Raw genomic sequence first — 72,089 nt, 5'->3', positions numbered from 1 at the left:
TAATTTGCCCCCTCCATCACGGAGTGTTCCTGCTTGTTTCAGGACTTCCCTTAGGAAGTGCTAAATCTCCTTGCATATGTGTAGGGTTGCAGTTGCACCCTGCTTGCTGTGGGCCCACCATTTGCAGAAGGGAATAAGCAGGGTGGAAAAGAATCTGCAGGTGTGCCCAACTGCAGTTCTGCCCTTTGCATCGCTCCTGCTTTCACTTTCTTTACTATGCTCTTGTTTCTTCCTGGTGATTGTTCCCATAAGTTCACTTTCCCCTCCACTCTGTGTCACAGGATTATTACTTCTACCTGTATTCCCAGTTCTTTGGTATTTGCTCCCACCTGCACTGATACACACAGCCAAATTATGGCCAGGCAATTTCACATTTCATAACAGCCAAACACATGCAGGCCCACATGTTAGGAGCAAACACAAAACAAACCTTATTTTTTCTGTTGGTATGAGGGCCAACACAAACACAAATTTAAAGCATATGTAATACTTGTGTCTTTTTCTTCTCCTTTCGTTTTCATTTTTACTCTAAGGCCTAGAGAAGGCATAGAAGGCCCCAAACCAGATTGGATCCCTAGTGTGAGGGGAGGCATAGGGGCTTGTAAGATCTGGATTAAGTCCCTCCACCAACTCTAAACTCAAAATGAAGACATGTTGTAGCTGCTGTATGAGGATTCAAAATTATACCTGTTTGGCCCAGAAAAAATGGTGTGGTTCCCAATACACATTTCCCTTGAAATACACATTCAGGATAAGGAGGAGGTGCTAGTTTCAAGGGAGAATACAGGAGTAGATATGGATGATTTCCCTCTCTGCTTTTGTGCCCTCTGCCATTTTAATAATAGTATAATAAAAAGTAAGCCATTCTCCAGTACTGCTTCAAAATTGCCTTGAGGAAGAGCAGTTTCGGAGCAGGGAGATCCTTCCACTCATCAACCATCCTTCTTTCCCTTCACTGTCAGTTCAGTCCTGCAAGGGCCTCTGCTTGGTAAAAGCAGGTTTGAGGGCACTTTTGCCAAGATAGTGTGTAGTTCCACCCTTAGAAATTATGCTAGATGAAAGCCCAATTTGCTTTTTTTTTCATGTTTCCACGTTCAGATTCCAGAAAGATTTTGTTTTCAACATTTCCTGGCATGGCCAGCCTTTCAAATGGATTTAGAGCTATGCTGTCAATGTTAGCATGCTTAACTGCACCCCATACTGTGGCAGAACTCATCATCTGAATTTTGCAGATCAGGCCTGTGGCATCATATATTATATCTCTGGTTAAAGGGAAAATTAGGAGAGGTGGCAGTAAAGGAAGGGCTGTCTCCTCCTGGGAAAGGTACTTCACTTTCACCTTAGACATGGCTGCTGGTCTTTCACACTCTCTACAAGAGCAAGCTAGTTTAGATTAGATTAGAATAATCTAATCTAATCTAATCTAATCTAATTTGCCACTTCAGAAAACTGGAATTGAATAGCTTTTATACAGTTGCCACCTTTTTTCAGGGAAAGGTTCCAGTAATGTTGATAGCAGAATTTAGACCGATAAGGCTTACCCACAACATGGACATGGTGATGGTGGAAAAGACTCACTTGGTGAATTTCTTATCACAGGGGTTTTTAAGGCCCAGAAATTCTGGCAGACAAAATTATGCCAACTAGGCCAAGGTGTCATAGGCCATATGCTGTGCAGTCCTGCTCAGGCTTGTCCACAGCTAAAAATTTCAGGAGCACCCAAGTGGCTGCCCCATTTTGCAAGCCCTCAGCAAGCCCCAATCCTTATGAAGAAGTATTTTGTATACATGCAGGACTGTATAAAGTGTATCTTGGGAGTCATTATTTTTCTCAGTGTTGAACAGCACAGTAAGAATCTCCAAATGTGTAGGACATACCTGACTCTTTGTCATTTCAAACACTGTTTCATAACCCTTCCTTTATGTATTCTGTACATCATCCTATCATGTTGGCATGGTAACTGCCTAAAATTGGTAACAGACTGAGCTTTTATTGCAGTTTAATCAAAAAGTTTTCAGTATGCCACAATGCTCTGAGTACGGAAGCTAAAAATATTTCTCTCCTTAGAGCATAAACAACTGTAGCATGCTGTACTTACAATTCAAGAGAAAGAATCTGTTCCCAGACAAGATGCCGAGTTTGCCTGCGATTTAGCACCACCAAAAAATCCCCTGTATGTTTGCTCTTGCATATCTTTGTTTCTCTGTAGTGTTATTTATTTATCTATCACATCTGTATTTTTTCCTGTCTTGCATCCAAGGAGCTCAGGACATAGGCCCCCTCCTACCCATTTTATCCTAACAAACCTATGAGGTAGGATAGGCTAAGTTAGAATGACAGCTCAGTGTGTTTCATAGCTGAATGGTGACTTGGCCCTGGCTCATGTTGGTCCAGTGGCTACCACTATATAAACCACTGTGGCTTTTGTGCCCAGGAAAGACAATTGCTGAGGATTACTGCTTACATTCACAGCGTTCAGACCTGGTCATTATCACATATGCCTTAGTAACATCTGGATTACATTAATGTGCCTGCAGCTGCCTTTGAGAACTGCCTAGAAACTACAGCTGGTTCAAAATGCAGCTCTTAGAACATTCGCTGGAGCATTTCATGTGGAGCATTTTGCTCTCAATTCTGTTCTGGGCTGGCATTACATGTTGGTTACTTGCCAAGGGCCCACATCCACTGGCAGGTGCTCCTTGGCAGGGCTCTGCCTCTTTGTCACTGCAACCTGCTTACCCCCCTACCTCTTGCTCTGGCCCAGATGAGTGGGAAGGAGGGCAGCAGGTGCCTGTGAGCCACTGGCTTTCTGCATGTGAAGCAAGCAAGTGATGTGACAGAGGATGAGATGCAATGGGGACTGGCAACAATGCCAACGAGAAGGCAAATTTACTGCAAGGGGTACTGGGGGTGGTCATGTAGTGTTAGACACACTGGAGATCTTTTACTGGAGAGATGTGCCACATTACATGAATAAATAAATGAAATGAGAGTGCAAATCTTGGAGTGTCATGGGGCCTGATTAAAATTATCTGACTGGCATACAGCACAAATCCCCAAGGCAATTGCATTCCAAGAGGTAAGTGTCTATGAGATTACAGCCATAGATGTCATAAGCAACAGTTTCTACACTTAGGTCCCGACCTTTCAAAGGCATTTGTGCATTAAAAATTAATCACTGAAGAATTTTGGAAAAGACTTTTGTAACTGTTATTTGCTGTTTTTGTCTTTCCTTATTGGAATCCCAGAATTTTGTAAGGGCAGTTCCTTTGCGAAAGAGAACAGCAGAGACCTCTGATTATGTATAGGCAGGAGAAGAATTAGAGGGCGGCCCCATCACAGAGAGTCAGCACTAACAACAAAGCACTGGTGTGGTTTCTCACTGTAGCCACTGTTAGTGTCCCATAATTCTCCTCCACCACCAATGAACAGGCTGAATCAGACCAAAGTCCTGTCTGGTCCAGTGGCTTTTCCCACTTACAATCCCCATCAATCTCTCTCTGGAACTGGGAGACTGTGGAGTCTGGTTTCTCTTGGTACCTCCAGCTATGCCTTCATTTTCTCTCCCCCCCCCCATATACACGTGAACGCGTGTGTAAAACAAGTGATCAGGATCCTTCCTATACAGCAGATGGTGATAGACAGCCACACTGGGAGAGGGGCAGCCCAGCTGGAACGGCCTCTGAGGTTAGCTACACCTGCCTACCTCCCTTTTCTGTGATCCTTTCCAGAGTAGGAGGTGCCAGATTGTCCTGTGGGGAAGTGTGAGAATATGTCTTGCTTCCCTCCCGTTTTCTCCTGGCATCCGATGCACATTGTAGGTAGTGCTTATGGCCCTGTGGAGCAGGAAGGTCAATCCAGCAGGAGCAGGTTCTGAGGTGATGTTCACCTCTTTGGTTCCCTCTTTTTTCTGGGAACCTTCCTTTAATGGTATAGAAAATCAGCTCTTAAAGTATTGCTGTACTGTATAAAAGTTAGTTCAGTCCGCCATTGAAACCATGAGCATTCTTCTAAACTCCCTATGAATTGTGATTCATTGTCCACAGTAAAGGTAATCCCTGAAGCCATTGCTTTTATAGGTTTAACAATGTCTGCTCTTCCTAGTTTTGATTAAATTTGCCTGTTCACATAAAACTCAATAAGGATATGTCCATTCTATAACGCCCCGTGTAGTTAAGGGGATTATTCTGTGAAACAGGAATGCTCTGGGATAATGTTCCCTTTCCTCCTTCCATTCCTTGCTTCTTGGCCACCTGAACAGATCATGATGCTGGGCTTCTCTAAAACTTTGTATGAATGTTTATACGGATTCCATCTCACCCCTTGCTGCAGATTTCCAAACAGATGCAAACTTACAGGGTGTCGTTACTTATTCCTTGTTTGTGCAGAGTTGCATAAACTTTCCCCATGGGGAATGCATTCTTTCTTGATGTTATCAGAGGTAAATCATTGCAACCAGGGATTCCACCACTCCTTTCCTACAGGCTGATTTGGCCATCCAAGTTCCTCCCACATGAAATGCTTTCACTGATGCAACCTGCTGCTGAGAAACTTAGCTTGAAGCTAGTCTCTGAATGAACCCTATTAATTAGGCAAGAATACAGAAGGTACTTTTGAAACTTGTATTCCCAGTTTCTGGGATTGTCATCACTATGCCTTCAGCAGGACATGGCAAAAATGACATCCTTTTCACAGGAGAGGCTTCTTTCCAGGCAAATTACTGGTTTTGCTGCCTGCTTGCCGCCTTCAGTCATCCATGCCCTCCTTTGCATCCAGGGGAGGTGAGTTATTGGAAGCAATTCTCAGCAAGGGGAGAACTGGAATCTCACACTCCTTTCCTAAGGTCAGTCTTCTGCTAAAGGTCACAGGTGCCTGTTTTGGACCACGGCTTGTCTTTTTAGCTAGGGGTTTGTTTGCTCGCAGGCCAGATGGAAAAAGAAAAAAGAAAAGGAGAGGGAAAACAGTCTGTCATTGGCACTAACCTTCCATAGCTCAACCTTTTTTCTCACTTGGAAGTTCCAGAAAGCCAAGAGCTGCTGAATCCAGCTTTGCAGTGGTTTCTGCTTAATTTCCTCCTGTGCAGAAGAAAAGCAAGAAGTTGCCAGTGGGCTAAACCGTGGCTTTGGGACAGGCTTTACAACTAAATTCTGGGCATTTTCCTCTTCCTCGGTTTCATCCCTAAGACATTGTCTTACTAGAGCTGTAAAGACTTTGGTGGGTGACCCAGAAAATTTCTTAAAAAAGGTTAATCTCCGCTTAAAAGAAATGCTGTGAAATGGTTATTAGATCATATTATACACATTAATTATAGTAATATTCTGCCTTTTTTTCCTTTCAAGGAACTCAAGGCGGCTTATGTAATTCTCTTCATCCTTTCAGTCTTATTCTCATAACAATAACCCTGCAAGGTAGGTTGGGCTGAGAATCTGTGAGTGGCCCAAAGTCACCCAGTTGGCTCCATGGCTGAATGGGACTAGAACCCGGATCTCCTGAGTCTCAGTCCAATACTCTTAACCACTGCACCACACTGGTTAGATTAAACTTCTAATGCAAATTATGTTATACCAGAGTAAGAGACCTCTAGTACAATGCCAGCAGTGTTACCTTTCATTACAAGTTTCCTGGGGAGTCTTGTCACATGAGTTAACACTATTTGGTATAGCACTGGAGATCATTAGCACAGCATAATCTGAGTTGGCGGAGTGATAGTGCTGGGCAGTGCTTTTTTTGTATATAAAAGAAAGGTGCCGGAACTCATGTCTTGGGGTCACACTTTTACACAATGGTCCCCACCGGCGCACGACCACACGACCGATCCCAAGCCAAGCAGCGCCCCAAGCCGAGCAGCCCCCTGACAATCAGCGCCGACACACAAGCAGCCCGCAGGCACTATGTTAATGCCCTGCTACACCCAACAGGGCGATTCACAATCACTTGGAAAAATCTGTCAAAAAAGGGTGCCTGAATGCTGTTCCGGTGCGTTCTATGACAAAAAAAAAAAAAAAAAGCCCTGGTGTTGGGTACTGTCCAATTGGTGTTTCCTTAATTCCCTGGTTTCCCTCCCCAGGCTTCACTTCTCTAGTCCTTGTCCCTCTTTCTTTCTTTTTTCCCACTTGCCTCCTGTTGGGTGATGGGCCTTGGATTCTTCACTGTCCAGTGTTTCCATAAGCTTACAGATTTTTGGATAACTGTTTCCCAGGGTGGGAGCAGGACAGCAGGAAGACCTATTAAAAATGGAATATAGGCATACCTCAGAGATATTGCAGGTTAAGTTCCAGACCACTGCAACATAGTGAATATGCACCCTGCCCCGCAAAAAACCCCCAAACCATACAATTTGTTGTTTCCCAGTGCATATAACACTATACTGTCATCTATTGTGCAGTAGCATTATATCTAAAACAATGTACATACCTTAATTTAAAAAACACTTTATTGCTAAAAAAAAAAACGCTAACCATCATCTGAGCCTAATTTTTTGGCCAGTGGAGGGTCCTGCCTTGATGTTGAAGGCTGCTGACTGATGAAGGTGGTGGCTGCTGAAGGCTGGGGTGGCTCTGGCCATTTCTTGGAATAGGACAACCGCAAAGTTTGCCATATTGATTGGCTCTTCCTTTCATGAAAGCTTCCTCTGTACCATGCAATGATATTTGATAGCATTTTACCCACAGTAGAACTTCTTTCAGAATTGGAGTCAATCCTCTTGAACCCTGATATTACTTTATCAACTAAGGTTATGTAATATTCTCAATCCTTTGTTTTCAACAATCTTCACAGCTCATCATCTCAAGAAACCATTTTCTTTGCTGACCCATAAGAAGCACCTCCTCATCTGTTAAAGTTTTATCGTGAGATGGCAGCAATTCAGTCACATCTTCAGGCTCCACTTCTAGTTCTCTTGCTGTTCCCACCACATCTGCAGGTAATTCCTCCACTGAGGTCTTGAACCCCTCAAAGTAATCCCTGAGGGTTGGAACCAACTTCTTCCAGATTCTTGTTAATGTTGATATTTTGACCTCGAAAGGAACACCAAATGCACCACCTGCTCCCTCTTCAGCTTCTTTACCACGGGTAGGGCTGCAGCTAAGGTGGCCACCACTGAAAACACCAAGAAAATGCCACTGCAGTTGCCAGAATAGCTGCTGCTACTACTGCCACCTCCAATACCACCACTGAATTTGCCGCCTGGAGAGGCAGCAGAGGTAGAACTACCAGAGCATCTTTGCGCTCATCAGCAACAGTGGGCACAGGAACTCTCAAGAGATCAGGTCAGGACAGTGGCCTGGTGAGAATTTGCTCCAGCATGCCCTGCGCTCCTGCTGATTTAAAAAGCCAACTTCAGAAGAGGCACCTTGATCCCCTTCCTGAATGTGGAGAAAGTGGGACCAGTTGCATCTCCAAAGAGAATTTATGTTGTTTATGTTGGCTGTCTTGTTGCTGCTTGTCCCTTCTGCAGTTCCTTCAAAGGTCCCTGATCTTCGAAGGTCTTCAAGTTAGAATTCTAACAAAGAATTCTCAGCACTTCTCATTCAACTAGAATTGCCAGGATTCCATCTGTGCCAACATTAAAAAAAAAAAAGCTGTTGTTTTTGATTTAATATGACGTTTGCTTTGAGTAGTTCTTGTTTCTAAAGTTCCATTTCTTTGGGAAGGGTATTCCAATGTTAGTGTTTCAGGTGTCAATGTGCCTTCCAATTCAATTAAGAAAAATCATACACTTATAAGTAAGAGCACACTTTCATAAAGTCTAAATAAACAAACAAATAAATACTTGTTCATGTCTTGCAGCTCTCAAGCATCTGGCATTTACCATATGTGGTTCTTCCATTGAGCAAGTCTGGCCACCCCTGACATATAGGGAGGCAGAGAAAGCAAAATTGGGGGCAGGAGGATGCACTTAAGTGATGCTCTCTTTCTCCTGAAAACAGAAAAATAAATGTACATAAAGTACTGGCTTAAGTACCTTGTGTAGAGAAGCTCAAAGAGCACTTTACTTGACAGTAAGGCTTCTCTACATGAGGCATCTATTTTAGCCATTTTTGTGGCTAGTTTTACAATAAAGATAATGAGTTATTGAATTTCAAACCAGAGCAGAAGTCTTGTATATTGCCGCAAATTCACTGTACTGTAGTTATATCGCAGCACACCTTGTACTCGGTTAACAGAATATATAGAAAGGGAAAGAAAGTCAAATCCTGGTGTGGAGAATAAAGCCATTTAAAGAATTTACATGTTTCCCACACTGAAAACAGAAGGAGAAGCCTCCGTAAAGCAGCAGTTTAAACCCCTCGTTTAGAGAAGCCTTTAATACTGATTCTAAAATGGGTGGAATAGCTTGCAGGACATACACTCTACTGTAATGGGGCCTGCTGTTACCACTGAGTTGGGCCTGTAAAGAGCTGTGATCTCTCTATGGTTTTGGCAATGTGTTTAAGGCCAGACACAATCACTGGGAAGGACTACAGCTTTTGTGCCCGAGACACCACGAGGTGTTTATTTACTGAATTTCCATGCAGCTGAATGGGCAAAGCTCTCACAGAAGCACATGCAAGTCTTTTCCTCCATGGCCAGATCATTCTATTTTCTTCCATGCCCAGGGAGAAAACAGGGTGCTTTTCTCTAAGGGGCAGTGCAACTGTGGAGCCTTACCTTAAAACCCCATTCCTCAGAGATAGGTGGTCCATTTTCCTTCTGTGCTGAGAGAAAATCGAACAATCTGGCCACAGAGGCAAACCACCATTTTGTATGCCATGGCCAGATTGCTTGCACACCTCTCTATGTGAATAGGGTGTGTGTGTGTTGGGGGGGGGGTGTGGATGGGATGTATGCCTGTGGAAGAAAGTGGGAGGGTTGCACACTTTGGGGTCTGGCCCTGAACCCTGCTAATATATAGCCTCTGACACACCTTCCAAGTGCCAAAAACGTTGGGAAAGGCTGCCCACCCTGTTGTAGCGAGCATGCTGAGAAATGCTCTTGCATGAGAGACAACCCAGCTTGGGAACAGAATTTCTCATGGGAAACAGCATGAGACTATTTCCTGTTTCACAGTTATCATGTGTTTGTTACTTTCTCTGTGTTCTTTTTTTTCACATGGATAATGGAATGATGGGTAATGAAATAATGGTCAGTCTTTATCACAGGATGCAGCTACTGCTTAAAGGCATCTGGATTTCATTATCTAAACAAAATGTAGAAGGAAATCAGAATCATAACTATTTTGCGATTCCTTATGCTCCCATTCTTAAAGAGCACGGAATGTGTCGTAATCCCTGCCGATTGCTGCATCCACCTCTTCCACCATCTTGTCCTAGCATGCGTTTCTGGTAGCTAGCCGATTACATCAAGGAGAACATCTGCCTGGCAGTTCTTTTACATGAAGAAGGATATTTTATTCTTAGCACTTCTGTGTTATAATCGCTGTCTTCTGTTTGAGAAATAATACAGCCTGAGCGCTAACTCAGAGAAGTTTAATGTGATTGGGTTTAAGTCCCTTGAGTACCATTGACTTCAGTGTGTACGTAATTCCATTTATGACATCTGAAGTGGCTTGTGGATCTGGCTGTCAGACATCTTAGCTTCTATATTGTTAATTTTTGCCTTCCCATGATGTTTTTTTTATCCCTGAGGCATGCTCTGTTAGAAAGAAAAGAATGAAATTGGACGACATCCATGCTTATTAGTGAGTCAAACTGATCTAGCCTTTTTTTTTAAAGAAGGGGAGCGTGAAACCTTCATTAATAAAGAACGTGTTGAAAGCCTCAAATTCAATCCCGATCAATTACACTGACCAAATACAAAGAAGCGTGGGATTCCTTTATTTATTAGATTTATATCACACTTTTTTCCTTGCAAAGAGTTCAGAGCAGACTATATCATTCTCCTCCTGCTGTTCTCAATCTTATCCTTACAACAACTCTGCGAGGTAGGTTGGGCTCAGAATCTGTGACTGGCCCAGTCACCATGGCTGAACTGCATGGATGATCAGTGACTACATCCCGGATCACCTGAGTCCTTTACTTCCAACAGTGGGAAACTTGGCACATGCAGCAGAGGTAAGAATGCTTTCTATATGGTCAGTCCTGCAATGTATATAGCTATACATTGGGTTAGTATATTGAGTTACCTTTGCTAAGCTGGAAAGGTTGCAACCTGCAGCCGGATGGGTGACCACATGTGGAAGCGGAGCAGGGAGTTGGACTCGATGATCTTATAGGCCCCTTCCAACTTGACTTCTGTTCTGCATCTGGGCAGCCTTCCAGAACTCCGTAGGAGCTGAACTGGCTAGGAAGGACTTTGGCTTGGCACGGGATAGTCAGGGCCAACCCAAGTCCCTGCCTGAGACAAAGGATGCAGGATGGTGTCTCCACCATTCCACATACAGAAGTAAGCCAGAAGGGCAGTTTACTCTTACCTCCCATGGGCAATGGGCCAATGCCCACCGTTGCACCTGAGGGCAGAAGGCCAGCTCAGAGCTAACACACCATACACTGCTTTATCCGCCAACACCTCACAGCCACTGCCTGTTCCTCATGCCTGTTGCCTGAGGTGGCTGCCCTCAGGGAGAGCAGCACTGGGCCGTACTGGACCAGGGGTCTGCTTCAGTACACCTGCTGTACCTAATCCTGTGCATGGCATACTTCTTGTAACTTAGATGTTAGAAATGTTGCTACTATTTATTTTTGAGTGCCAATACTATAAAATGCTTTTTATCTCGTCCATCTGGGACACTGGTTTTATCACTGAATGCAACATTCTTTTCTCATTTGATGGTTTGTGCAACCTAGGAGTGGCCAGTATAATGAAAAGTCTCAAGAACTACAAATTGCGACTGTTTTTCTCATTTCTACCATGTACTTAGCAGTCATATATGACACCGAATGGAGTGAACTTGAGCTCAGTGTGATATCCACATTTAAGCTTTACGATTTTTAAGTTACTAGATTCTTATGGGTTTAATTTCCAACCCTGGTTTGCTTCAGAGTTTACAATCTAACTCAATCAGCAGCCATTCAGGCACGCAAGCAAGATATTATTCTGGCAAGTCAGCTTTTGTTCAACTCATAGATTTCCGCAGTTATGATTATTCTGTCCAATTTCCACTGCAATTTGCAAATTTCACCTTTAAAAGTGCACCCACAAACGTGTAGATTTTTTCTTCAGTGTTTTTCTCTGTGCTTTTTCAAATGTATGCATTCCCCCCACCCCCACACACAAGAGCATGTGGTAACTTCATGATGGCTCTGTTTGCACTGTTTGCAAAAATACACAATTTTTGTGTGTACCTTTTTTTTAATCAGTAAGCTTTCTCACAATGTTTGGAATAGCTGGGAATTCAGAATGTGTTCAAGTTTGTGTACAAGCTTAGACAAACAAAATTAATTTGCAAAATTATTTAAGTTCACATCAAATTTTGAACAAATCAAATTTCTTATTCAATTCTAAATCATTCCTGTACCCTGTCGGTATACTTCTAATACGCGTAATGCAGAACATGACCCAAGCTTAGACCAATACTGAGATCTCATTGACATCAGCAGCAAATCTCCCATCAACATTTGTGGCTTTAATTGCATTAAAACATTAATTGCATCACTTTCTTGTTAAAGGTGCAATTCCTCTATATTGCTGGGAAATGATGGGAAGTGTGAGACCTCTCTTTCTCACATACACACTCACTCTCAACATTCATAGGAGTGTGCCCTAAGATGCCAATAATAGCTCTAGCAAACTGAATTGGCTTACCTTGAACTACCTTTTCTCTTTCACCTTTTTATGAAAGTATCTGTTTGTTTATTTATTTCTTTTGCAATGAAATCCCATTCATTACATAAACAGCAGCTGGGAAGTAGGTGGAGGCAGAGCTGTTCAAACTCTGAAGCAAACAGCCTGTTTGCACTAATGTTGTTTCTTCTTATTTATGTCTGGGTTGCATAAAAGCTACCCTTAATAACATCTGTGTGGAACACTTTTAAAATATCATTTTTTTCCCTTTGAGAACTTTCCTGTATAGTCATTGAAAAAAATATATTTCTTATTTAGATCATTGTACAAGCCAAGTTTATTTTCTTTCTGACTGTTTGCTTTTTTGCTAGCTGGTCTTTAATATTTGTTCCTTTATAAATGATCTCTAATATCATCTGTGGAAGCCATCAAACAAAATCAAAAAGAAAATAAATAATGTTTCTCTCCAACAAAGCATCACACTGACATCCAAAAATACCCATAGCTGTCCTTACTGAAATTTATTTGAGAAACAGAGAACTTGGAGAAATAGTACATCTGTGGTTAAGCTGAAACAATAGACTATTTCACCATTTCATCACACCCCACATAAAATCTTCCAAAATATTTGCCAAAAAAGAAAAGGAAAGAAAAGCAATCATGTCCTCAGGTTGCCATCATTTAGCCACTGTTTTGTACACTGCTGATAGTGCAGAAACATTGCCCACTGAAAGAAATAAACCATACCATTGGATGGAGTTTGTTGGTATGTTTTCTGAAGGCGACAACAACCTCAGTTTCTCCTGCCATCAGTCAAAAAATATGTCTTGGGCATGGGGAGTGCTTTTGGAAGAGGCAAGGTACAATATTAAATGTGTTTAACTAATAAATCATGTCTAGCTTACTAAGGCTTAGCTTTCCTGTAGAAATAAAGGAATGGGTCCAGCCTTAATTGCATTTGGTTCCCACTGAAATCAGTGGAACTAAAATTTATGAACTGATCATAGTAGGACTGGAGTGCAACTAACATAAAATGCAATCCTAAATATATTAACTAAGGTAGTGAATGAAAACTTGTGGTCCTCCAGCTGTTTTGACCAATAACTCACATCAGTCCTAGACAGCATTGCCAGTATTTAGAGATGATGGGAATTGTGTACCAGAACAAATGTGACACAAGTTGGTCTATATTAGAGAGTAACCCCACTGAACACAGTGGTTGGTTTCAGACAAGTCATGTTGCTCTGTTGTATTATCTGAAACCATTCATGGTATTTCACCATGGTGAGTTTGGTCTTTAAAAACCATGGTAAGAAGCAATAGTTATCGCAATAGCTGTTATGTTGTCTGAACCCACGATCATGATTTCTATGGTCTTGGTTTGCAACTGCCACAGAGTCAAATAATGGCAGCTGTGTGAACAAAGAGGAAGAGACAGGAGACAAAGGCAGGGGGTGATGCACCCTGGGATTGAATTTCAAGCATGGTGGCTGCTGGAATACATGCTAACAGTGGAAGGACTGAGTGGGGAGGATGACAACCACAATACAGGTAGATCATAGTAATCCCCCCCAAAGCCCCCCTCCCACAAAAACCTGTGAACCAAGGTAACTACACAGGCTTGCTTGCCATGTTATATGAATGTAGCCAACAATACCTTCTCCATAAAGATGAATAGAATTGTGATGTTAAGGCTGGAGCCAATACACAGGCTGGGTTCAAGCATCTCAAGCAAACCTGAGTGGTTTTCACAGTGGGCAGTTTGTACTTGGATGTTCTTGACAAATGATCAAGTGATTTCTATACTAGTGTGGTTTCCATCTTCTTTGCTCAGTCCTCCTGCTGTTGGCACATATCCCATCAGCCACAATGTCTGAAATCCAATCCCATACTGTGGCTGGAGCTCCTACAACTGCCCCTCTTTCCAGGGAACTCTGTGATAGCTGCATACTAGATCCATGGAATCCATGATGCAGAGTTTGGATGACTGAAGAAGCCATGGGGAAGCAGAGAAACCACAGAACAGAGCATTGCTTATATCATGCTTTCTAATAGCAAACATTTCATGCTGAGATACCATGAGCAGATTTGGATGACATAACAGACCATCCTCTGCAAGAAACCACTGTGGATTGTTGTGGTGTGTGAACCTTCCCTCAGCATAATGCATTCTTTTGCCTGCCATGCCATCTCTGAAAACCGATTGAACTGTGTATGCAAATAAATGTCCTTTACTTACTTACACAATAATCTGCAGTTTTCTGGTTCCTTATTTAATAACTTAAATAAATTAACAATGATATGAGTAGATGTACTTACTGACCTTACAACTGATCCTTTATTGATTGGCTTTGCTTCACTCTTGTGGAGAAGGACCAGGCTGCCCATCATTTGATAGGTTAAAAGGTGGCAACCTTAACTTGTTGACATCTCTTATCCTGTTTTCCCAAGGTGCACAAGGAGGAGAAGGGTGGAGTACACGTTGCCCCCAGAAACGATGCACAGAGATCTTTGCTGATATTGCTTTGCTCTGAATGGCTGAATGCACATTCCATGCTTGAGTGGTACATTGTTTGATTCTAGACTAAAAGGTTTATTTTACAAAGACACAAAATAAAGCATAGATTTATTGGCATGGGTAGAGAGGTGAGTTTGGGTAATGGTCACTGCAGTGTAACAGGCATGATCTGGCAGGCAACATGTGGCACTTGTGCAATCACTTTTCAAACAACTCTTACCAACAAGATATATATATTTGTAGAGGAGGAGAAGAGAATAGTAGAGGCAACAAACATGAATTTGAGCAAGCTCTGGGCTGTGGAGGACAGAGGGACTGGGCGTGCTGTGGTCCATGGACTCATAAAGAGTCAGACACAACTTAACGACTGAACAACAGAAGAGAAAGGCATTTTCTGCCCAGTGAAATATTTTACTATGCAAACAGGAAGAAAAGAGATTGTCCCACCTGAAAGAGGTTTGGCTCTTCGATGACAATTGACTAATTACTCTCTGAGAGACAGCAGGGTGTGATCATTAGAGTGTTTGATTGGCAACCCTGGAGGTCTGGGCTCTAGTCAGCCATGAAGTTCACTGGGAGACTTTAGGCCAGTTACAGACTCTTGGCCTAAGCTACCTCACAGAGCTGTTGTGAGGATAAAATGGAGTGGAAGAAGACTATGTAAGCTGTACTGAATTCCTAAAAAATGAAACAAGGTGGGATAGAAAAGCAATGTGATACTAGTACATGGATTCCACCATAAAGCTATCATCTGAAAGGTTAGCAGGCCCCTCTTTTTAGATGAGTCCTAGAAACAGGGCCAGCCTTGGCATTAGGCAGAGTAAAACCATCCTCAGCAGGGGCTTAAAGTCTGCTGCAGCAGCCTTCCAGCTGTTATTCTGGTTCCCCAGTTGTTTCCTGCTACTGGAGGACCGAGCTGTGTAGGCCACACAACCTGTCCTGACCCAATTAAACCTATCTGCCTGCTCAGGTACAGTAGAAGATACTATCCTATCACCAGTACTGAAATAAGAGTCAACTTCTGTATGTGGAGCACAGAGGGAATACCATCATCTTCTTTAGCCCAGGCAGCAAAAACAACTTGGGCCAGTCCTCACTGCATTCAAGATAATTTGGAGTGTAATGAATGGCCTCTCTAGCACAAGCTCACTGAAACCTACCCCATCCTGAAAGATGTCAGCTCTCAAATATGGTTGTGTATAGCTGTGCAACATAAAGCCCTATATTGTCTGTCATTCTGCTAGTGCATTCAATTAGTTCTCTGGCTATTTTAATCTGCATTATATTTCTGCTAGGTCACTGTTGCTGTCAGCTCCTGGAGTTAACATCCTCGGGCTGGCAGCAGATCATTCTGGGAGACTTTGCAGTTTCTGGAACCTACTTGCTTTGGAAGTCAGCCAGTGTCACAGTTTGGCAAGTCTTGGAGTGCAGAGTTTGCTATTCAGGCAGGGTATTGCTTTTTTTAAAAACTAACCGTTGCATCATACTGGCAGAAAATCATTCATTACAAGGCCTCTTTCTTTTTCTCTTCCTCCCAGCCCTTCAAAAGGGCAAAATTACAACACAGACATTGGATACAAACAGTTTAATATTTAGCATTTAGTGAATTACTTTGACAATTTAATTCCAACTGCCTCTATACTATTGCTATGGTCACACAGATCCTGTCTGAAATCAACCAGTAAATGCATAGGCAGTTTTGGGACTACTAGAAATCATAAAGTAAACTTTTCATTTGCCATGTTGCAGTCACACATTGGGCTTGCTTATCATATTTCAAGGCCAGTCCACATGACTGTCAGGAGGGAAATGAGCTACACTAATTTCCCCTCAAGTGCCTGTTGGATTGATTCCCCTAATTACTCTCACTGGTGCAGCTTGCCATGTTGTCCAAACCCAGGTGGCATGGCTCATTTGGAGCAGGGTGCAGGAGCCATCAAATAACTCAACAACCCATGGCTTGTTACCCACCCTGGGATTGTGTGAACTGCATTGGAGGCCTCCAGCATAAACTATGGCAATACAAACAGAGAAACAGAGAGTTAGAAGGGGCCTCCCAGGCTATCTAGTCTGACCCCTGGCTCCACTTATGACATGTCCACCATGTGCATGTCCAATAGCTGGTGGTGCAGATTCCCATCTGCACAGCAATGTGAATGCAAAGAGGTGGACTACCTGTGCCATACTATGTGAGGCAAACAGGGCCACTCGGCTATCTGAATGCACATCGCAGTGGTGAAGCATATGCAAATTAGGGACAGATAGAATCGTTGAGCTCAGCTTTGTTGAAATTGTCTGGGTTTTCAGGCTGCTCCATCCTGTTGCTACAAGAGCTTGCATTACACACGCACACACGTCTTACTTTTGTGCATGCTTTTAAATGCAATATTTTCCCCACTTGGCTTGCATTCCTCAAATACACTTTTCCCAAATTCGTAAAATTCTATGTGCATCTTGCATGGGAAAGCTTACAGAATTGCAGCATTTGCCTTCAGTTCAGTTCACTGAAAACTTCAGAAGGTATACATTGGAGAAATGCCATTGTGTGTTGTTATAGTCTAGAGTATAGAAAGATGGATGTTAATACTGATACACTTTTCCATCCTTGGGGAAGAGTTCACAAGGGCAGAACAACTTTTTGATATTTCGTTTTGCTTTTCAAAATTCAAGCAAGTTTTTTTGATAAGATGAGCAGATTCAAAAGAGGGCTGATAAAGACCCAGTTCATGCTGTGCGTGGCACGCATGCATCCATCTTCAGCTTCCTTCTCTAAACTCAAGCAGGTTTCATGGTGTTCATTATCTCATGCAAATGTGACCTACAACTCTTTAAAGGGTGGCTATAGGCAAAGAAAGCTGCCACATTCCCATGTATGGTACTGAGGTGTGGCCACAAAGGTCTCTAGATGGTATATGGTGTTAGAGAGTCAGACAGGGGCTGGGGAGACCTGGGTTCAAGTTGCCACGTCGATTAAGCTCAGGGGGAGTCTGTGTCAGCCTATCCCAGCACACGATTACGGTGGAGATAAAATGGACAGGAAGATTATATACGCTGACTTGGACTCCTTGAAAGAATGATGGGATATATATGTTGATGATGGTGCCTTTAACTTTTTAAAGAAGTTTCACTTGCTCTGTTTGATTACTTTCTTTCTGCCCACCTCCGATATATTATGCTCCCAGTTCTCTCACCACCAACCACAGATCATGAATCACAAACAAGGGATTTTTGTCTTTGCAGAACTGCTCTGATATGGCAGTCCTATTTCTATTATATTGCCAATTGCAGCTATATATCTTACTGTAGAAATAACTTTGGTTTTGCACAGCCTTTTAATTTATTGAATCCTCCCATCATCTTATCCTCCCAGAGCTAATCATATTTTAATAGCATTTTAGAAGAATGTTAATGTGTCTTGCACACCTTCCAAATGGCTTGTGTACTCTAATAAAATTTAAATTTAAAAAAAGTGTGTGGGGAAGGAATCAAGGTGTTTGCATTAACATCCATCTCTGAGAAGCTTGATGAGGCTTGCTTAAACCAAACATATTTTAGAATTTGTTAAAGTGCACTGACCTTGCCACCATGAAATTTTTCCACATTCTTGATCTACTGTGTTGCTTTATCTTGGTTTGAAAGAATTCTAATCTATGTTTTCTACTTGGAAGAAAATTGCTTTCACACTTCGTAAAACTAATCAAAAATTCATTTTGCCACCCATCTACTTTTGATTTGTACTGGTTTGCTGAGTACATTTTTCTCATAAAGACGCAATAATGGATTGTTCTTCAAATGATGCATCATTTTATGAAGATTTTCTTCAATATCTTTCCCTGTGGAGTACGCTTGGGTTCCACTTTATTTATTTCTTTTTAAATGCTGCTCCTGCAGCCTGACAGAGATTAAACAGGTGAAGACTTTCCTGACATGAGGGATTGGTGGGAGTAAAAAATCATCACTAAATTAAGTCACTTTGCTGTTTGGGCACAGAAACCATCCTGAAATAAAAATATGGCAGCACTAGGACATGCAAGGTAATGTTTTTCAACTGTTCACACTATCTCTTTTACTAAGCAACCTCTTTGTGCTGAACTGTTTGACACAGCAAGTTGCAGGCAATGGAAATATGCATAACACTGAAAACCCCAAAACAAGTTTTTTTTTGCAGCTTAACAATTTGCAGTATTAAGTTAGTTTGGTCAAGTATTAAACACCATTCATTTTAGTGCGACTTACTCTTGACTATCCCTGTTTAGGATTAAAATCAATCTACCACCTCATGCACTAAAGCTGGAGTGGGCAGATCTAGTCAGCATAGTGAATGGTCAGGGATGGGAATGGTAGGCCAAAATAACTGGAGTTTTTCACCGAAGCTGGTAGTTTCCAAGGCTGCAAAACAGGTATCGCTCAGTTAAGTAATGGCCTAGTTACCTGGTCATTTATTATTTCAAAACATGAGATGGTTCAAACAAGTGAAGTCATTTCACCATAGAACATTGGTGATTTGAAAAACATGCATTTAGTGATGCATTCAACTTTTTTTTTTACCTAGCACAGTAGTTGACATGTTTTCCACATTTTAAACAGAACTTGGCTTCTCTCTACTACTGTTTTCTTTCTTTCCACCAATGAAGGATATTGAGTGTTCTGGGTAAGGACAAGGCAAAATTCTGAAATTTTATAGTTTCAGAAATGGATGACCCTCCACTGTATTTCTTTTTCTCATCAAACCTTGGAGGGGATCCCAGGGGTTAGCTGAAACCATCTCAATACCTAATTTGAATGTCTGCAGCCTCCCCTGCTTTCCATTTGAAGACTGAAACCAAATTCAGACTCCATGACTTCAGCATCACTTACTTTTCCTTTTTTTGCTTTGTTTAGTATCTTGCTTGCTTAAGAGTCAGCAGAACCAAAGCCTTCAGAGCTTTTTGTGACCTTCTAAATTGGCCTAGTAACAGCATTTATTATGAACCAGTGTGGTACAGTGATTAAGAGTGCAGAACTAGGATTCAAGTCATCTGGTTTCTAGTCCTCAGTCATGGAGAACACTGGGTGACTTTGGGCCAGTCAGCCTCTCAGTGGAACCTACCTCACAATGTTGTTGTTGAGATGTAAGATTGAGAGGAGAATGATGTACGCTTCCTTGAATTTCTTGGATGGAAAAAGGTGGGATATAAATACAGTATTATCCCAATGTAGATTTTAAAGGGGGGGGGGGGCAACAGGGCTACCTTATTATCTTTAGAGGAACATGTTCTTTTTCATTTATTTATTCTATGAAAACACAAAAAGGGAATCACTAATTAAGATAAAGTGCAAATTGGCCAAAGCATCTTCTCCCTGGCTTTGTCTGGTGGGCAGCCTGGCTACTGAGCAAGGGTTGAGCCTGACAAGTCAAAGAAAAGGCAGAGCACCTGTATTCTCCTCCTGATATGCTGCAGAGCTGCTGACAGATGCAGAGAGGAGGTATGGAACCAAGTATAGACTAGTCTCACCTTAAAATAGAAATTGCACCAGCTAGCCACTCATTACACTCACCTTTGTTTTCTGGGAAGAGCAGGGCTTTTGCTACCATTCCATTATGGTGCTGACATTTAAAAAAAAAAAAATCCTGGCAGAGTCCCTCTGCTTTTCTAGGTCCATCAGAGGAGAATTTGTACAGGAGAATCTTTCCCCCAGCTTTGAGCTGGTTAAAATACAATAAAATAGGATGAGCTCTGCTGGACCAGACCAAGGCTCCTCGTAGTTCAGCCTACTGCCTGCAGAATCCCACAAGCAGAGCATGAGTGTCACTACTGGCGGCCCGGGGGGGGGGGGGTGCGGCAGGGAAGATGCTTCACCTGATGAACTTCCTCTCCTCATAATCGCAGACTTCTGCCCCCTCCTCGCCGAAGTCGGCAGCTCTATTTTAGTGAAACTTTTAAAAAAGGAAAGATATATATATATATATTGCCGGTTACCTCGGGAAAAACTTTTTCATTTTGACCGGGAGGAGGCCCCATCGTTTGTAAAGGCGAAAAGAAGCACACGCTTTTCAGTATGCTATTGCTACGCTTACTCAGCAAATTAAAAGGAATGTTTACTAAAGCTTCTCAATTCATAAAGCGGGCAAACACGCGGATATGCACAGATGCTCAGCCCCGTCCCACAAAGAGCCCTGGCCAAGCGGAAGCGGCCTCAGATCACGGCAGCGCCGCTCCTGTCCCTGGAACCGGCAGCGGCGAACACGAGAAGCCGCTCACATTTTGCGCAGCTTGCGCGGCGGAAGGATATTTTACCTTGTTTACCCCGCCACAGACTCATTGAGGGAGAGGAGAGAAAAAAGACCGAGGGGGGAGGCTGGAAGGGAGAGAGAGGATTGGCAGGTTGCTCGCGTGATGGATGCGCTCTTGGCTCAATGAGGAGGCGGCTGAGCCCGGGGCGGGCCTTTTCCTCTCGAGCCAGTCGGCGAGGACGGGGCACTTAGTCAGTCAGCCTTTTGCACTCCGGCTCGGTGTCAATGTGCCGCCGCCGCCGCCGCCGCTGCCACTGAGTAGTGAGACGCAGCAAGAGCGAGAATCCCAGCCACGTAAGTAGCTATTTATACATGCTGGAGAGATGATGTCTTGCTGAAAGGGACTGGCTCGGCCATCCCTTTCCTCCCCCTCTCCTTCTACCTCTAGGAATAAAGATCGACGCCTGGAATAATTCAGATAATACTATATATAGTATTATACATATTTAAAATATTCTGGCTGCCTTCGGCTTCTTCGCATCTCAGGACTCAGTCTGTGGGAGGTGTGGGGGACACACGCACGCACGCACACAAAGGAAACTGTCGAGAGGGGCTTCCTTCTTGCCGCGGTTTTGTTTCGTTTTGTTTTGGTCCGGGGAGTCCTTCATGGTTTATTTTTGTTCGCATGTGCATTGCACGCCAAAGATCTGGTGAAAGTCGACGAACGGAGGGCGGCCAGCCACCCCGCGCGATGGAAAGCTGAAGAGCATCGATCGCTTCGTGTCCTTGGTTGCACTTTTTTTTTTTTTTTGGTCTGATCAAAGGAAAGCATCGCGCACATAAAAACCAGTGTTGCAGCTCGTGGATCTTTGTGCCCCTCTCGCTTTTCCCGGCGGTGACGGTGCCTTTCATTTTTAAGAACATCTTCCAGCTGGCAGAAAAGGTGCAAAAGATAAATCTATGACCAAATAGTGTGCATTCTGCCCGCCGCCCCTTTTTGTTTTCATTTCCCCCCTTTCTTTTTGTCGGCGGAGCTTCTTGCTGACCCTCTGAAGTTAAATGCTCCCTCGTTATTTTTTGTTGCATTTCTGGATAGCCCTTGCTATCAGGAAGAAGGTTCAGACGCCATCTACAGTTAAAACGTAGGTAAAAAGGAACATTCTTGCCCCCCTCTTTTACTGAAAAAGCGAGGAAAGGAGAATCCAGTCGTCTGCTGCAGCTTGTTGCCTCAACGAATTCTTTTCCTTCGTGTGAAGATTTCGCAGGGAGTGATCGGGAAAGCAAATACTGCTAGCCCATCTATTTTCCTTCCAGACTTTTCGTTTTAATTATTTATTGCTCCTCTTGAAAAGAAGAGAAAAAAGAATAGTACAGTAGTGTTTCCTGCGAGGCCACGTTTTGCGATCGTGCACGTTTTTGTCTGATCCCGGTCCGCGCTACTTCGCTGCTCCTGCGCGAGAGACTCCCCCCCGCCCCGGATTCGCATCGAACGTGCCGGGAGCGCGTCGGGAAGGACCCTTCCGATTGATTGCTCGCCCCCCTCCAATCCAACTCCCACTTTGCTCGTCTATATACCTTGGACTAGAATCCCACATCAACCTGTCCTACAAACACCCTTTCAACGACAGCACAAAGGCATTATTGCCACGGACCTGTGGCAAGCGACTGATCTTCGGATCACCCCAAAGGGTGTGTGTTTGTGTGAGTGAGTGAATTGGGGGGGGTTGCTCGGAGGGTTTGTTCTCTCCATCCCCATGAACATACAAAGGTCAACCCCCATCACAATAGCACGCTATGGAAGACCTCGGAATAAAACCCAGGATTTTGAGGAGCTCTCGTCAATAAGACCCACCGAGTCCTGCCAGAGTTTCAGCCCCAACCTAGGCTCGCCGAGCCCGCCAGAGACTCCGAACTTGTCGCATTGCGTTTCTTGCATCGGGAAATACTTACTGTTGGAGCCTCTGGAAGGAGATCACATTTTTCGAGCCGTACATCTGCACAGCGAGGAGGAGCTGGTTTGCAAGGTAACAACTTTCCTTCCTCTCGCACACACTTGAGCCTTTCTCTGTCTAGCGAGTTTATTTTTAGAAGATACTCATGGGGTGAGGGCGGGCATTGATTTAGGCATTTCGGAATGTAATTAAACAAAACAAAAGCCTCGCGTAATTAAACGGCTCTCAGCAACTTTCCAGACAATGGCCACGTTATAACGGTGGCCTAAAGCCAAAACTGGGGGGAGGGGAACTCCAGGAGTGGGGGGGACTTGTGTTTAAAAACTAGATCGCAGCATGTCTGTAATCTGATTTCTCTGCACACCCTGCTTTCCAATTTTTTGGTTTTCATAATAGGAATCCCTTGGTAATTTTAAACTGTTCTTTCAAAATGCTTCAGTTCCTTGCTTGGGGTTTTGTGGGGTTGCATTCATTGTCTGCTAACTGACAAATGCAGGCTGGTAGCTTTGTCTGTTGAAAGCTGTAACCCTAGACACACACACTTGGGAGCAAACCCCATTGAACAGAGCAGGACTTGCTTCCAAGACAACATGCGTGGGATTGGGCTGCATAGCTGATGTTAAAAAATTCACTTGCCGAGCACTGATGGATTGTTTGCAAACACCATTCCCTCATGTTCCGGCCACAACTTTAAATCTTTGCATAATCACATTTTTACGTGTTTGTTAGGGCATACAAAAATGAGCAGACACTCAGTAGATTGCTTGCTACCCATTCTCTAGTCTCTTCAGCTATTGCTTGAAGGTGAACTGTATGAGGAAGGGAAGCCCACATGCTTGCCTATCAGTGGAAGCTGCTCCCATTCAGTCAGAGGCGATACTACTTCCTTTGTTCCTAAACTGCTGTGGTTACTCTTTTCGGTGTTCCTGGTGCGTCAGACTTAGGCTCTATCCTTCTGGGCTGTACTCCTGGATAATGATGGGGAGAAAATGCCTAGACACCCTCCACCTTTTAAATACTAGAATTGTTCCAAAACGTGCAATTATGGGCTTTAAAAAGAAATAATCAATCCTCAACCCTGGGGTTGAATTGGCATGCTTGAAATTAACAGTAGGTACATTGACACTCTTGCACAGGCCTGTTGACTAGTGGATGTTTTTATTTAGATTCATATGCGGTGGGAAAATTAAATTACACTCCCTAGTTACTCGTAAAAGGCTTGCTTTGCAGGGGCAATATAAATGAGTCATGAACCCTAGCTCTTAATGAAGATTTAGTTTTCCATGGTTTATGCCTGATTATGTCAAAGAAAGAGTCTGACCTTGCCGGACTTCCACTGCAAGGTGCCGGAAATGGGGCTAACAGTGGGCATTATTTGAAATGCATGGATTAGTTTGTCCAAATCAAAATATTCTTAGCCTCCTGCTGCGGAAGAACAGTTGAAGGCCAAGGAATGATATATTTACACATGAAAGAGAAAAGTCTTGCCTTGCTACTTTTCTGCTAGAAATTGTCCAGAAGCCCCAGATACCCTTCACTTCACCTACTCTTGCAATCGTATTTGTATTACTTAGGGAATACACCATGTAACAAAACTTTAGCTCCAATGTGAGTGAATATCTCCATCTATTTCTGTGAAATTGCATTTTTCAGTACTTCAGTAGTAGTAAGATCTTTTTACATTTAGCTGGTGTCAAACTGAACACCATCCTAAAAAATATGGGAATTCCTTCACTTGTAAATTTGTAATAATTATTGTGTGCCTTCCAACAATTTCCCTTAGTTCTTCCCATATAAATTAAATACTATCCTTGCAGTATAGTTGTAATATAAATTTCTGCTATGCCTTGCCTTATTATAAATGGACTTGTTACCAGTGTACCTTTAATTGGATGGGCATCTCTTAGTATGCCTTACATTTGTTTAGAACCTTGGTGATTCGTGTTTCCATTGCTGGAAATACCTAAATTGGCCTAGCTGTTAAAGTCTTCCCTTGTGATTCTGTGTTCTAATTGAATAGAAATAAGCCTTTGAGAGATTGGGGATGTGGCAGCAGAAATGGATGTTTAAAGAAAATGTTGCTGGTGTAAGGTATACTCAGTTTGAAGTACTTGGAAGATAATGACCCTCAAGCTTACCAGGCGCAAGGAGGGTGAGATTCCTCCCCACATCTTCTGACACAATAATTGATGTGTTCAGCTAGAAGAAGGTGAGTTGCCCCTGGAGTAGCTTTTGTGCAGTGGCAAAATACCTGCAGTGTTCTTTTCAGAAAGGGCAGCTGGCCTGTTAGTATAGCTGAGTAAAAATTCCAGGGTTTTCACACACTTTTCCACAGTCTTGAGGGGCAGTGGGAAAAGTGCAATGGTGAAGCTTTTCATGGAATACTAAAGTTTGCACAACTGCCTAGTAATGCTTGCTACAGTGACATTTAGCTGACTTAAGGATGAAGGCTGCCATATTTAGCTAGGAGCAAGACCCATTGAATTAGGTGGCGTTTCCTCCCAAATACATATTCATAGAATCAGGCTGTATGTCTTCAAGGCAAGTGCTATCCTGTCTCAGAAGATGGTTACAGGTAATGTCTCTCAAGTAGGTTTTGCATATGTTAAGGACCATACCAATTAACGCAATATTGTTAAGCTCTAGCAAAGCAAGTGATACGCCACATTTATCCTTGAATTGTGCAACATAGGCTGCAGCAACAGAATCAGTCTGGTTTGGTAACTTTCTGGCCTTCATTATTGAGGGACAAAGGCATCAGAAGGGCATAGAATTTGCCAATAGTGAAAATGTTTGATGTGTATTGGTTATGTCTTCTTACTGCAGTGCATCCATTCTTCTCAATGAAGTCTTCCTGTTGCCTTGAATCTGTGTGTCTTCTAACTGTCTCGAGCACTGATTCATTCATAATCACTGGATTAGTGTAACATTTTTATATTGGGAGTTTCCCAGCATGCTTTATGGTTTCTTACTCTTCATTCACAAGAACACAGGTGATGTGCCTGCTGTTAAAGAGGCATTTAGCTGTTCAAAAGGGCACTCAGTTTAAACTCTGAGCAAAGTAATTACATGCAAGAGTCACACCATTTTCTTAGACAAATTGCAGCCTGGGAGTGGAGGGCTCAGTCCAGCCCCACAGCTACTTCTCACCTGTCCAACAACATTGGCCTAGACCAAAGAGCATCTGTTATGAACTCTTGTTTCCCCTATACAAGAGGTTATAGGCACCTCCTCTCTTCCTGCCTTGCTTGGAGACCTGTGCCAAGGGTCTTTTGCCCTGTTTCCCCTTTTTATGAGAGGCACTGGCAGACTGTCCTTTTTATCCTCATCTGTGAACCCTCATGTGCTAGAAATGACACAGGAAGCAGGACGGAACAGCGGTGGTGCATAAAGAGGAGACTCTTGCCAGTCAGTCTTCGGTGGTATTCCCACAAAGTGGGTGAGGGGGCAGAAGAAGCTTTTCCTTAGAGCAGCCTTCCTCAGCTTCCTGATGTTTTGAACCTCAGCTCCCATCAGCCTTAGGCAGGCAAGAGTGAGGCATTCTGGGGTTGAATGTAGCCCACTTGGAGGGCATCAGGTTGGGGAGGGCTGCCTTGAAAAGTGGCTGGACAGAATCGTTTCCTTTTGTTTCTGCATAATAGAAACTGACTAAGCAGGAAGGGACTCGGGAGCCCTTTAGCCCTTGTCTTGGCTGCTGCATCAGTGTGTCAGTAGACAGAGCAAATAGATCAGTTGCTGACCAGTGGGGGCTTAGATTCATTTGCCTGACAATTTGAAAGTAAAATTGGCTTCCTTATTTATTTGTTTGTTTTTCCAGTGTCAGAGAACAAAAGAAGGCAGGATGTAGAAATGATTAACCAGCAGCACTGAATGAGATAGTGAACATGTGTTTTGCCAGCAGTATGTTTATAAGATGGTAGTGTCCTTTTAAAGAAATATCCTTACTCTGCTTTCTTTTCAAAACCCATACTGGAGTTTCATTTGGAAGGGAGAGGAGAAACGCCCAAGGCCTGACACTTCCTTTCAGTGTGAAAACATGGGCCATCAAAGTTCAAAATCAGAGCTTAATTACATGTTCAGCTATCGTGATTTTAACACTTTTTGCTTGTCCAGAGCTGTTGTTTTAAAACCCTTTATGCATATCCTGTAATGAAGCAGGGAATCAGTCCATGTCTTTCCCTGCCCCAACCTGCACAGCCTTTGGCTGGGGTGTGTGATGGTAGGAAAGGAAGCCCTTGTGGACTGCACATGACTCGGTTTACTTAAATATAAGGGCTGTTGAGCTTCATTCATTCATAAATAGCACATCTGCTACATCGTGTTTCTTTCTCTAACCCTTTCTCTTCTTGCCAATCATACTTCTAGGTGTTTGATATTGGCTGCTACCAGGAATTGCTTGCACCGTGTTTTTGTCTGCCTCCTCACGACAACATCAACCAAATCACTGAAATCATTCTTGGGGAGACAAAAGCTTATGTGTTCTTTGAGAGGAGCTATGGGGACATGCATTCCTTTGTTCGTACCTGCAAGAAGCTGAAGGAGGAAGAGGCAGCCAAACTCTTCCATCAGATAGCATCTGCTGTAGCACACTGCCACGACGGCGGACTGGTACTGCGGGATCTCAAGCTGCGGAAATTCATCTTCAAGGATGAAGAACGGTGAGGAATTTCTGTTGTTCTCCCAGCCCTTTCCCTCACCGTTAAATATGCTGGGATTGCAATTTTGAGTGGGTTATTTTTTCTGATGTACAGTCATTTCATTCCACCACTGTAGGGAAATAGAGGCACTTCTGTTATTTAATGAAGGTCAGTGAAAGAAAGAGGATAGCCCATCTTATGACTTGAGTAAGAGAAAAGGAACCACCTACCTCAAACTCAGCAGATCTGGTTATGGATTGTGCCTGTTTGGGGGACCAGACCTATGTATTCCACCTTGAAAAAGCTTCCTCATCCAATAGCATTTGCACAGGTTTGTCTAGAGCAGCTTTTCCTTCCAAAATGAAGTTCATGTTGCTCCTGTCTATTCAGCTAGCTCTTTGTACACATGGACATTTTGAGCTTTGGCACCCCTCCCTGTAAGTTGGCTCTAGGGGAAGAGTCTTAATAGTCTAGGTCATGATGTCTGAGCCATCTTAATAAGGCAAGCTGATCTCAAGAAACATCTTTCTTATTTTTCTTTGAATCCAATACAATATTTGTATGTACCAAGCCTTTCCCTGGGTATTAAATGTTTGAAGTTCTGGCTGCTGTTTGTAGTCATTAAATGTAGGGCTTTTAATTTCCTTAGGGGTTGCTGCAATGAGTCATTTGCAACAACAACAACAAAAGCAAGAATGTTGTGGCATCTTGAAGATGAGCAAGTTTATTCTGGTTAAACTTTGGTAGCTACTTTCTACTTTCCAGGTGAAGTAGAAAGTATGAAATGTTATCTTGCCATAATAAATCTGTTAGTCCTTAGGGTTCCACATGACTCTTGCATAATTGATCTGATTTATTGTTTTATTCTAATATTTGAACTTTGTTTGTTTAAATGCTTCAGTTCTGGAGCAAAAGCCTAATATTTAGGGGTTCTACAGAAACACACGCACATAAGTTTGCACAGCATTAAGCTTGTTTTGAAAGGACCTCTTGTAATTCTTTAATGTAATGAGTTGCCACATGTTAAGCTGCATTCTTAAGTGCTGCTAATAATAACTGTGTAGGTAGAGGAGCTACAGGAGGCTGTGGAATGGAAGGATGTGGCTTGTTTTTGCGATATTCCATCAAAACACCAGTTGGAAACCTAAGATACTCAGAACTGCAGAATAGGGCCCAGGAGCATTTTGACTATTGTTAGCATTTCTTCCTCATGTGCAAGAAAGCAAACAAGTACGATTAGCATTTATTAATCAGATTACCTTTAAGTCTTGGGATTCCTTTCCTCGATTTATTCATTTTCTAGGGTAATTGCATTATGTGGGATATGTACCTTACTAATAGAAGAACTGGACTAGAAGCAAAATATTGTTTACTTTTTAAGGTGACTTGCAAAGGATGTAAAACAAGCACAAAACAAATCAGCAAGTAGTTTCATTACTTTTCTTTCCTTATTATGGTTTCAGCAAGGCCATTTCAAATGCTATGGGTTATTCCATGCATTTCTTCCATCCCAATAATTAGTTTGCATAACCTGAAAACAGACAGTTCAGAGGAAATATTTAGTTGCTCGAAGGGGGAGCTGTTTTCCTTCTCGGCAAATGCTGTATCTATCTTAAGCTTTCCCTTTATTCAGTCACTAAAGCTACATGCACTCCCCATTGTGTGAGAAGGGGAGAACAGGGCTGTGCTTCCATTGTCTTGCACCTTTGCCACTTCTGCTGTCCTTCCCCACATTGGAGCTGAACTTCAGCAGTGGGGAGCCTGCTGCAAATCACTCCCCATGCAGTTTAAAACCTGTCAGGGCGATGTATGAGGAAGAACACCTGGGAGAGGTTTTCTCTCTCCCTCTTTTTTATATAAGACAAAGCAAGGTGTGTCGTCTTGAAGAATATTTCCAAATGACAAAGTCAGGCAGTACCTTTATTAAATCTGACCCAGTAGGCACAAAATTGCCATCAGACACCAAGATTTCTTCATTAGGTGAGATGCTACAAAAAAGTGGGAGTAGCAGTGCAGACAGGAGGACAAAAAATGGCTGACTTGATGTTGAAGTCATGAAGTCTGCATGGTCTTCAGAGGAAGTGGAGGAAGAATGGAGTGGAGCAGTGTAGGCCTAATTGGATTGGGCTCTACTAGGCCTCAAGTTGCACCACAGACAGTTGGGATGCCTCACGGCAAATCCTGCCATTTTTGATGACTTTCTAACAAGGGAGTTTAAGGAATTCTGTTCCTCTCTTCATCTTCAGAGATGAGTCTGTTATGAACCTTTTAAGCAAAGACAAGGCGTTTGTCTGGGTGTTGCTGCTACTGCTGCCATTACTGTTTTTTTCCTTAATATTCCCCAAATATTTTGAAAATCCCAAGTGCCTGGCTGGAAGTATGGATGTGGAAGAGTGAAATCCATGGTGGCAATGGAAAGTGAAGCTGTGCATTTAATAAGTCCATTCCCCTTCTCACGTTACATTTCTGATGTGTGAGCTGCTACAGACTAGCTCCTTTCCTGAGCTTTGAACATACCTGAAAATGCTTGTTTCATGGAAGAAGCTGGTTCTGCTCAAAAGGTTTTAAAGTTGTTTTTAGATTAAGAACCATTTCCTTAGGACTTAAGATGGGGCATGTTCTGTATTTGTGTGTTGGGCAGTAGGTCTCATCCAAGGCTGATAAATTAGTTCTGGTGATGATTTGTATTCCTGGACTTCACATGTCATTGGGCAGTGGTTTTTCCTTTTCTTTCACACCATGTTACAACAGCTAAGCTGGGGTTTCTGGTAGGTGTTGTTATCCAAAGGCCTGAAGTGAAATACATAGGAAGAAGTTAAGCATGCCTGTTTCACTCCTTTGAACTCTCTGTGTGCAGGTGTGTTTGTGTAAGAGCCTGTGACTGATATTATTTCATTTTACTAATTTCTCTTCCTTTCATTTTACTAATTTCTCTTCCGTTCTTAACTGCTTTTGTGTGCACTTTGTTTCCTGTTGTCCATACTTTGCCTATATTGATTCTCCCTAATTCCAATCTGTGGCTTAGGAGCAGAGTGTTGTCTTCTCACATGCTGTTAATCTTGGTGTGCATGCTCAGTTCTGATACTGCAGCTCTATGTGATATTTGCTGTCATGACAGATGCTGGTGCAGAAGCAAGACTCAGTCCTGTCCTGCAGTGTGTTTGTGGTCTCTCCCTGCACTGGTGTATGGTTCTGATTGTTAGTGCTTGAGGACCATGTTATGCAACCAGCTGTATCTGCAAGGTAGTGCTGGTGCAAGAACAGACTTTTCTGTAATTTATATAAAACTCTTATATAGCGTTCATTCTGCAAAAAAACGTTCTCAGAGTGGTGTACAACAATAACACCTGAGTGGGAGCTTAGAGGCCACTGGCTGAATTGGTGTGTGGCGAAATCAGGCCTAGCTGCCGCTTTATTTATGCTGTTGTTTGGTATATTTCATCTTGGGTTCTTTTTGTAAGCTGCACTGGAAACTTTCCTGAAGGGAGGTACATAAATCTTATCCTATTTTATTGCTTTATACTTGTTTTTGCAACTGTGGCACCTAGGTCCCTTGCGTAGATGAAATATCAAAGCTGTGTTGCATTTCTGCCAGCTCAAGGCAGAAGCTAAGTTTTATGCCAATGCCAAAGCACAAAGGTTTGCTCCCATTTGATTTTAAGGTCTGCTGATAGCGGACATGGTCAAGCTGTTGGTCTTGAAACTCTTTTAATTTTATAAAAGCTCATTTAATAGACTTTAGAATTAAAAACACTATCTTGAGCTTGTTTTGAATAATAGCTTTATTCCTGTTGCAAGTATTTTTCCTGCCAGCAAATTAATGTTTGAAGAGTATTTTAAGTCATCAATTATATTCAAATATTAGCTGTCATAATATTTGATGCTTAAAGTTCATGCTTGTTAATCAGTCTTGTTAAAAAGGCTTTTTATTATTTGAAAATACTGTAATTTAAGGACTTTTTGTTTTGCACTCTGGCTATTTATTTATTACAGTCATTTTAGGCTGGCTCTAAGGTTGTTAACTAATAATTCATCTGTATAAGAAATCTGTCTCTAGGCAGGCATTCAGAATGAGTATAGCTTATTATGTTTGTACGAATAAAACATCAGTACAATACTGTCTTAAGTATATGGTTCCAAATGGAATGAGATTTGTATTAGATTCAAAAACTGTGACAACTTGAGTTTTTAGGTCTAAGCTGACCATTGGGCACATCACCACAGTAGCAAATGAGATGCTTTCTCATGGCAGGTTCTAGATGGGAGAAATCAGTGATAGCCAGTGAAGTGTAGTGGTTAGAGTGTTGGACTGGAGACCTGGGAGATCTGACTTGGCCTCTAGTGCTCACTTGGCCTTGTCTCTGAGTGACTTTGTTCCAGTTACTGCCTTTCAGCCTAGCCTACCGTACAGGGTTGTTATAAGGATAAAAAGAGATAAAATGATGTAAGCTGCCTTGATTACTTGCAGGAAAAAGATGGATTAAAATGCAATAAATTAAAAACAATAAAATCGATAAGCCATGTGCATAGAGTTCTTTCCTATACAGATACAACCTGGCTGTTCATGAAAAGCATCCTTTGACAGAAAGGAACCATATACTGTCTTCATTGTGGTGGGATTTGAATTGGGATTAATCCTTAATTGAAGGGACAAATTCAGCCTGCTGCATTTCTATATTGCACTACATATCTTCCTAAAGTTGCTTGGATAGTTTTAAGATGATTCTAGAAGGTTTTTTTTTTTAATGCAGTGAAAGGAAATCTGGTCCACAAAACTGTGACTGGAAGTGCAAGCCATATTACTTTCCTTGCTGATTCCCAGGTAGTAGATTTGTTGTAGCAGTGAACAAGTTGGGTTTTATCCAGCTATCACACTTAATTGCAGTTAGTTGATTTACAATGATCTATCATTAGCGAGTTTTAACAGTGCTTTGGGAAAGATCAAGAAAAGGAGCCAGCCTTCTAGGAGTTATGGTAGTCCCCATAGGGCTATTAGGAGGCATCCTAAGGGTAAGATTGTTAAGGAGCAATGCTAAGCATATTTAGCTAGACGAAAGTCCTACAGCTGCTAGCATTCTGCCTAGGAAATGCTGAGAGTTGTCGGGTGTTTGTTCTGGCTAAACATACATGGGATGGTGGATAAATAAATACATGAAGGGCACAAATTTATATGCTGCCTATAATGGCCAAAATGATCTCCCTAGGCAGCTCACATAATTCATTAAAGTGTGATAGCTGGATAAAACCCAACTTGTTTACTGCTATGGCAAATCTACTACTTGGGAACCAGCAAGGAAAGTAATGATTAATTAATAAATTTAATTTCTGCAGCCATTTTCAATCACAAATTCCTTTGCAGTTCTTACATTTGATCTTCTCGGCAACCTTGTGAGGTAGGCTGCCACTGTGTCTGTTTCTGTAGTAAAACTGAGCCTGGTTGTTCCTTACCAGAGACCATCCAGGGAGTTAGTTATGTGACATGAACCTCATCTCAGAAAAATAGTCTTCTGTGCACTAGATAACAAAGACGACACCTTAGGTGTCAGCCTCTAAGCAGTAAATGCTCATCATTTAGGTGCTGCTGCTACACAGGACTGAACAAACATGCCAAATTCTTACGTACTGAGATCATGTATAATGGGAGCATCTGTTAAAACATGTGGCCCTTCTGATGTTTTGCCTTACAACTCCCATCACCCCTCACTCTTGATATGCTGTCTGGGGCTGATGGGGGTTGTAGGCCAGAACATTTGAACGGCTGCAATTGGGTGCCTCTGTGTTAGAGGAAATACGTTTAACTATATGAGCCTCCCAGCACAGGAGCAGAGCTCCTCAAGCTTTTCTTAACAGCATCAGTTTTACCAGTTCTGAAATCATTTTCCAGGGATGAACTGTATGTAAACTCCTTGGTTAAGTTAAAGGAAGCACACGTATATAATGTTGGAGTGGGGCTGGGCTGGAAACACTCTCCCTGACCTGCTAATTTTCAGTGTACGGGTGATTTTTTTCCCATTCTTTCCCCTGCCTTCCAAACATTCTGAAAACGACACAGGCTGAGCGTCATGCTTCTGTTCATTGTGTATCTTGCCTCTTCATGTCATTTTTCTTCTAATCAGTTAGTTTAGGATCACTGCAAACTCTTATCATCCAAGCAGCAGTCCCCACCACCCCCACCCCATTAACTGACTCTGCACAGTAATGCTCGGTAAACAGGAGGAGCTGTGTGCGGGAGAAAAGGGTGCTAATTCTTATGGTGTGCTGTTCAGTTGTTACCCTATATCAGCGCTAGGCCATGGGTCCCCTCCAGATGTTTAGTACCATAGCTCCCACCTCCCTGTGCTGGCTGGCACTTATGGGAAATGTAACCAAAACATCCGGAGTGCAGCGGAATGCTCCTGCTCCTTCCCCACGGGCTGCACCACCTGCCTTGATTCTGCCACTCCCCAGTCTGGTTTTTGGACAATCAGCAACACCCTGATGTGGTTTGTGGGTTCGGCTGAGTCAGGGAAGCAGACACCAGGGAAACCCTCTGTTTGGAAGGCAAACCAAAAGCTTGCGAGTTACATTCTGGAGCGTGACTAGAATGTAAGCAGAGAGAGATGTGTACTTCATTTCAAACCAAGATGAGTCACTTTAAAGGTTATCAGATATAGTCCATATTCTGAAAGACCACATTACATGGTTTTATAGCGGAATGCAGTGGTATGCATATTTTTCCCCTTCTATAATAATGTTCTTGTTTCTTTTTCTTTTGTCCTTTCCTCTCTGTGCTTTTCTAGCTCCTTTACTTTGTCCAGTTTAATACCTGTGTTGAGGCCATTCCATGCCTTCTTGTGGCACCCCTTTCCCCATGCTGACAGCCACAGTTATAGATGGGAAGATGAATAGACCTTATTAACTCAGAATGGAGAGGAAAGTTGCAAGGTCAAATAGAGTAGCTCCTTAGCTGTAGAAGGAGAAAGCAGAGATCAGATTTCATCCCAGGAACTAATGCTTTTCCTAATTAATTTTGAATTTGTCAGTGTTGCAGGAAGACTGATTTTTGTCCTCCCAGGCGGTAAAAGTCATTTATCAAATGACAGAAAGTAGAATAGTTAAATAATTTCATTTGGCATTAAAGTTTACACTACTTTTTAAGTGATCAAGTTTCTTTTTAGATTCCAGCATGCAATCATGGATTATTTTCTGTCTCTTGTATATATTTAGTTCCTCTTCCTTGTGCTTTTTAATAATATCTTTTCACTTATATTTATATAAATATATCTTAGAACTTATTTATTTATTTAAAAATTTCTATGCTGCCCCATTTGCTGAAGCCTCAGGGCGGCTTACAAAACAACAGTTAAAATATAAAACACAAAAAAACCCCACATTAACTTCTGGATATAAAAAATGCCATCCATCTGGTTATATTTTTGCCCAGTCCAGCTCCTTAACCTATTCTAGGTCAGGTGCATTTTTCTTTGTTAGCAAGGCTTTTAAAAAAATTATAACTCACGGTATACTGAGAACTGATACAGTACTTGGCAAAAAAAAAATTTCATCTAGTACAGTACTGCAGAAAGTACTGCAGTGCTGGAACCCTTGGAGATAACATTCGCTGTGCTAAGGTCAGAATTCAGTGACTTAAAGGAGCCATGAAGTTGTGGTAGAGGCTGTCATAGTCCAATAATTACCTCACTGATCTTCAAATTGGTCTAGAGAAGGGCTGAATAACTTCTGTAGGTTAGAGGGTCCCCCTGGGAACCCACTGGGGGCCACTCCCCACTCTTGCTGAAATTGCAGTGGTGATGGCAAAAGAAACTGCCATTTTGCAAGGAACAGGGCACACACCTTGTTTGCAAACAGCATCACGTTGCTGGGACGCTTCCATGTCCGCACTGCACCTTGCAACTAAGGCATGCATTTGCTGTGAATCTTACGTTCTGGCACCATCTTTCCTTATTTTTGTTGCCACAACAAATTCGGTACCTGTAGGGAGAGGAGAAGCAAAATTAGCTGTGATCATAAAGAATGTCAACAATAGTGCCCCATTTTGTTTATTTGTTTTTTTTTCTTTTTGCCAAGGGTAAACACCAGCTGTCCTAGGTACTTGTTGAGGCAAAAGATTGCAGGTGGAGGTGCCGAGAAACTTGTTCTTATAAGTTCCATTTAAAATAGCCCAGAATCTTGAAAGTATGATGCTTGGAGGCTTGGCAGAAAGGAGTACAGGAAATGCGAGGAAGTAGTCTGGGGTGTCATCTTACCTTGCTTGGTTCTTTCATCTCTGGTTGCAGCAGTGTGGAGAGATCTGATGCCTCTTGATTTCCTCAGTCAGGGTACTTGGCTTGGAAAAACACATTGACCATTTGTTCTTCATACTGGGCATTTGTGGATCCATTTGTCGTGGTGGGATATAAATGTGACATTGTCATCGTGGATATTCCTTCACCTGTGCTCTGCAGTGCGAATCTTAACACATCCCTTGCAGTAGTGATGGTGGAACTCCCCACAGACGTAAAAGGGACTGTGTGAAGTTCTGCAATGTTTGTTTCAAAGCATAGCGGTACTCTATCATCTGGGCTGGGACCAACCACGAGCCCATATGATTCTGACTATTTTCTGCTCCTTTCTCATCATTCTCCCAAGATTACCGAGTTGTCTTCTTAGTACTAGCAGAGCCCCACTGGATTAAGTTAAACTTTGGGTAGCCTTTTTCCAAATCAAATGTAGCATGATGCTTGTGCAGTTTGCCCCCTGCCACCTCTGTAGTGCTCCGCTAGCACAAGGGGGCTTCAGGGGAATCATATAGCGCACAGCAAGTGCAATCAGGGATCGGATTCCCCTCTCAGTCTGAAACTCTGTATATTCCTCCAATTCTTCAGGGAAGAATAATGTGAACCACTGTTGGGGTGAAAAAAATGAAAAAAAAATGTCCAGGACATGCTGATGTTTCACCAGAAACGGATGCTAAGTCAGGAGTTTACATTGAAAGCCCTTCTGGAAGAGGCTTAATTGATCAGGTTTTGTTACATCGCTAAAGAGCCAAGTCTGAATGCACTCAAGTAATGAATGGCATATTGATAAGAAATTCAGAGTAGTATTGTTTTTCATGGGCTTCCCTGCCAGTTTCTATGGGGACAAAGACGCATGCATTTCCCGTTGAGTGCTATTTGCTGCCCTCTGATTGCACTTCTGTGGTTTCATTCACTAGTAATGGGAAAGTATTCATAGGCAGAATAGCTTCCCCTTTTTAAATAGCAATGATTCAAGCTTTCTTCTTCTTTTTCCCCCCTAAGCATTAGACTAATGCAGGGTTCTATCAGTGATCTGATAGATGCATAATGCCGTCTTTCCAAGTGCCTATTCCATCTCCAATTTCTGAACTGCACTGATACACTGTAATTACACTGGCCTTGACAAAAAGCTTTGCATTATATAGTAAATTTTATAAAGCTGATCTTGCCTATCTGTGGAAGCTTGTATTTATCTGAGAACTTTCAGTGCAACCATAGCCAGAGTCAGGAGAAAACCTGCTAGCAACTAGTTGCTTGGGTGCATTTAAAATACTATGTTCAGATTATGAAAAATGTGATTTTTTTTCACCAGGGGCCAGTTACTAGTTTCTTGTAATAATTGTTGGTGGTTTCTTGTGGCCCTATATATGCAGCAGCTCACAAAGGCAGTTGCTAGAGTGGCCATACATTTAACTCGCATAAACTACCTTCTGGACCTGCCCAGGATATGGGACACAGAGAAGGAGATTTCCTCCACCAAGTTCTTTGTATGTTACAGAGAATTGGATGGGAGGGCTTTTTGTCAAGTACATCATATTAACCTTGTTTGAGGCCTACCTGCATGCATGGAAAGCTTAGGAGAGGAGGAGATCTTATTGTGCTGGGCTTTGAAGAAAGTCAAATGGGCCAGGGGTCTTACTGCTTGACATAGGAACCTTCTCTCCCAGTGTCAGTGGTCAAGAGGCAAACGTGAACCAGACCCGAGAGTTCTGCTATTTAACTGCTACTGATAAAGTGTTTGCTTCTCTCACTGTTTTGGTTTGTTATACCAAGTAGGGTCAGGCCAATTTTAAGGGGGTGGGATCATACTCTCAGGAATCTCTCCAGAAGCAGTTTGATAATATTACAATGAATGAAGTGTGTGGAAGCTACACAAATGTTGATCCTTTGTGTATTTGCTCTGGACTAATCCATTCAGGAGGATGAAAACATGGCTGCTGCTTGTTTGCTTGATCCTGTCAGAGATTATGGTGGAACAAGCACGATAAAGGCCAGCTGTTGTTCCATGGCCTAGTTTTAAGCAAAATGTGTTTCCTGTGGATGCAAGTCCTTGATTCTTTGTTAGAGTAGAAAGTGGTTTGGCATCTTGTTTTTGCTTGATTGTTACTAATCAAATGTATACAAGATTGGGATTCCAGAATGCTTTGTGGGAGGAGGCTTAAATGAAAGGTAGGAACATGCTTTGATTCAGCAAATCTGTAATAATGTCATGTCGAATAACATGGACAGTGTGAGAAGAGGGAGGTATCTTTCAGTGTCAGGTTTTTTGCTGAAAAGCAAAAATGGAAGAATGCAGAGGCACAGGAGGGTATTTGGGGAAAGGTAACCCTTTTTTAGGACAAAAAGCATGGTATGGTTTTGGGGGGCCTAGAATGCAGCAGTGGGCATTTCATGTTGGGTGACAGTAGCCCAGGTAAAAATGTGTTAAGCAACAAGGTAGCTCCATATGGTGCTATAAGATGAATAGAATATCAAACCCCATTGTGCATGTTTGGTGTGATGCATCCTGCCCTTTAAATGAGGGTTGCCAATGATAGTCTATTATGGGGATGCTCGGTTTTCTGTATATAGGTCTGGGGGCTGAAATAATCCAACCCTTAGAAATGGTCCCTTTGCTAAAGAGTTGTTCGTGTATGGGGGGGCAACCATGCTAAATTGGTGTTACTCAGTGTAGCGGTAAGGATTTCGCAAGTGCTGAGTTCATATGCTTGGATTTTATGGGCTCCTTGTTTTGGGTACTGGGGAAAGAAGGTGCTTTCTGCAATCCCATGCAGAAGGTCCCAGTTACAGCTGGAAAGACTTCAATTTGAGACCTGGGAAACCTGTTACCGGACAGTGGAGGCAGTAACAAGCTGGATGATTAAATAAAATGCAGCTTTGTACAAATTGAAGTGACAGTCCGAGAGTGGTTTGTTTCCTTTTTAGAGTGCACAGGTAATTCGCCTGAAGATTGATTCCTAAGCAAACTGTTTTCATCAACATTTGCTACAGACAGTAGAAACTTCCATTTTACTCTTCACCAGTTGGTTTTCCCTAGTGTAAACAGTATGTAGCATTGTCACCTAGACCTGGTTCATGAAGTTGCCATTTGGAACTACAGTAGACACAACTTTGTATCTCCCATTGCACTGCTTATTAAATGTGCCACTCCATATGACTACCAGCTGTACTTGTGATGGTCTCGATTTCTGAAACCTTCCACATGTCTTTGGAAGTGAAAAGCAACGGAAATGTGTTTCATAATGCGTATGGTATGTTACATCTTAATTTGGATGTGAGGTGCATGTGGTCCCAATTGTCTTCATTTCCACAGTGGTGTGACTCCAGTAGAGGCCTTCTGCAGATCGAGTTGTTTCCATTGGCAGGCCAGGATGAGGGTGATCTCCCCAGCACCACCCCCATAGCTCCCCATGCACGTTCCATGCACGTCCCAGAATGCTGGGAAGCATTTTGGAGTAAATGTTGGGTGGTGTGGAGGGCTGCAGTGGGGAGGACAGCAGGAATAAGGTCCATTGCACTTGTGGATGTCTGTTAGTGTCACACTGAATTGAATGCAGTGTTTCCAGAGGATAAACCAGAACCAGCCCTCAGAGTGACAGAGCACTCAAGAGTAGCTTTTACTCGAGTTTCCTTTTTTTAAAACCATCAAGTACTGCTAGAAGTCAGGTTTTATGAGCATGACGAAACTCGAAGAAGAGACAGTGGGGATTTCCTGTGTTGGTAGCAATATGCATCTGAGCTGAGGCAAGGGAGGAAATCCACTTACTTCTTCTTGGGTACACAAAAGCAGCACTAGGCTAGGAGAGAGGTTTTTCTCCCTAGTCTCTCGTGATGTCACAAGCATCAGCAGTAGATGCTGTGACTGGTGCAGCCACATTCTTCAGAGGCCCCACAGAGGAGGCTTATGCACTTTGGAGAAGAAAAACTGCCATTTCCCATGATCTAAATGTAGTGAGTTGAGAGCAGGGTGACTTTTTCTCTTCCATTTTCTGAACCACTGTAGTCTAGGGCAGTGGTTCTCAGCTGGTGGTGCACATGCCACTGGTGGGAGACAGTAATATTCTAGGTGGAACAGAGGTTTTTCAACCAGTAACTAAGAATTTATTCTCTGAATTTTTGTGGCTCCTGGCAAGAATTAATTGCCAAGGAGGAAAGGCACTTGCATGGGAACACTCCGCCATTAAGAAAAACAAAATAGTTTGCACAGAAACCTAGCAGGTAAGGGAAGACAGGCTGTTGCTTTATTGCCTTTTGGACATACTAGGGTGTTAATAAATCTGCTTACCTCCAATGTCACACCTGTGTTTTCTCCCCAACAAAAGTCTAGGAGACCAGCATCATATGGGTGATGTCAGACAGGGCTATAGGAAAGGGCCCTGCTTTCCACTTTTATGTAGAAATAAGTACATTAATTGATGGCCAGATAGACTCTATTTGTTTTCCAGGTGGAAGGAGCAGCTTTGATCATTCAATCACAACAGCTTTACTTGATTTGGAAGTGATGCTGCTCAAATACCAGTTTACTACTTCAAGTAGAATTAGGCCATAGGCAAGTTCAGCTCTCTCCAAGCATGTGTGCATGTAACCCCAATACTTTATCATCTTCGTTGGTTACCAGTTGAGCTCTGGGCCCAATTTAAGGAGCTTGTTTTGACATATGGAGCCTTAAACAGCTTGGGACCAGAGTACCTGAAGGACCACCTGCTCTCATATGCGCCTACTGAGCCTTTAAGATCTATTTTGGAGGCCTTTCTGAAAGAGCCTTCCTCCAGGGAAGTAAGGAGGACAGCTAATAAAAAGAGGGGCCGTCTCGGTAGTAGCGCCCCACCTGTGGAACAGCCTCCTGAAAGCAGTTTGTCTGGCGCCCTTGCTACAATCTTTACGATAAATGCCAGAAACCCATGATAACATCCCTCAGAATTGACTTCTCCCACATTTGTGTGATTAAATAGCTTGGATGGTAACAAATCAACCTTACTCTTTCTAGACTGACACTAGGGAACAAACTAAATATATGAAACTGGAAGCTGGAGGTTAACTTCTAGTGGCATATGATACCAAGTATTGCTGCTGCTGGGTAGGTTGGGGGAATTTACTGTGGTGTGTATACTTTGCATATAAACTAAGGGAGACATCGGTTATAACTGTTTAAAATCTGGAATTTCCATCTTATTAGGTAGAAACCATTTCCTGTGAATTATATATTTATGACTTCCTCATCCAAAGGTCTTTGCCAAAAGGACTTTCACCTTTGCTAGTAAATGTGTTGAAATGTTAAAAGGTTTGGTGTGTGTTTGTGTGTGTGTGTGTGTGTGTGTGTGTGTGTGTGTGTGTGTGTTTTAAAGAATAGTCTTCTGGAGAACAAAATAAATCTTGTAGTACTTTTATTGAAGCTGATAAGTGCATAGAACTGAGCCATTTTTCCTCTCTTGTTTTCATTTCTGTGACATGGGGTAACTAGATTTTTCTGACTATCTGTTCACTAGGCTTCAATACCTGGCAAACATACCATTGGTAGTATACTGAACTAGCCTTCTGTTGTCTGTGGATACAGCTAGGCATAGATGACAAATTCTAGTAATAAACTGGCTTCGGGCTTCTGAAAACTTTACAGAGCACTCTCCAGAATCTTTCTGAAACATTGCTTCCCAGATGACCATTGGCTTTGCTAAGATAGGGCAGAGACCAGTTGCCTCAAAAGGTGGCATCAGATCGCTAGTGAATTCGCTGTCTTTGCTTTAGTTTGTAAGGCTGATTGACTTCTAACACATGCCTGTGTTTGATGTGCTCTTGTAGAAGTAAAAGTGTTCCTGTGGGGTTCCTGGGTCTAAAGAAAATCAGTATGGGTTTTTAAAAACTATTTTTAATACTACTACTATGAAAAGAATCCTTGGAGTTGATGTATGTCTAGCTTGTCATTGGGGGTCACTGGCAAGAAGAGGCCTCTTAAGACTTTGGCCTATGTGATTCTAGTGGGTTTTTCCCTCATGGATGTTTGGCTGAACACCTACAGCTGAACACCTAGATCTCATAAGCATCAGTTAGAACATTTAAAGCCAAAAGGATTTGCACTGTTCCTGTGGAAGTCTGCAGCTGATTGGATCTCCTTGAAATTCTGACATAAATTTAATTCAAGAGCAACTTAGACATCACCAACATGCACGGCAGAAGTGGTGGAGTGGAGAGCCCAGACTGGTTGTGTTCCTTGAAGCCAAGAAGGCTGAAGGTGTTTACAGCATGATCATAGCTGTACCTTCCTGGAGTGGAAAGGGAATGCCTCGGAATCCTAAAGTCTTTTTTCTCTCTTTGAAACAACATATTTATCCTAGTAAGTGACACATCTGTATTGCTATGGGTTTTCTCCATGGCTTGGAAACTTTTAAAAATGTATTGCATTTTGCAAAGAAATCATTCCAAACTTGTGGAATGTTGTGATGATTCACCCTTCTGTAACTTTTCTCACTACAGTAATCTCTTTGAGATAGTTTTCTTTTCTCCTCAACAAACTGGGTAGAATAATGATTTGACTTAATTGGAGGTTCTAAACAAATGTCTGAAATCAGTGATGGACTGGATGATAACAAATAAGTTAAAAACCAGCGAAGGCTGAGATGATCATGTTAGGTGTCTTGCATGTTTGGAAACAGCTTGTTGCCTCTGGAAACTTTGGGTGTGTTCTTGGAAAGTAACACAGGTAGATGTCCAGGAAGTTGTGGAGTCAGGCAGTGATTTTTATTAGTTTAAGCTGTCATGTTACTTGTAGCCTTTCATGGGCAGGTTCATGGTCTGGTAGTCTCCTGGTTGGTTATTAATTAATTAAAAGCTTTTACAGGCTGCCCACTACAAGCATTTCAGGATTGTAAGCATTTTACAAGAAAAAGAAAAAAAAACCCTGAAAATATAAAACAAAACAAGGCACTGCATCCAAACTCAATAGTAAAACCCAGAATGAAACTAATTAGACATTAAAATTATGGGAAAATAAAAAGGTTAGATTACTCCGGTGCTCCACATGTAGGGCTATCCTAGTTTTTCAGAAATGACAATTGTCTGTTACTAGGCAGAGCAGCATAGTAGTGTCTCTGTAGCTGCTGAGACTTCTAGAGTGGCTGCTCTTTCCAGGAGACTCTTGTAGTTCCATACTAAAAGTGTGGGCACTATGAACCTGGGTTTGGACAGTACAACAAGCCATGGTGATATGGAGAAGCCATATAACAAAGCATTGTTTCATATGGTCTCTAAAAGCCAAACTTGCCATGGTGAAATACCAGGAAAGGGTTTGGATAGAATGACAGATCAACAATAGTAAAAAAAAAAAAAAAAAAAAAAACAACCCACCATGGCTTGCTGTGTTGTCTAAACCCAGCCAGAGAATAGATTACTCTGGTATTGCAACAACTTGCCCTAGTAGTTCAAAGGTACAAAAAACAGTTTGATAATTCACCTTTTAGGACCATTTTCCTATATGAACATGCACCATTCACAGGCTGTCATCAAGACCGTGCCCCATCTACTCCGTCTTGTCAAAGTTAGGGAGTGTGTACCCTCCTAGGAAATTATCTGGTTGCTTTTCTTTCGACTACCATTCTTGACTGCAGATGTGATACGAGTTTGATCTCTTTTTGGAGTAGCATTTGCTTTTGTTGCTTCATGTGATTTTTAAATCCTTTTGGGGTATTTTGCTGGGGGAGTGTCTTAAGTTTTTTACATTAATTGTTATCAAATATATCCATGTCTAAAACTATATCCCTTAAGAAGATAGGACTGAGTAAGATTGGGGATTTGATTTAATCAAAAAATTCCCCTACCCCTTCCTACTTAGGGAAGGTGCTGGTTGGTAAGTTTATTTTTAGTAGCTTTTGACATTGTGTTTATTGTTGTGCAACACTTGGGGGGGGTACATGGGCATCTTTTAAAATAATGAATTTGTATTCAGTAAAATGACACATTTTCTTGAGACAGGTATAGCTTCATTCAGAATCCTCCTCCTCCTCTTAATAAGAACCATGATGTGGTTCCTCAAAATTGCTTCCATGTCTGGCAATGGAAACATTGGGTAGCTTAAACAATGATTTTGGGGCCTAAGTATTTGAAAAGCCTTCCCATTGGTCTGGTAAACTGTGTACGTGCACATGCGAGAGAGAGAGTGAGCTATGACTCCCATATGACGAAAGGGGCCATTGAGATAAGAACATTTACAGGAGAGGAAGCTTCCTACACTCTTCTGCACTTTATGACTGATGGCTAAGAAGTCATAGAGTCTTCATATTCCAACAAATGTTCATGCCTTTCCTTTGTCTTGCAGCAAAATGAAATGGAGTTATTGTTGATGAAACTAATAGTTGCCTCTCTCATCTTGCCCTATAGGACTAGAGTAAAATTGGAGAGCCTCGAAGATGCTTACATTTTACGAGGAGATGATGATTCCCTTTCTGATAAGCATGGGTGTCCAGCCTATGTGAGCCCAGAGATCTTGAACACAAACGGCAGCTACTCTGGCAAGGCAGCAGATGTGTGGAGTCTAGGAGTCATGCTTTACACAATGCTGGTTGGACGCTATCCTTTTCATGACATTGAGCCTAGCTCTCTCTTCAGCAAGATCCGCCGCGGGCAGTTCAGCATTCCGGAGACTTTATCCCCCAAGGCAAAATGCCTTATACGTAGCATCCTGCGCCGGGAGCCCTCAGAACGGCTGACTTCACAAGAAATTCTGGACCATCCTTGGTTTTCCACAGATTTTAATGTGTCTAATTCAGGATACGGTGCTAAGGAAGTAACAGATCAGCTGGTGCCTGATGTCAATATGGAGGAGGACTCGGATCCATTCTTTAACTGAGCATTAGGACTAATGTTGGGGTGAGGCATGATTCAGAGAGGATAACATGAAGGGAGTCCTTTCTGATCATGCAGAATTATCTCTGTGTTTCAGCCTGGCTTGATAGCAAAAAGACAACTTGGAGGGGCAGGAGGGTTGGTTGGAGAAGGAACGCCCAAGAAATGAGCTAACACAAGAAGATGTAGCATGAGGCTGGTTAGAGGGTATAAATTGTTGCTCTCAAGCTAGACTGACATAGGAAAAGGAGGAGGTGGCAGCATGGGACAACTGTAGCTTCTCGTCTTTATGGAGCCAAGGACACTGCACACTCAAGTTCCAGTGCAGCCACTAATCCACTCCCGATTCCTTTTTGTTCAAATACTTATGGTTCCCAGTGAATAGAAACTTTTGCCTCAACTTGCATCTTGGCATCGCACTGTTAGATATTTAACTTCAGCCATTATTCAGGGAAGGTACAATTAGCTATTTTATTCTTTTTGTTTCCTGTTGTTTAAAATCTGAGGTTTAATAGTTGCAGTGGGATCCATCTTTGGAAGGATGGGTGGGAAAATGGACAAAGGAAGGCAGAGAGAAGTGGGTGCTAACCAGAGTTTTCGTTCATACCTCCGGATACCTAGTTTCAGAATCTCAGTTCTCCTAAATAAACTAGTTTAATTCTTGCCAGGAGAAAGGATATTTGAAAATTTCTGCTCCCTTAAAGTGGGAAGGGGCTGTCATCTAACATTGTGGTGTAGGTAATTGTGTTCCCTCCACTGATGGAATGAGCTTTACTCTAGTGGAGTCTTCTGTGAGTACAAAGGCAAAGAGATGCAATATTTGTGGATTCTCTCTCTCCTGTGCAGTTCCCTGTGCCACGTTGATAAGATCCACAGTGTTGGGAGCTGGGGTGTGTGAGTAATCCAGTAGAGGGTGAAAAATCTTGCACTTGTTGCCACACACAACTTTGGCTTATTAACATGTCCTGGCTCCAAGGTGCTGTTGTATAACCTGAGCCAGCTTGTGGACTGACATCTCTAAGATGGGCTGCAGTTCTGCATTTCTTTAGGATAAAAAGGAACTCTGCCTAAATCATGCTATTTGGACAAATAGGAAGCCATGCAGTTCTGAAAGCTGAAAATTTGCAAATTGCGCAAATTGCACTAGAACGCTGTTATTTGCAGCTTCCAGATTGTGTACATTTATGCACAAGTAACTTGATGAGTGTAATTTCTGCACATTTCCTTAGTATTTAAGCAAACCTCAGTCCGTTTTAGAGATGGAAGACTGTGGAAACCCCCCAAACTTGGCCTGCTTCTGATCATTACAGCAGAAGTGAGCAGGAAGTCTGTTGAGCTTCAGTGAGTCAGACCCCCAGCATCAACAGCACACATCCCTAGTTGGGAGGCTCCTTGCAACAGTCTGGCAACTGAGGTGGAGATGCTGCAAAAGGAAGAGGGGATTTGTGAAAATCACCTCTTCTTCCGCTGCCTTTTCTCCTTGCCGAAGCCTCCACTCGATTGGTTAGCAGGAGGGACACAATTAGATACAATCTGGGTGGGTTTGTTTTTTTGGTCGAATGGTTTTGCTTCAGGAAGCAGTAATCAGATTTCCAGGTGTGTTGGACTGCTTTATTTCCAAAAGAAAAGAGCAATTCTGTATTTTGCTTTTGGTGTGTTTGTTTTTTTCACAGGGGTTTGAATTACTGGCTTCCACTTTACCATGCTGCACAAAAATTTGACCACATATGGAGGGGTTGTAAGGGAGGGGAAGTAATCCAAAGGATTTGAGTAATCCAAAGGAAACACCTCATTCTGGAACTAAATTTTCCTCCTCTGCCCTGAACATAGCAGGAGGGACTCTATTATTGAAGAAAGAAAAAATGGCATTCCCCCTGCTCGAATTTTGTGGAAGGGTAATGACTTGGGATTTCTTGCTTTGCTTTTGTTTTATAAAAAGGATGCTGTTTTGGTTTTCTTCTCATTGACCTATCAATAAGCTGAACATTACTAGGACACAGATCAGTCTCCTAAAGAGTACACCGTAATATGCACCTTTTGTATTGTCAAGACTTTATTTATTGATGAAACTGTCACATTTGTGATGAATTAAGCCAGTACTTCAATTACGGGTTGACTTGGGGTGACATGTTACATGCTGTAGTAAACACGCATCTTATTTTCCTCTTCAGGTATTCCTGTCCCCGGATGACATACTGTTTAATTCTTATTTTACACCCCACCCTACCACCTCCTTAGACCTTTCATTTTGATTTAGACTGGCAAATGATTTTTATTCCTGCTTTTATATTGCTGTATGATATTGGGGGAAACAAAACAAAACAAACCAATCTCTTGGCATAAATATTTGTGTTTCCAGTACCTCAGTTGTTCTGATGTTACTGCCTTGTATGCGTTTTTCGTGAAGTGGTCCTGTTTTTTGGATAGGTACATGTGGACTCTGTAGTATGTAAATGTTACTTGAATTTTGTGCTTAATTCTAGTATGTGGGCATGTACGCACAGCTACGTGGCATTTGACATATGGATGCTATTTGCCTGCCCCGCAGGAAGGTTTCGCTCCCACTCTCAAGATGATGGTTCAAGAGACAAAGCACTGCAGCTGACCTGCCTTGGTTCTATTTTGGTATCTAAGAATTTAAAGGAGTAAAGTTTTTACACTCTGAAGATGGTGCTGTGTTGAGGGATTTCTTCTCCCCCACCCCCATGTTTATTTTATAACTTGTAGGAAGAAAGGTTGATGTGCATGGTGGGATGTTACTGCCTCTGGTGCTTTGTCTTGTATTTGGTTTAATGTTTTTGTCCTAATCTCTTCAATAAACAAAATTGTGCATATTTAACTACATTTCAGCTTGCAAAGACTTATTTATTTCTTCCTGGACTCCTCCTTGTTCCTCATGGCTACAGTAATATTTCATTGCTCCATCTTTATACAGCATAAGCATGTTTACTTGAAAGCCAGCTCCACCGAGCAAGAGTCCTTCCACTGGATGGCGTACTTGCAATCGCAGTGGAATTTACAAGTCCTTAACTTGGGCCAGGTGCCCTGAGCAGCAGGCCTGGCCCTCTACACATACTACTTGAGATAAAATGGATAGCTCTTTGATGACCACATATTCAGGAATGCCGCTTGAAAGCCACATGCCATTTCAGAGAAATGGGGTCAGGGCTCCCATTCCAGTGATGGATGGGTCCAAAACCTTTGAAAAGAGGTAGGCCCAAAATACTTACATTAACAGCATATTTTACTTTGAAACTCTTACTGCTAGTATCCACGCCTTAGGAGAGGTATTTCAACTTTTAGAATTGTGTGTGTGGGGGGGGGGGGGTGGCTGGCCAGAAAATCACCCAAGAATCAATGGTTGAGGGAAGGGACAGGGAAAAAGACATGGTCTTCTGAAAACAGTAGGAGGGAAAGCCCCAATTTTACCTTGAGACCCTTTATCCTTGCTTTATAGGAAACAACACTAAGCCCTGTAGCATCTGTGTTGACTGAACTAACCTGATCCAATCCATATAACTAGCGTCCTCTAAGTTTTAAAAGGAAGGCTATAGTTCTTGAGTTGAATTTAAACACTAGAGCAAATTAAAATACAGCATCCTAAATCAAAAAGTTGAATTTTAACTGTCCTCAGGATATTTCAGGTTGATTTGTGTAGAGGCTGGTTTTGAAAAAAGAAACACCACAACAGCTTCCCAAATTCAATCCGAAGTTCACACTTTAGTCAGAGGTTCAGGATGCATTAACAACACACATTAACTATTTTGGCATCAAGTTTTGTTGCTGAGATTAAAACACTGAATCATGCTTTGCAGATCAATCATGGTTAGGTAGTACATTAACTACCCTTCCTCAAGGAGCAATACCACCTATTTTTCCTACATGCGGGGGAGAATAAAAACAGCCCACTTAGGGGTACAGGCCGCATCTGCATCTATCGGGTAGATGGGCTTCCTCCCATAGTGCTTCCTGCTGTTCTCTGTGTCTTTTGGCTCAACTCTGGTTGTCTTGCACTGCCTCACATGGTTCCTCAGAACGGCAACAGAAAAACTTCATTAATATGTAAACTTGGAGAGAAATTATTTTAAATTCAGCCAGAGTTTAAATGACTTGAAGCTCTTTCCAATTAAACTCCTACAGTAAATGTGCTTGGGTTTAAAAGCTGACTGTGATTCCTTCGTTCCTTTCAAAAAGCAGCTTGGGCGAGTGCGTCTGAATCCCGCCCTCAGCGCCTCACACTCAGTCCACCTCCTTCCTTGGAGCACTGTGCGAGCAGCTTCTGTTCTGTTTGGGTGGAAATAGTTAGACGTGTGCAAGTTTCCTTTGCGCTGCCAATAATTATATAAAAATGTGGCTGACTAATGGTTGCTCATTTGCAGTGAATTATATTAAACACTGAGCCCTGCTTCAGGCTGGTGTGAAGAAAACCTTTGGGCTCAAGGAGCCAATTTTCTAACACGAGGCAGATAGTAAAAGTCTTGTCCTTACAAAGGTCCAAACATGCTTACTTCATTCATTAAGGACATCCTGATTTCCACACCTTTCTGTATGTTTGTTTTAAATATATATCTCAAGATGCCTAAAGGTCCTTTGAGAGTTTGTATCATACTTAATTGGGGTATGACGATAGTGTTGAACGCTTCTCATTTTTGTCCAGGATCCTGTCAGAAATGATTGTGTGCATGATCCAGCACTTAGGGTGCAATTCCAATGCATGTTTAGGCAGAAAGCGTTCTACACCTCTCGGCATGCTCTAGCTGGCTGGCTGGGGTATGTTGGCAGTCACAGGGCCTTCCTTTCCTTTCCTTCACCTCCCCCATGCAAGGGACTGCAGTCTGTGTTGTTTATCAGCGCTAATGTGTGCAAGACTGTATTGTTTGGGTTCTCAACCCAGTACAATAAAGGACTTGGGAAGTAGGGTGGGCTGGCAGTAACAAGAACTACAGTAGCTTCATACTACTAGTAACTATAAACGCAAGTTGAACTACTTCATATCTGCTGCAAGCCTCACCGCTGAAAGCAAAATCCAGATTGGAAGGATTCACACATTACTTTGTGCATCATACCACTCCACATACTCTTCTCATGACTTAAGTGGCAGTGAGCACACAATCCAGGAATCATGGGGGAAGCTGAGCTGTTTTCTCAACTCCATCCTTGCTCTTCTTCCAAGTTAGCTGACAGACAGGTGAGAAAGAGCCACATGACAGGCCCTGATCACGTGTGTAGAGTAGGCCCATCTCTCCCTCATTAGAAGACTGTTCAGATAGATTCATCTGATTCTGAGGAGGAGCTCCAGGAGCAAGGTGAAGGGGAGGTGAGGACTTTGACATTTCAAGGTTGCCCAGTGAAGTTTCTCAAGCTGAATGAGAAATGAATTTCTCAGGGCACAGATGCAAGACCCAGTCCTTGACCCAATAAGGAGACAGTGGGGGAAACAAGCAGCCCAATTAGAGGGTTTCCAGAATTGCCACCATCTTGCCCTCAAACAGCAAGCATCACTCTGAAGGTGGAGTCAAAATTTTTATTGAAAGGGAGGGATGGAGGGGAAGTTTCCAGTTTGAATTTAACTTTTTACATGGGTGGATGCTTTAGTAGAAGTCTGCTTAGAGTTCATACTGTTCTGTGATCTGTTAAGTTCCAGTAAAAAAACTGTACTTTAAAGGATTGTCGTGTGCATAACAACAAGAAAAGAGGGAAGAGAGCAGCTCGATGCAACATGTTTCTCTAGGAGAAATCAGAGTGCTAGAACATGACAACTCACAACAAAAAAGTACCATTGAGAAGGAATGGGGCCTTCTGTGGATACAGCCTCCAACAGTGCCCCCGCCCATGTATGTGATGACCTAGATCCATAGCAACAGAAGAAGGAAGCCATTTCCTTCTCCCATTCCTTTAATTTAATCCTCCTCCTTGCGGAACTTTCCTACAGCTATACCTGTGATCCTTTTGTGTTTGCTGGCACACTGCCTGGAGCTGTTCTTCAGCTGCATTGCTGGCTGGCTTCAGGAGACATGAGTGAATGTGTGGCCCTCCGGTTGTGGTTTGGCTTCACCTCCCATCAATCCTAGCCAACACAGCAAATGGTGTGGGATAGGGGTGTGTTGACAATCCATGCAATCCATCCCTTCAGCGTATGTGGACTTCCTCTCGTGCTCAGATTTAATCTGGAAAGCAGCCAAGCCAGACAATCTATGAATACACACAGAAAGAAGGTTGTGCACCCAGTAACATTATTCTGTGTCATGTGCAGCAGCCCAAAGGTGGCTGTATGTGGTGTGGAAGCACATGAACACTGGTTGCTTGTGCCAAGAAACTGGACTCATGGGCCATGTAAACCCTGACCGGAGCCTGCAGAGCTGAGCCCAGGGAATCCAATGGACTCCTGCCTTCAAAAGATTCCCCAGTCATTCCTAGGTAGGAGGAGGAGAGCTCCTATATCTGTAATATTTTTTCCCCATCTCTGTAGCATGGTAAGCCACTATTGTCTCAGGCTTGAACCTCTCCCTTCATGTGTAAAATGGTCTAACATGCAGGTCTTTAAGGATGCCTGATACCATGTGGGTGAACTCGAGCACCCAAGCTATGCCCCAAGTATGGACTTATTAACCACTGAGAAAATCACTAGTCACAAACACCTGAGAACACGGTGAATACAGTTCCAGTGCAGAGAAGTAGAAAGCTATCCAAATCCTGTTCTAAAGAATGGGCTTAGAGGAGCTGGAACTTAAAAGATCCAACAGCATGCCCAAACCAAGAGGGCTACGCAGCATGTCACAGAGGTCAGAGTGCTGGAGCAGGACGAAGGAGACCAGGTTCAAATTGCCACTCAGCCATGAACCTACTGAGCCACTTTGTTCGAGTCACTCCCTCTTTCCCTTGGTCAGCTCAAAGGGTTGGTGTGTGGCTAAAGGGGTAGGGTGTATAAATGTCACCAGCAAAGGTTAGGTATATATACGACTACTATAAATATTTATTTATTTATTTTATTTAGAAAATTTCTAGGCCGCCCCATTCGCCGAAGCCTCGGGGCGGCTTACAAATAAATAAATTAAAATACATAAACAACAATATAAAATACACATAACTGTATAAAATAAGTTGCCCTGGCCAAAAATACTACTAAATGCCACTACAACTTATAGAAAAACTCACTATAGATCTCCAGGACCAACACAATCAGATTCATGTACCTGCAGACGGTTGTATAAACATCTTTATCTGTGGAAGACAATTACATGGCTTCCATCAGCTGTTACCTATTCACATGTTACTTTGTGCATTGAACAAAAATAAATAGTGCTGGAAGAGAGGACCAGTAAAATCAGCATGTACTAGCAGGAATTTCTCATGGCAGCGTGCTCTGCTCAGGCACCATCTTCCTCCTCATAGATTACTATGCACAGTCATGTCAAGCACATTAGATTTATATCCTGCTTTTTTCTTATGAACTCAGAGGCTTATACCATCCTCCTCTTGGTGCTTTCAATCTTATCCCCACATCAAGCCTGTGAGGTAGGTTGGGCTGAGAGTCTGTGACTGCCCCAAATCACTCAGTTGGCTCCATGGCCTAGCAGGGACTAGAACCCAGGTCTCCCAAGTGCTCTTAACCACTCCACCACACTGGTTCTCATATGGGACATGGTCCATCAATTCGGAGGTAATGGGAGTCACCTTTACCTAGAAGACTCTAACCCCTTTTGAGCTTGACTAAAGGGGTTGCTGCATTTCTATTGAAAAATTGGAGGAAAGATGAGAGTTGAGCTAAGTTGACCCCTTCCTATTGCAAGGGAACAATGTGGGGGTGGGGAAGAAATTCCCTAGAGTGGAGAGATTGGAAAGGTGTCAAACATTTCATCACGCTGAACAAACATCCAACCATTAGAAGTCTGAGTAGGTTCTGTGGCACTTCCACCCAGCATCTGGAAGGTAGGTGCCACCTGCAGGGCTGGACAACTAGTAGATGATTAGCCATTCACCAACTCACATGGTTTAGCAAAGCTTCCATTCAGTTTGGTAGTTCAGTTTAAGCTGGCGATGGAAAGAGAACCATAAGAGTGGAGTGTGAGACAAACTCCCATGTGCATTCCCAAGGGAAAGTTGGAATCTCCCCACTGCAGTGGTCCTAGTTTTGCTATGTTTGGATGGTTATATGTTACTAAAGGGGTGCTTTGTGTTTTATCCAGTTTGAGTCTCTGCATCTTTATGCTTGCCTTCCATAAACAGGGATTTCTTAATGCACAGTCCAAGCCTGCTCATGGCATCTTTGAGAATGCACCCATTTCCTGCTTTGGGGATGACACTACTCACCCAGGTAGATCACTCACGTAAACTATCAATGAATGCATCTGGAAATAACAGACAGCAACATAGCCACCAGCCATCCCTAAGTGGCATTCATGTTAACATGTGGTGGTTTGTTGTCATCGATATCTGGACAAGTAGCCAAGTTGAAGCTCGAAAAATAAAAACCAACTCAGAACATGACCTTGCCTCAAATATGCTTGCTTTGGGATACTAGCTCAATATTTTCCTTCCCTTCAGTCTCCTGGCAGGTTGCAGATAAGTTCAGTATGTCATTTAAGAACATCAGGATGCAGCTGAGTTTATATGTAAACGAGTGTGCCACTAAACAATCTGGAAGAGATGATGGGCTACATCCAAACCAAATCTCTCTTATTTTTCAGGCAAATTGAGAGGATGGGAATGTAACCTTAAACCAACAAGTGAAGCATTGGGTAAGGAGGAAAAGAAAATACTCTACAAGATCTAGCAATAATTCTGTATAAACTTGCAAATGGCTGAGTGAGCCATGACTAACAGCATAGCAAATACCACAGGAGTTACTAGAGATCTGTCATTTGCTAATCTTCGCTGGAAGCCTGTGAAACATTAGCTAACAATAAGTGTTGCAGTTCAACCAATAACTTTTGAATCATCTGTGCCTTTTCCATCCTCTGCTATTTAGAGCACTTCAGCACTGCTGGAACAGGCAGCTCAGGGAGTTTTGAAATCTGGTTTTGGAAAGTTTCAGGGAAAGGATGGTGATGCCTCTGATGGATCTTTTAAATTCCTCTAAATTGGTGGCCATCACTGCATGTCATGGAAGGGAATTCAATAGTTTAACTATAAGCTATATAAAGGAAAACTTCCTAAATCTGTCCTGAAGTCCCAGCCAATCCACTGAATGACCCCAGTTGTTAGTTTTATTTATTTGGAGTCTTTGTATGCTGTCCCATTCGTGCGAGCCTCAGGACGGTTTCCATACATTTGGGACGGTTTCTCTTTATTACAGGAAAGAGAAACATTTTTTCTATTCACTATTTCCAGACAATGCATAATTTTGCAAATCTTTATCATGCCTATAACCTTATCCTTTTCTGAGCTAAACAATCCCAGTCCCAGTCATTTCCTCATAGAGAAATAGCTCCAGAGCCTTTCCATGCTATTTTCCTACTTTTTCTCCCAACTCTTTTTTCTTACTTTTTTAGGTGCAGTGACCAGAATTGTGCACAATATTCTAAAGCGTGGTTGCACCATAAATTTGTATAAGGGAAATATGATATTAGCAGTATTATTTCAGTTCTTTTCAAATTATGCCTAATGTGGAATTTGCTTTTTTCACAGCAGCTGTACACTGGTGCGAAAATTTCACAGAGCTCTTAGAGCTGGTCTGGAGCCCACTCAGCCAGACTGTCTTGACTCTGCAAAAGGCAGGTTTCTGTCTCTTCGATGGAGCCAAGGTAAGACAATCAGTTTCAGGTTTGTTTAAGCAAAAGGCCAGTTCTTCTGACACTGGCATTACAATGCAGATGACCCTGCTGAGATAATCCATAGGCCAAACACCGGGACTTAGCCAAATGATTCAATACGAAACTGTCCAGGTGCTTAAAGAATGGGAATCCACCTCAGAAATGGGAATCAGCCATTTCTGTAGTCAGACAAAATTCCCCAGGAGATTCTCCAAGATATTCACCCAGCCACAAAAGGAGGGATCAGCAGACACACAGTGCACTGAGAAAGGAACTGGTGGGTTCTTTGTCTTGCAGCACAGGTGCCAGGAAAAAGTATCCCAGAAAGTAAGGGAGCTTGAGGCAGGCATGTAGAGAGATTGCCCAAGGTTGGTTGAGTTCTTTCTTTTACAAGTGGCTAAATGTAGTTTTTCCTCACAGTGGGGAAGCCACTGATACAGGCACCGGGACCCTTGCCATGGACATAGTGGGGCTTCAAGGAACCAGGTAGGCAGCTTAGGACAGGGCTGAGCTAACTTTAGGGCAGTTTTTTCTTGCCATTAATTTGCTACTTTGAACTTATTGTTTTGTGTACTGAAACTGAGTGGCCTCTTTAAACTCCATATTGGTCAGATTCCGGGCACCAAACACCTTTTCCATTCTGTATTTTTCCTTGTATTCATAATAAATCTTTTGCCCCATTTTCTTGAAAACTCGGAATATGTGCTTTGGGGCTGAAAGCAGGGAGGCTCACAAGAGGCACACCCCATTTGGGGGTTATGTTACGCTGCTTCAAAAAGAAAGTTGCCTGCATCATGCTACATGCAACATGCAATCTTGCTGGGTCCCCCTAAAAACACAGGTGTTCTGAAAAAAGTGACGTAAAGTGGGATCCTTGACTAGTTTTTGCTGGGAGACCAAGAGTACTTGGGAACTGAGGAGACTGGGCTTCTTCTCAGTGATAGCAGTCAGTGCTTCACCAGGCCTTGCACCCTCAGATGGGGTCCCACACAGGTGTCGGGTCAGCACACCCAAGACCCCTTTCCTGGTCAGTCACTGCTAGATCAGATTTCACCAACATACACGTGATTCAGTAGTGCCCCCACCCCCCCATGTGAATCACTTTACACCTGCTTGCATCAAACCACATTTGCCATTCTACCTGGAACTGTATCCCGGTGTGCCTCTGCATTATGATGATGGAGAAAGGGACCCAATATTCTGGGGAAGGGAGAAATTTTGGAAAACCCAGAACCGGATTCTGCACAGGATCTGGAAAGGACCTGTGCTCTGCAGAGAACCTTGTCAAGCACCGCAGCAACAGAAACCGAGACATGGAGGACAATGTGAGGCGGATTCTGACTAGATCTGAATCCCTGGGTTCCTCCATACATTGAAGACAGATAAAGGGACCCAAGAGGCCAGGGAAGGGAGAATTCAGGAAAACCCAGAACAGGATTCCCACCTCCATCTGGATCTGGCTAGTGCCAGTGTTCTGAAGGGGACCTTGAAAAGTAACCCAGTGGCCAAACAAGACAAGAGGGCTACCCAAGGCAGATTCTGCCTGTAACCGCATCCTGATGTGCATCAGCGGCCCTCCCCCAGCAAATGTTGCAAATTTGGAAGCATTCCGCCCATCTGCCCATTTCGGCCTGTTTCAGGGCCGTGACCTGTTGGGTGGGCATCACGGACTGATTTTGGGCGCCTTCCTCCAACACCACTTCCAGCGCACCATCTAAACCTTAGATGCACCACCGGTACCATTGGCCCTCCCTAAGCAAACACTGCAAATTTGGAAGCATTCCACCAGCCTACACATTTCGGCCACTTTTGGGGCCATGGTTTGTGGGTGGGCATTGTGGCCAAATTTTGGGCATCGCGGTCTGATTTTTTGCTCTTTCCCCTGACACCACTTCCAGTGCACCATCAAAAGCATGGCCACACCCGGGTATCAGGGGCCTTCCCCTAGTAAACACTGCAACACCAGCCTTCCCATTTTGGCCACTTGTGCTCAGTCCTTTCCTGAGTCTTGTCCTGACAACTGAATCTTGAGTCTTGTCTTGCATTTTGTCCTGAGCCTTCAGCTGAGTCTTGTCCTCATCATGGTCTTGTCCTGAATCTCGCCTGAGTCTTCTGTTGAGTCCTGAGTCTTCCATAGTGCCTTGTCTTGAGTTATCTCTCAAGCCTTATCCTGAGCCTTGTGTTAAGTCCTGAGTCTTGTATTGAGTCTTGTCCTGAGCCTTGAGTCCTGACCTGAGCATAATCTTGCCCTGAATCCTGAGACTGAGAAAAAGGCTCAGAACAATACTCGAGTCTTACCCCGAGTCTTGTCCTACATCCTGAGTCTTGGGCTAAGTCTTGTCCTGGCAGTTGGGCCTTGGACCTGTGGCTTTGAGTCTTGCCTTGCATCTAGTCCTGATTCTTAGGTTCTGAGTCTTGTCCTAATTCTTGAATTCTGAATCTTGTTCTGGATCTTGAGTCCTGTTATGAGTCTTGCACTGCACCTTGTCCTGAGCTTTGAGTCATCTCTCAAGTCATGATCTTGTCTGTGCATTTTGCCGAGTCTTCAGTTTTGTATTGAACCTTGTCCTGAGTCTTGAGAGTGGTCCTGAGTCTGTATCTAAGTCTTGGGCTGAATCTTGAGTCTTGTATTGTTTCTTATCCTGTACTGAGACTTGAGTCTTGAATCTTGTGCAGAGTCTTGTAAGCATCCGGGGCATAGGTGGCTGGGTGTCAGGTCACCAGGACCCAGACAACCAGTAGGATATACAGGCCCATTCCAAATCGTAGTCAGGCAGTCCAGCTGGAGCAAGGCTGGAACAAGACTGGGGCAAGTAGGGCCCAGGAAAACAAGCAAGGTCCAAGAAGAGGAGCAGGGTCCATGAACAGGAGCAACATCAGATCACAATGAGAAAGGAGCACTGCAGCACTTCTGTACCTGGGTCTGCAGGACTTAAAGCAGATCCATAATATCAGTACTCACAACGGCCTGTGTGGGGGTGCATGGTGGCGCCTCAGCAAAGACTCAGGATGAGGCTCAGGACAAGAGTCACGACTAAAGGCAGGATGCAGCAAAAGCCTCAATGCAAGACTCTGTACTTAAGACAAGCCACAGGACCAGAGACAAGATTCAAGACAAGGCACAGGACAAGACTAAAGACTCAAGACAAGGCTTCAAAACTCAGGAGCAGACACAAGACTGAGGAGCAGATGCACGGAAACTGAAGACTCAAGGCAAGGCAAGATTCTAGAGAAAAACCAAGACAAGTCTTAACACAAGACTCAAGGCAAGACACAGGACAACACTAAAGATTCAAGACAACACAAGACTCAGGACAAGGCTCAAGACCCAATACTAGGCTCAATACAAGATGCAGAACCAGATGCAAGACTCAGAAAAAGACTCAAAAGCAGATGCAGTACAAGAGTCAAGACTAAAGGCGAGACCCAGGCTATGACAAAACTCACAACTAAAGGCAGGACACAGAACACAGGACAAGACTCAGGGAGTGATTCAGGACAAATCAAGACTCAAGAGAAAACTCAAGATGAGACTCAGCACTCATGACTCAGGACAAGTCTCAGGAAAAGACTCAGGTCCAGCCTAAAGACTCAGGAAAAGGCTCAAAACTCAGAACCAAATGCAGTACAAGACTCACAACTAAATGCAGGATGCAGATTATAGAAGGCACAGAGAGCTCCAACAACATCCTACCTTGATTGCTGAGGCCACATTTGGAAGGAAGAACTGTTTCTGATTTAGTTATTTTCTCAGGGCTTCCAGGTGCTGCTCATAACATCCCAGGTGGCTGCAATTGACTGTGGGCCCAGCCCTGCAACCACCAGGGCTGCTATTCTGGCCTCTGGCCAGAAGAGGGAGCCCTGGTGCTGCCTCAGAACCTCTCAATTGGCTTCATAGAATTCTGAGTCATTCTACTGCTTCATTCCTGACCCTAGGCAAAACAAAAAAACAAAAAACCCTCTCACAACACTGGATTCTGCTTTTTTTCCTACTTTTGCATTCCAGTCACCTATGAGGATCAACATGCCTTGTTTTGGTGTGTTATCAATTTCCTCTTGAACACTTGCACATTTTCAATTTCTTTTTCAGCACCAGTTGCTGGAGCATACACTTGAATGATGGTTATGTTGATAGGTTTTCCAAGAATTCAGATGGATATTATTTTGTCAGAATTCGCATTATAGTTTATCATGGCCTATGCTTCATCTTGCCCCAGTATGAAAGCTGCTCCATTTCTTTTGAGTTTGTCATTTTGACAAACACTGTCTATTAAACACTGTCTATTAAAAGCACTGTCTATTAAAAATCATGGCAGTCTTATTAATAATTATTAATATTAGTGTCACAAGTGCTCACCTTTCCTTCTTTGGATGAGGATTCTCTTTTAACTCTCTTGATATCTAAGGCTGCCCAATGGGAATAATTACCTCCCCCCACAGTATTGTACCCAGACTTTAAGGCTCCTTTATGGGACTATTTGGTCCTGAGGATGAGGTACGTACTGATATTCGAACAGCCTAAGAGTTTTGGTTAAGAAGAAGCATATTGGTTGCAATATGTTCAGTAACTTATTTCCTTAGGGAGGTAGAACAATGTATAATACCTTCTGACAGAGGTATCTGACTGTTGTTGGGAATATTCAGCTAAATCCTGGAAGAAAAGAGTTGCTTATGCATCTTTGTGTTAAAAAATGCCTGCACCCCTTTCTCAAGGAAGTTGGTGGTTTAGACCACTACCTGGTAGCATGCTGTCCTAAGTAACTACAGGGGGGCCAGGTGATCTCACCAATAAAAACACTGGAGTTCAAGGCAATTCACTCTTTCCTGCAACTCCTGATAATTCATTCTCGCCATTAGTAAAGAGCCCCTGACACTGTCTCCCCCTCCCTTCTCTCCTGCACTCAGATTTCTGTGAACTTTTCTCTCATATGCACTTTTATTACTTGACAATGTGAGGTTCTGCCTCTCCCTAGTCACTAATATATCTTCAGGAATTCTACTTCCTTCCCATTGTCCTAAATGTCTTCCACAGCACCACCTGGAATTCTCCAGAGAAGGCTGCCTTTTCAGGTTCTGCTGATTCCAATTAACACAGCAATTCCATCTAATTCCACAACTCTCTCTCTCTCTCTCTCTCTCACTCTCTCAACTTGCACGCTTCTAAGCTCCACCCACACTCTCAGTCACCAACCAATCACCTCACTCGCTCAACCCCCTCTTTATGCCTGCTTGCTCTTCTGTAACTTACCAGCATTTAAAGGAACTCACACACAGCATTTCAATTGGTATATGTTTGTAGATGTTTAAAAAATGTTTTAACTACTATTTACTGTATGATTGTCTTTGCTGCTGCTGCTCTGTGAATTATACTGCTTGGCCCAGATTAATTAAAGCAGGACCCGATCTTAGGTAGCCTTGAAAGGCCCCTTTGATGGGGAAATGACTGCTCCTTGATGGTGCTCTGGTGGTCAGCTTTCCTGGGCATTTGGGTATTTATTGATCTGGGCTGAACAGGGGAAAATAGATTAGGAACATAGCAAGCCAACAATTTGGACATGTTTGAACTTGGGGTTTGTGTAAAGTTTTATGTTCATTGTTTGCGAAAGTCTTGTGTTCATGGTTGTTTGTGTGTGTGTTCTGTCTTGTCTGCTGTTGTTGGATATACACTGCCCAAAAGGTCTCATTTGGCACCATTGGCTGATGTCTTATAAATCACTAAAATAGTAATATATAATAGTAATAGCAGGTCAAGAAGCAACAGGGAGAACTGAACATGGAACCACTGATTGGTTCAAAATTGAGAAAGGAGTTTGGCAAGACTGTATACTGTGGATCAAACTGACCACTGTGGGAATTGCAAAACCAGTTTTGTTCCTTCACAAACATTTGTTCTGAATGAACCTCTTACAACTGCTGTGTAAGGTTTCGGCATACTGGAGTCTCAACAGGGAAGATTCAACCCATGTAGGAGTATTTTGACTTGTCCCTGTGATTTATGAATTTTCCCCATAAAACCCATGTCTCCTCCTCTAACTGGACACGGAACCACTGATTGGTTCAAAATTGAGAAAGGAGTTCGGCAAGGCTGTATACTGTCGCCCTGCCTATTTAACTTATATGCAGAGCACATCATGAGAAAGGTGGGCCTAGATGAATCACCAGTTGGAATTAAGATTGCTGGGAGAAATATCAACAACCTCAGATATGCAGATGATGCCACTCTAATGGCAGAAAGTGAAGAGGAACTAAAGAGCCTCTTGATGCGGGTGAAGGAAGAGAGTGCAAAAGTTGGCTTGAAACTCAACATTAAGAAAACTAAGATCATGGCATCCGGTCCTCTCGCTTCCTGGCAAATAGATGGGGAAGAAGTGGAGGTAGTGACAGATTTTATTTTCCTGGGCTCCAAGATCACCACAGATGGGGACTGCAGCCAAGAAATTAAAGACGCTTGCTCCTGGGGAGGAAAGCTATGGCAAATCTAGACAGCATACTAAAAAGCAGAGACATCACCCTGCCAACAAAAGTGCGTATAGTCAAGGCTATGGTTTTCCCAGTTGCAATGTATGGCTGTGAAAGCTGGACCATAAGGAACGCTGAGTGCAAAAGGAGTGAGGCCTTTGAATTGTGGTGCTGGAGGAGACTCCTGCGAGTCCCTTGGACCGCAAGGCGATCAAACCGGTCAGTCCTAGAGGAGATCAACCCTGACTGCACTTTAGAAGGCCAGATAGTGAAGATGAAACTCTTAATACTTTGGCCACCTAATGAGAAGGAAGGACTCCCTGGAGAAGAGCCTAATGCTGGGAACAACTGAGGGCAAAAGAAGAAGGGGACGGCAGAGGATGAGGAGGCTGGAGGGGGTCACTGAAGCAGTTGGTGTGAGCTTGAGTGGACTCCGGGGGATGGTGGAGGACTGGAAGGCCTGGAGGAATGTTGTCCATGGGGTCGCGATGGGTCGGACACGACTTCGCGACTAACAACAACAAGAACAACAAACATCTTCAAGCCAGACTTGGGCTGGACGGTCCTTCAGACCAAGGACACCTTCAAAATACAGGAATGTCCTCCATAAAAGAGGACACATTGCCATGCCACACAACCTCTGCCATCTCAGCTGTGTCTGAGCTTCAGCCTGATGAAAAGGCCTGAAGAACTCAAAAGTTTTCTCATGGTTTTGAAACATTTGGGGGGGGGGGTTCTTACAGTCCAACCCTATTTCCTTTGCTTTTTCTTAATCTAAGATAATTATGTCATGGATACCTTGCATGTGTTTGTGTGTATATCGTGGGCAGGGTCCTATGAAATATGGAGAAATACAGACTTTTCAAATAGAAACCAATTGTTAATTGAGTTCTTGAAATGAATACGACGGTGACAACTTCAGATTTATATATAGCACATTTTAATATTTGAACTAACAGTTTTTAGTTTTATTTTCAGCAACTATGCCACAGCTGCTCATTTTAAAGCTTGTCTGAATGTAGTCGATTGAACTTTGGGTCCTGCACGGAATCCTTTGGAGCGGATTTCTCCCCAGCCATGTGACTGCCCTGTGGGTGAGTGACATTTATGCAATCATTCCTCTGTAGACTGGTCATGTGTGAACATCTTTAATCTAGCTCTGAGTGAAGCCTTAGCTAAAGATTCAGTCCTATGTGTTCTTGGACAAGAAAAAAAGTTCCCAGTCAAAACTGAACCCTAAGTCACTCATCTGATAGCCTGATAAGACTTTTTCGAAACTTTCCCTAGTCAAACAAGCATAAGAGCTCTGGCTGCCCGCCTCTTTTGTTCTGAATGCACAGAGGCCTTGTGCTTTGAAGACTACCAGTTCTCTGAAGGCAGCATTCTGATAGGATGTGGGTTCTATAGGAAATGCCATAAAGGACCAGGATCCCCTCCTCCCACCAGTTTTCCATTTCATTTGTAGGCTCTGCAGCTGAGACTCTCTAGTCCAAAAAATAATTATTTGAACCCAAAGCTGTGAATGAAAACCGATTACTCACAGAAGTGAGCCAATTTAGCTACACACTGTGTCTGTCACAGTACAGATTATATGGCCAAGAAATTAAGGATCTGGAAAGGAAGCAGTCATTACATACTTAGCCAAACACACTTACATTATATCCTATATGCATGCAGACAATAACTCCTGTCAGAACAGCTGCATGCACTTATTTTTTTCCTTTTCCTACCTACTAATGCAATGTATGCATAGGGATCTGTCATCATTTGTATTCAGTTGTGCTTGTTCAAATCCTATCTCACTTTCTCTCTATTCATCATCCATAAAGAAGTACAGATGACCTACTCATTCTCCAAAGAGGGTGAATAGAATAAGGCCTTTAAATAACTGTGTACACACTAAAGAAAATTGAAAGTATTGTATGGTGGCTGCAAATTCCTGTGGCAATTTTGGAATACATTTTTTAAAAAAATATCAAATTTGTGGTGGGATGACCTAAAAATCACAAAATCCATTTCTCACAAAGGCTAAGCAGGATTTAGCTCAGCTCCTGAGAGGAAAACAAAGTATTAATCTACTTCAGCTTCACAGCAATAACACTAGGCTGATACTATATTAACAGTAAATGAAAAGGCTTTCCTCCTCTTCATCTCAGTCTAAAAAGGTCACCTATGCACATGACAAAGGTGAACTCTACCAATGCACTTTGGTATTTTAAGTTGTGCTACACATGTGTTTTGCACTGCTTTATCAGACAGTGAAATTCAGGAATATGGCTACAAGCTGAGTGGAGGGTGGGGGCCGGGTTAGAAGTGAGAGAAGAAAATTTTGTACGATCTGTTTCCAGTATTCCAAATGTTTCAATATGAACACTGAGGGTGTGAAAAAGGAGATTTATGTTTCTTCTGTTTGGCTGTTTATTTTCTTCACACAGCTAAGGGGGAAAGAATTTCAAACAGCATCCAAATACCAAAAAAATCATTATTTACAAAATTCAATCCATACATTTATTATATAATTAAAACTACTAGAAATATTCTTTTTGTTTAAGAAAACTTTTACCCAAATGATGTATCTGCTTCTTTGACATCTATATCTGTCACTTTGATATATGAGGGTAATTGCAAGGTATTATCATACTATGTAAAATATAGATAGCTCTTCCCTCCCCTGCAACATCTAGTTTTCCTTCTCTTTTCACATGTGGGACTGGTCAAAAGAAAAAATTGTGTAAGAGGAGAAAGTGACATCCTCAACCCTTCATCCTCCCTGGAAACCACCCCCAGGTTGCCTCCGATGGTCAGGGGATCCTACTAAATGGGTAATCTGTGGTATGTGGGGAAAGCTGCCCTCCCACCCCCAGTAAATCAGGCAGGGCAGTTTCTGTGAGCATGGCTTATCAGGACCCAGGAGTCCAGCAAGGACAGGGACTCTAAGGCTGAAGATCCAGCGGTGCTGGTCATGAAACTCCACTGGAAGACTCCCCTGGGCTGCCAGCAAGCCCTGAGCAGAGCAACTGGAGAACCCCAGCCAGAGACCTTCAAGGCTAGCTCAAGCCCTGGACCAGCCTCCTCTTCCACAGGAACCCCTCCACTGATGCAGCCTGCCAGAAATGAGCTCTGGGAGGGATGAACGGGCATGGAAGGACCTTGTGCCACTGCCATTATGCACGCTTTTCTCGGGGTCCATGGGCTATTTATCCCCCCTCCCCACGTGGAACGTGCACTTTTAGAAATGAAAAGAAGCAAGAGCTGAAGAGAAAGGTGCTGGGTAAGCTAAATTGGCTGGCTTTTCCAAAAATGAATGCTGTGCCCCTGGAAGACTGCAGGCCTTGTGGCGTGCAAAGCAAGGGCTAATGTGGCTCAGGTCACAGCTGTCTTAAGACACATTGCTGCCAGAGGCAAAGATGGTGACCCCGCTTTCTACTTGCTGGAGCCAACTGGCTTGACAGCTGAGCCGTGCTTCAATACAGGAGACAGAGTAAGCTTGCACAGTCCATTCCAGGCTCCACAATCCACCAAAGCCACGAAGGGGTTCTTCTCATCCCTCATTTCTGGCATTGACTTCTGTGTATGAATGCAATTGAAGATCCTTCGCAGCATTGTTCAGAACTTGTCCTAGTAGATATTTTCAGGGTACATTATTTGGGGGCAGGTATGGAAGAGGGATGTGTGTGAGTGTACGTGTGTGTTCAGAAAATAGAGAATGATGGCCTAACAGAGTCTTCTTGTCTGACCCAGACATTTATAGACCTCAGTGAAACTTGGCTGAGTAATTTTTCACATGGGTAACAGCAGCTGTTGGCTCCTTCATTACACACCACTCACAATGGAGTAGTTCATTTTCCAAATAGTAGAGCTTTTGTGGCAGACAAATCATGAGAACTGAAGCCATGCTGGCATTTTGCAGTTTGAGTAGACTGCACGACTTTATAATCACAGGATGATGTAGAAGGTACCCCTTGGCTGTGAACAAAAGTATTTTTCGTTACACTTCTATCCAAGAAGCTGAGGGGGGTGTGCCTAGGGTTTCTCTCATTTCATCTGGTTGGTAATCCTGCGAGATGAATTAGGCTGAGACAGTGAGAGGGAGAGAGAACACAGAGCCACAATCATTTCAAGAATAAAAACAGATCCACTTTTGTGAATGTAAGGCTGAACTGCAAACCTTGGGCCCAGGTGCTAAAAGGAAAGCCTTTTCTCATATGCACCAACCCATGCCCTAAAATCCTTAACAAAGGCCCTTCCAAAAAGGGCCTTCCATCTGAAGGAGAGCGGCTGGCAGGCAACGCTGGGGCGATGGGTGGTCCCCCTGCTGCAGTTGTGCAATGCCCTCCCTAGCGCAGGCGTCTCCAATCTGGTGACCGCCAAAAGTTTTGGACCACAACTTCCAGGACTCCTGGACCATCTGGGATTCCTGGATTTTCAGTGGCCACGCTGACTGGGGCTGATGGGAGCTGAAGTTCAATATGTCCAAAGGACACCAGGTTGGTCCTACGTAGTCCTGTATTGGCATCCAAAGTGACATATTTTGGTGCCAGGTTCTTGACCTTTTGACCCACACCCAGGCCTTTTAATATCTTTTCATACTTTTAATATTATGCATTGAAGTTATATTATAAAGTTGATATTGGTTATTTTTTAATCTCTATGCTGACAGTTCAAATACTCTAGCTACCAAATAAGAAGGAACAACTCATTGGAGAAGACCCTGATGCTGGGAATGATTGACAGAAAAAGGAGAAGGGGACGGCAGAGGATGAGGTGGCTGGATGGCTGGGGCAGTGGGTGTGAGCTTGGGTGACTCCGAGGGATGGTGAAGGACAGGAGAGCCTGGAGGGGTCATGATGGGTTGGGCACGACTTTGCGACTAACAACAGCAATACTGACAGTGCTAGGTTTATCTGTGTTTACCCCTTTAGGATCACTGTAGTTCTTTTAAATCATTCATTCCTTTTACAATGTTTACATATCAGCCCACATCTACAGAGATAAAAATAGTAAAATACCATATGAAAAACAAAATTTCAATTAAAAACATTGGTCAAAGAAGTTTTCCTGAAATAAAAATGTTTTCAGGAGGTACCAGAAACAGCATTGCCTGACTCCAGAGGGAGGGAGCTCCACAGAAATGGCACTATCACACCAAGGTTTCTTCTCTGGAAGGACTCCAGTAGGGCAGTAAGTCCATGCAGAGCACCCGGAAGCATGTTGTCTCATGACCTCAGCAACCACGCAGATTGATAAGTCTCCTTGACACAATCAAATAGTTCCCAGCCCCACTGAGTCCTCCCACTGTTGGTGTGCATCCTATCAAGCACTGCACCTAAAATTCAATCCCAAGAGGCTTCAGTCCCTGCCTATGTAGTCTGCCTCTTCCTCATTGGTCCATACCTAGAGGCTGGATGGTTGGAATGGCTCCTGCAGTTGCCATTCTTTCCAGAGGACTCTGTGATACTTGCATGCCATGACCATGAAAATCACGATCCTGGGTTCAGACAACATGGCAAGCACTTGTGGTGCAGAGAAACTATAGAACAGATTGTTGTTTCTTAGCATGGTTTCTAAAGACCAGACTCAACATGGTCAAATATGATGACTGACTTTAGACAACAGAACAGACCATCAATGGTAAAACATGCGTGTGTGTGCGCACGCACGCACAAACGCACCCCCCCCCCACCATTGCTTGTCATGTTGTCTGAACCCAGACACTCCCTTAAGTATCCTGGCTCCAAGTTGTTTCAGGCTTTCAATACTAGTACCAAACCTTGAAACTCATGTGGTGGTGAACAGGCAACTGGTACAGTTCCCTCAGCATAATAAAAAGGGGGCAGATCCTAACAACAGCTAAGCTGCTGCATTCTGCTCTAGTTCGAACTTCTGGACCAGGCTTAAATATTGCAGAATGATCTCCCCACTGAAGTTCACCAGCTACCTCTGCTGTCCTTCTGGTGCCAAGTAAATTGGCCCACTAGTCCCAGACATTTAATGGCAGTGAATGGCATATGATGGGGAATTTATGCTAGCTTTCTTTTAAATGTCTAGTATTTTTAAAAAATGAAATTAGCTCTTTAAACAGTTTAACTTTTTTATATATATTCCAATGCTATGTGGTAATCTATTATCTGTAATTGTGATTTTATGAACCGTTGTGAGCTGCCTAGACAATTTTGGCTATTGGGAAGTATAGGAATGAATATCACCATCGGCTTCATCATCATGGCAGCCCCACACAGACTACATTTCAGTAATTCTGTCTTGAGGTTATTAGTGCCAGTACCATTACGGCAAAGCTCTGTCCAGGTGAGGCTGATCTTGGCAAACCAATCCAAGCTGGGAAAAGGCACTCTAAGCCACCATGTCACTTGGGAATCCAACAAGAATGATGGATGTAGGAGTCATCTGAATTTCCCCAGACTATGAACCTGATCTTTCAAAGGGAGTGCAATCCCATCCAGAACAGATAATGACCTTATTTCCCACCTGGGGAACCACTCACCCATGGAGCTTCTGAGGTGCCAAGATTTATCTATAGTTTAGTTTATTTATTAGATTTATATTCCACTCTTTTTAAAGAACACAAACATAATTCTTCTCCTCCTGCTGTCAATCGGATCCCCACAACAACCCTGTGAGGTAGGTTGGGTTGAGAGTCTATGATGGGCCCAAAGCCACCCAGGTGGCCCAATAGCTGAGTGGGGACTAGAACCCAGATTGCCTGGGTCCCTTTCTGACACTCTTAACCACTGCACCACAATGGCTCTACAGCAGTTTACTAATGCTCATCCAGACATCACTGAATCTAGGCACTGATCTGGAACTGGCACGGCCTCACCTGCTTCATATATCACATAGATGTGTGTCATCAGCATAAGGAAGTCACTTGGTTCCAAATCCCCTAATGACTGCTCCAGCAGATATTGCAGATGTTCAACAGCACTGGGGACAAGATGGCAATCTGTGGATCTCCACAGCTCAGCTGACAAGAAGCAAAGAAATTGTTACCATGTTATTTTCTGAAATAGGCCCCAAAGGTAAGACCAGAACAACTGTAGCAGAGTGCCTCCAATGCAGCCTATGGAGTCAATCCAAGAGAATATTATGGTTGTTTGTATCAAAAGCCAGTGGGACACTGAGCAGAATTAACAGGATCATACCTCCCCTGTCTATCTCCTGATGAATGTGATGGAGCAGATTAAGTCCTGCAACCAGGTCAAAACCCAGACTGGAAAGTGTCTAGATAATATATTTATATCTTGTGCTGCTGCTGTATTTGATTGGATATACTATTTTCATTGTATTATTTAATTATTGTTATAATTTTGTGTTCTAATCCAATGGATGAGACATATTGGAAGCTGTAGGACATTTTAATGTCTAAACATGCACAGGATTGCACCCAAATCTCCTTCACCTTTGCTGGATGTTAAATCAGTGAAAGGTTACCTTGTTGTTGGACTACAGCTCCCATTAACCACAATTACTGACCACATTGGCTGTGGTCAACACCATTGGAAGGTCAGCAGAGCTGAAAACTCTCCAGGTCTTCAGACAGGAATCTGTCCAAGCCTCACTTGAAGATGTTCAGGGTTGAATCCAAGGCCTTTTGCATCAAAAGTAAGTGCCCTACCATGCAGCTCCAACCCTTCCAAATCTCTGGGAGAAGAGCCAGAAACAACTAGACAACTCCACAGGGCCTTCCTCAGTGGACTTCCCCATCCTAAAGTTTAACCTCCTGCCATTTTCCACCCATGTTCTCCCAGTGCACCAGCTTTTTTATTTCTGTAAAATCAGAGTTAAGGATAATGGGGTGGTGGTGGAGGTGCATTAGAGACAACACAACTGAAATAGCTGGATGAGTAGATTTCATTAGGTATAAATAAAATATAATTAGCTACCAGGCAAAAAAGGCCCTAATAATGAATCCTGGAATGGAGATTAGTTGGAATGAGTGGTTTGTGATCTAGGAGTCAAGAGCTTGGCCTCTGCATTTGCTTTTCTAGGAAGGGGAGCTCTCAGGAGTTATGGCAATGCTAGAGCTGTGCCTTTCAAATGCAAACCTCTCATTTGTCCTGTTTGTAGCAGCCATCATCTAGAGTAATTACTGCTGTATCTAGGATCCTGTTTCTAATTGCACTTTCCTGTCTGGGAAACTTCCCATGTCATATTTAATATCTGCTGAGGCATTTCCCTTGGTTATTCACCCCATTTTTGTATAATCATAACTTCCTGGCCTGTAAAGTCTTCTGTCAGATGAAGACGGATGGGTCCGTCACCCCTTGTGGGATTTCCAGCCAGCAAAGTGTGCTGACAGTGACTAAGTGTGTCCATTATCCTTTAAAAAGGGCACCTTCCATTTCTCTGGGACTTTCCAAGCCTCTGTTTGGGAAGAAGGATGCGGCCGCAGCATGAAATAGTCACCAAGTGGCAAAGCCTGGCTGACTTTTTCATCCTCCAAGGGCAGAAAAATCTGTGGCTTTCCACCATACCAATACACACTTAGATTTTGACTGTGAGCCAAAATTTGGACATCTCTTGGGATAAGATGCGACCAGTGCATATTCCTTTTCAGCTTGTTTCTTCAGAAGTACTGCAGTGTGGGATGAGGCTTACTCCCAATGAAGTGTGCATAGGCCTGTAGTCCAAATGATTCCTTTATTTTCCCTGATAAAACCATGCCCATCCTTTCTTCTTATTGATTCAATTCAACTGTGTTTTGCCTTGGGTTTGCAGTGACAATAACCAGCTACCCATTTGACATTTAGTTCATGGTTAAAGCAGCTTCAGGTGCTATGGTATTTTGTTGGGAAAATTTAGATAAATCCGGGCAGAAAAATGTTGCTTATATGTGCTTTTGTGTTATAAAATCAAACCTTCACCTCTTTCTCACAAAGCACCAGGTTTCCAAGCCAGGTCACTGTTGTTGCCTGAAGATGAAAATATCTGTTCTTATCAGCTGTAGAAAAACTGAAATAATACTGTTCATTTGTTTCTGAATGGACCCACCTAAACAGAGGCAAGCTCCTGCTGAGTTTACGTTGTCAAACCAGGCTTCATCCATCAGACACATTTACATGTTTAAACAGACCTGGAGATGGGCTTAAGCTTTTGGAATTTACTTCACCAAAATGTCAATACACTGGAATTGGAAATATTGTCATCTTATTGTCCCTTGTATGTTCAGCTGATTTTCCTTATTTGTTCAGTATATGATGACCTCAGATTTCCATTGTAATGTCTGTATCCTGTCATTATTTGCTCTGTACCTGTGTACGTGACTAGGAGATTATAAAATGTTCTGTACATGTCTTGAAACCTCTCACTTGAGTTTGCCTCTGCCCGGTGATGCATTATCGTTAGTCGACTGCAGGTACTGGGGCACTGGTCAAGAAAGCAGCAGAGGTTCAAAGCATTTGATCTTTCCCACGAACCCGAGTTTTTATTTCCTCCTCACAAATTGAAAACCAAGATTTTGTCAATCTAAAGGGCTGAAAAAGGCACTAGGTATATGAATTACTGGTTGCAATCCAAGACAGGGTTAGGCACACTGTTATCAGTGGATTTAAACAGAATTAACTGGACTTAAGCATGCTGAACACCATTAGATTCTGGCCACTGTGTTTTCCCAGAAACCAGAGTCCCCTGAGTGTAAATCAGAACACTGGAAGTAGGAATGAAACCATAACTCAGGAACCAGTCATCATCCAGATGTTGGCAGAATCTATTTCCCATCAGCTCCAGCCAGCACAGCTTATGGCCAGTGGCTTTGGTGCTGAAGCCCGATGACATGGACATGCTCCCCTGTATTCGACTGACATTTGGAGCTGCTCATGCATTTATTAAGAATGGGCCTCATAATAAAGATTTGTAATAACAGGACAACTCTTTGGAAACCTTATTGGTTATTTCTAAAATTGGACTTGGCTATCATTTGTTCAAAAAGTCACTTGCATATTATTTAAAAGGCACACAGCTAAACGACCTGAAGCATTTGGTGCCAGGGCTGCTTTATACTGCTGATCACAAAATGTTCTGTAATGCAAAGAGGCATTTATTTTTTTTCCAATTGAATTCCTAACCCTGGATACTTGGATGGTGATGATGATAATCTTGGTTAATAAATGCATTACTTTGCTCCTGTGCAAATGGCTTCGGCGTTTATTGGAGCAGAACAGCCTTAGCAGAAGCGTGCATTTAGCGGAGGAGAAATACAAGATGGATAGAGACACCTCATTTAAGAATGCATTGCCTTGAGCTATGTTATAACTAATGTACATACATAAACATTTATTGAACATACTGTGCACCCTTGGTAGAATGTTCTGGGATAAGCTTTTCCTATAAATTATCATAGTATACATTAAAGAAATGCTTAAGGCAAGCAAAAGTTCTTTGGTGTTACCCTTTGTCTGCGGTTCCCTGGTGGCCCTGCATAAACATCTCACTAGGCAGGATCACAATTTGCCCCCTACAATGCATGTCAATCAGCCCTCCCCACATTGTGGCCCTTATAGAAAAAGATGCACTTTGATTTTATACCATTTCTTCAATGGAAACTTGCCTTACTGAGCCAGCCGGTGGGTATACTGGCTGGAGTATGGGAAGCAGTCTGGGAAGATGCTCATTCAAATCCCTGCCCTGCCACACTGTGCTGAGCAGGTCACAACCCAGCAGGGTGGTCTGAGAATGGACTCAATCAATACTTTTCTTGTGCAGACGAGGGGCCTAAAATGGGCATGTTCTTTGCATGCCCGATGGGTTCTCTTGCTCTCATTCTTTGCTTCCTTATCCCTCTTTGATTTAAGGTTTCTGTAAGTACATTCCTTAAAAAGGAAATAGGTCAATATGTATGGTATCACTCCCAGAATTATTTACATTTATTCTTCAGCAGAAATAATATATCTAGGGCACTTTAAACAGACAAGAACTCAACCTCTTCAAGTAGCCACCCCTCCACACACACTATAGAAAGGCGTATAAGGCATGTCATGAGTGGAGCTGGCTGGAGCCAGGGGTCAGCCTAGATGGCCCAGGAGCCCCCTTCTGACTCACTCTGTTTCTATGTTTCTGTAGCACTTAATCTTTCTTCTGGGGACAATGAAACACTTTTAGTGAATTGCCCCACCCCTGCCACTCACCTAACCCTCACCCTGCACAGTCTTTGGACTTGATGGGAGCAGCAATGGCCCACCTGAGTCTTGCAGGTAGAGGAGACCATCTCTCCATCCACCCTGGGAGCTGCATTTGCTCCTAGAGTGAAAGCAGGACGCCTGGCTTAGATTGGCTCTGAGAAAATGCTTGCTTCGTGATTGCTGCCTAGCGTTACTCTGAGGCCAGTGCAAGAGAGTGCAGTGCTTCCTGCCTCCACCCCATTTGTTAGAAGGGCCACTTACAAGTTCATCTCCCTTCATCTGATCTCCCTGAAGTGCCCCCCACAACACACACACTGTTTAGCCTGTGAATTGGAAAATGCATGTGGCATCATCTCAGGAAGTGGGAATTCTGGCCCTAGGAAATGAGGACTGGGATTGTTGCTGCTGATCCCATCCCTGGCCTTACAATTCCCTCCGCACAGGAGATCACTTTGTATACCTGAGCATGCATTAAGTGCCCCTGCATGATGCACTGCTAGAAAAAAATGGAGCCTGCAAGTTCTTCACTGGGGGCCTTAAGCACTGGCTCCTATGCAAGCTTGAGCACACTGAAAACATTGGAAAATTGGTGT

At 43.0% G+C, this 72,089-nt stretch overlaps 1 protein-coding gene across 2 annotated transcripts; it reads left to right on the top strand.

Moving 5' to 3' along the window:
• The first annotated feature begins 20,652 nt into the window (after nt 1-20,652).
• Nucleotides 20,653-46,994, top strand: TRIB2 (tribbles pseudokinase 2). 2 transcript variants are annotated; one of them, XM_044417932.1, is made up of 3 exons: nt 20,653-20,807; nt 26,771-27,063; nt 43,686-46,994. In XM_044417932.1, the coding sequence occupies exons 2-3, from the start codon at nt 26,909-26,911 to the stop codon at nt 44,152-44,154; spliced, it is 624 nt and encodes a 207-aa protein (XP_044273867.1). In that variant the 5' UTR covers nt 20,653-20,807; nt 26,771-26,908; the 3' UTR covers nt 44,155-46,994. The 2 variants fall into 2 exon arrangements, with proteins under 2 accessions (XP_044273867.1, XP_044273857.1); XM_044417922.1 differs by having other exon boundaries at nt 20,653-22,477.
• Nucleotides 46,995-72,089: the final 25,095 nt, after the last annotated feature.

This window comes from Varanus komodoensis, unplaced genomic scaffold, assembly GCF_004798865.1.
Source record: "Varanus komodoensis strain SLA01 unplaced genomic scaffold, ASM479886v1 scaffold10, whole genome shotgun sequence".
Taxonomy (NCBI): Eukaryota; Metazoa; Chordata; class Lepidosauria; order Squamata; family Varanidae; genus Varanus; species Varanus komodoensis.
This window is presented reverse-complemented; position numbering and strand designations above follow the sequence as displayed.

Coding starts and splice junctions, on each gene's coding strand:
- TRIB2 (XM_044417922.1), top strand. CDS start 22,208: ATGAACATACAAAGGTCAACCCCCATCACAATAGCACGCTATGGAAGA. Junction 22,478..26,770: donor AGGAGGAGCTGGTTTGCAAG/GTAACAACTTTC, acceptor TCATACTTCTAG/GTGTTTGATATTGGCTGCTA. Junction 27,064..43,685: donor ATCTTCAAGGATGAAGAACG/GTGAGGAATTTC, acceptor CTTGCCCTATAG/GACTAGAGTAAAATTGGAGA.